The following is a 57,276-nucleotide window of genomic DNA, read 5'->3' as shown; positions in this document are numbered from 1 at the left end:
TTTTTTGAGGTATACTGTAGCTCAAGCATACACAGCTGCAATTTTGATGCAGAATGCATTGGCAGAGGTTCTGTGTGGTCTGATATGGAGGTGGTACCATTATGATATTATACTCAGTCTTTCTTTTCCTTAAACTTGATGACTTCAGAAGAAGACCAAGAAGTCTACATACACAGCAGCAAAAGAAGGAATAGGATCCCAAGGATATTCCCAAAAAGAAAGGGTTGGAGAGTTTATCTGAGTTCCAACAGGCAATATCTGAAGAGCTCCTGGCACATTTCATTGTGAACACAACGTTCATGCCTGACTGTCCAGTTCTACTACCACTGCTAATGTGGTCTCCCAGACAACCCAGCAGTGACTTCAGAGAAGTCCAAATTTCCTCAAGGAAAAAATGACAATGCAAAATGCCATGTCACTCATGTAACAATCATCAAAGGAACAAGAGTTCCACCTTCAGGTCTGGGAAAATACTACCTCTGATGGCAAAAGATATCTCAGAAAAAAAAAAAATAAAAATTAATGCGTAGATGGAGTTTGACTTCCTGATTACAGACAGAGTCAGACTTGTATTGCACATCTGTGATCAGTTTTGAGTGGTCTGTTATAGATCTGACCACTGTGTGTATTTCTGTATCTTTATCACAGAAAGTGTTCTGTATCACCAATAAATAATGTAGAAGAAAATCATGGGGAGTCCTAGAAAGGCAGAGAAATGTTGTACATCGACTAAGGAAGAGCTTGCAGCAGTTTCTTTTTCCACTCATAGTTTTCAGATAAATGGATTCAAGACCAGGATCCAGATGTGCCATTCACTGAACATGCACAGCTCTCTCCTCAGCAATCTTTCCTTATACACGACTCTCAAATAACTCATGCTGGGGTTGGTATTTCAGTGAGGGCTGTTCAATAAACACAGAACTTCCCAGATACTTTACGTTCCAAAGATATATCTTTTTCCCACTAGAGCATTTACAAATTCTATTGCCTTTTTCGATGCATTATTATTACAGATACACTGATTTCACAGTCAAAAATCTTGTGCTGGCAAGAACCGATAATAAAGTTTCCATTGTGTCATGGAAAACAGCCATCACTCTGTTACAGTGAATATTGCTCTTTCTCAGAGTCTTTCAGAAGCACAAATCTGTTTAAAATGAAATCCCCTTCTAGCATGCATCCCTGACAAAAAAAAAATCCAACTCTTTCAGTAACTCTTGAGAGGTATTTTGTGGAATATGTGGCAGCATTTTCTGAAACGGACTTCCTGATGTGAGTAAAATACTGTGGGTTGGTTTGTGGGAAACTATTTGCTACTGTTAATAAAAATTGTGCTGTAGTTTTTTATTGGGTGGACTTCTGATCCAATGCCCTTTTAATGTACCTTGCTGCAAAACCAACTCAGATGTGGTTGAGGATCATTTCTATAGTACCGCAGAAAGTAAGCCTCCCAAGTGGTAATGAAACAGAAGAGGTTTGTTATACAGAAACATATTTGCAGTAGCAGTAACATGGAATAGGGTGTAAAAGGAGGAGAGGAAGCAATTAGAGCAAAGCAGATTCGATTTTAAAAGAACACTTCTGTACTGGTTGCACTGGTTATTTGTGTCTTTTCCAGTGTATTCACAAGTCTCACACTGTGACCTCGATGCACGAATGGTTAACAGTAGCTGCCATTGTTCTGCCCCTGCAACAGTGGTGCAGAAAAGGCTATACAGAGAGAATGGCAGATACAGAAACTATCTACAGCACCTGGTCTGCAGTAGGATTTCCCTACTGATGAGCAGGGTGAAATAAGCATTGCTAGCTGGTGGGAGCTTGTGTTGCCATCGCTTGGGGAAGGTGCTTCTGTAGCACTTTGCCTGGGTAGCCTTAGCTATCCACTGCTGGCATAACTGAAGGAGGTAAAACATTAAAACAAATGTTTCTGGGGTTGTATCCCTACCTGGAAAATTCCCCATAAACAGAACTTCATCAAGATCCATGTTTTTTTTCTCCCAATGTCTTTTCATTCCCACTGGAGCTGAACAGGATTTCTCCTGCTCAGAACTATCGATCAGCTTTCAGTATGTGCTGTAGCAGTGGTGTATCAGATATTTTCAGTTTCATTTGTAAGGTCACCTAAGCAGTTTTACTTTACTTTAGAAGAATGTTGAGCTAACTCAGTTAAAAGGCTTCTAGTGGCACTGTCATTTGTCCACATTCATCTCTAGTTATAGGACTGAAACACATTGGCATCACTTTAATATAAATCCCTCCAAGTTATTCTAACTAAAAAACCACCTGTTTCCATACAGAGCAGTTTTACCAGCTGAAGGAAACTGATCCATCTTTTTGTTTTTTTACACAAGGCCTTAGAAATTCTGTATCAAATCTTTGTGTCATTCAAGTCAATGGTAAGATTTCCCTTAAATTTATCAGGGTGAGGATTTTGTTCTTTGTCTGGGTTCCAATGCCTCCTGACGCAAGAAAATACAAGCTGTATTCAGGAGGAAAAGGAATAGAAGGTGGCAAATCAGCTGAAGAAACATTCATTTATCCAGTTCATCTACCATACTTAACAGTAAATAACCCTTTTGTAAAATCATTCAGCCCTGAAAGAGGGATTCACAATGTCTTTTAATTGCAGACCAAAGGTATAATATTGTCAACTTTCATTCACAGTTAGTTTACATCCACATGTTTTTAAAACCATTTTTAATTTTTCTCAGTTAAGAAGGTGATTGTGGTTCTGCTGCTTCTCTAACACATACAGATCATGAGCAACTGCCTGTTCAATAAAAACTTAGGATATTTCAGAAACAAAATTTAGAATACTCACGCTCATCTGGAGTTCTTTCTCACTGGCTTGATGTTATGACTCTACTTTTCAGATTTCTAGAGTTCTCTTTGCCTTCTCTTTTCCTCTTTATGGGATAACTAGAAAGACACAGTTCAGCTTGCCAAAAAAGCTCCTTGTGCTGAGAGGTGGTGCAAATAGACATGAAGATCTGTATGCTAGCTAGTTTGGGTTATGGAATATTTATTGGATATTGTTTTTCTGCAGATAAAAAGTTTATCAGACTGTCTGATTTAAAATCCATGTCGTACTCCAAGGCTTACACCAAGATCATCAGGAATTTATCTGTCTGTATAATGACCTATTAAGGCTACTTCTGGTTTAAAGGCCATCTAACTTTGGATTGTGCCCAATAGTGGCCACAAGTGCACAGTGAGATTGGAGTAAGACTCAGACAAGCGTATGTGCTAGTTCCTCCTTAATGTCTTCAACTTGTTTTTACATTGGGGGTTTCCTGAACCAGATGTGGTTTGTTTCCTTAGTAACCCCACTGGGTCTCTCTTTCAGATGCTCACCCAGTCTCCCCTAGGAAAAAGTAAAGCTTCTTTGGGCACACAGTCCTTTGAGTCCTTTGGGTCTTCACAGGTCTGCTGCTGTCTGCTTAAAGAGGCTGGCTCTTTTGACAGTTGATTGCTGTCCAACGTCTCCATGCTACTCATTAGTCTGTAGACTTCAATTCTGGTCTACCCTGTCTTGTTTTTCAGGCTCAGCCATTCCTTGTGGACAGCTTACTCCATAACATTGACCATCCCTGCTGTTTTACTTTAGGCCTTTTCCATTTCTGATACTTACTTATTTACGTATTTATTTATTTGAATTATTAGCTGCACACAGTATTAATTTTTCCAGGCAAAATGTGAATTTATATGATGTTGTATTTTCTGTTTTGTTGTCTATTACTTTGCTAGCAGCTCCTAGTATTTCATATGTTCTCCCTTCCCTCCTCTTTTTTTTTATTAATCATACCTGAAACATTTTCCAGCAAATGTCCATTATAATCCTGAAGTCTTGCTTTGAGTAGTAATGGCCAACATAATTGTTGGCTACTTAGCTTAGGAACTGGCCATACAGTTACACTGGAAATCATTGAAGGCAACATAATAATTAAGGCAGTTGTACAAAGGAATATTTTCACTCACAAGAAAGTGGCTCTTGCTAGGAGAAGTCAGGGCGAGTCAGAAGTGAAGAGGAAGAATGGCTGAGGTATAAATCAACATCTATTGCTAGAAAGCATCTGTCATTTCTGGTATGTGGCAAGTGGTATGAAATTTTAAATGTAAGTGAAACGTTATCTTAGTAAGTCATAAAACATACTTTCTCAAGTCAGAACCTTGTTTGGTCCTGTGCTGCTTTTTTTTTCCTTCTGTCTTACACATTTTCCAATATCCATCAATTCCTTTGTATCTAGGGACCCCTCATGACCTGGATCTTTACAGTGATGCTTGCTGATATTATCTTGAAAAGTTTAAGTTGCTTCTGGCAGAATTCAGACCCTTTTCTCTGAAAACGTGAAATGAGAAGGTAGTCACAGTTAACTCCTTCAATGTCTCCTGCTTCCTGCTAGGTCATAGATGTATCAAAGCCAGGCACAGAACTGCTGGCATAAGGCAAATGGCTTAAGTTCACATTTCAAACCTGTTCCTTTCTTCCCTGCTAGACAGTTTTACTGCAGAGGTGCTCATCAGTACCCCTTGAAAAAAAAAAATGATGTTCTAGTGTCAAAGATGCAAAGCTGAAGGGGTGTCAGCTCCACTGTCAAGTCAGGTAGACCTTTTCACTACCTCACAGGCAGTATCGTGCAGCACTAAAACTGTGAAGTGCTCAAGTTCTGTAACAGTAGAGTGGAGATCCTACATAACAAATATGTGTGATCCAGAGACTAAATTCCACAGTAAGGATTGTTTTTATAAATAATGTTTGAATCTTGTTCTATTTACTTTTAAAATGGCAGTAACGCTGTGAAGCCCTGAAGTTCAGTCTTTAGAGATAAACCTACTTTAAAGTTTTGCCTCAGAGAAAGCAAGCCTCTAAAGCCTATTTTAGTTTTAAATGTAATTGAAAGTTGATTTTCTTGATGAGTACTTTGGGGTACATGTTCAGCTAGCTATGTGGAGAATTAGCTATGCAAGTCCCATTACTGCTAATGCTACTAGTAATTCCCTGCACATCACACTGAATATTTACATCTTTATTTAGTATTTAGATGAGCCATTAAAATACCAGTTTCTCACTGCTACAGTCATCTGTAATACAAAAAAAAATAAAAAAATAAAAAAATCCACAAATGTGGAAAAGACAGTTTTTAATTAATAATGTTTAATGCTATTTAAAAGATAGCATTATTACAATTTGAATTAAACCTTAAATTGCAACTAAAATGGCTTTATTTCTTACCTTGGAAATAGTAGATTCGGTTAATGTTCTTTGGGTACTGTGCATGTAGATTGTTTCCTTGTGTGCAAAAGCTCTGAGTGTCTGAGAAGCTTAAGAGGGGCATTAGCTTAATGCTCAGGTGGTACAGAGAGTGTTATTTTAGCAGTTTTAAATCTGGTGGCAAATACGGTCCACAAGGTGAATTTTGATCATTTATGAAGGGCTCTTTTCCGTGTCAGCTGCAGACAGGCAAAACACTGGGAAAAATAAAACTTTTAATTGGTGTGTGGCTGTGTTTGGCAACACACTTTGATAGTAGAGTTTGACTGGATGTTGTTTTCAGTCTGCCTGACTGCTTCATGCTGAGGGTCATCTCTGAGCTGGACAGCAGTCCCATAGCAAATAGGATGGGGGGGGGGAATGAATACAAAATCTCTTTTATGAGACTCAAAGAGAAACCAAAACAACATTTCTATGGATTTAAGTGCAAAGTCTGCTATTTAGCATTCTTTTGCAAGTAGTAGATTAGGTCTCTTAGCTGTTTCTATAAATTGTGATATTTATGTATCTATGATTATTTTAGGGTTTTATTATGAGTTTTATTGTGCCACCACTATACTTATTACTGACTTGTTCAGTCTCTTGCTATGTCTGGAACAGAGCTATGGCTCAACAGGAATAGCTGTCATCATTTTTCCAAGTGATACACCAAAATTTTCAAGGGAGAGGGGATCCAGCACCTCAGGAGGTCACCACTGTTACTCTCCTTCTTGATTTCTCTTGTGAAAAATTATCAGCTTCCCTTTGCTACCCTCTTTCACTCCTCAACATCAGGCCTGGGGAGTAAATTGGGAATCTGCCAGTACTTCTAAAACCGGAAAATTCAGAGGTATAGCCAGGTATATATATGTTGGGGGGGGTTGCTAGATGTGGGGGCTGACAAGAAGCAGGTCAGAAGAGATGCAGTGCTTGGATGAGAGCAGAATACACCTGAACAGTGGGAAGAAAGGACTACAGTGAAGGCAGGAGTGAGTCCAGATTCAATCTGTTTGTCTAGGAAGTCTAGCAGACACGTGGGAGGAAAACAGTTCAAAACCCAAACCAGAGTGAATGTTAAAATTTTACACTGGTGTGTTTTTAACCTAATGCTGTGTGACCTACATTTCTGTTCTGGGGGATGTGACTCAGGGGGTTATCCAACTACAGTTTGGCCCTCCTGAAGGTGACTTTCAGCACCTGAGTGAATCAGATGAAAGTTTGCCTGGATTATAAAAGTGCCATGTATTTCTCAGGACTGTTTCAGAGCTGATGACTAAAGAAATTTCTTGGGACCAGCTGAACCCCAGCCTTTCTGTTTGGGTTAACGGACTCACATCAGAGCTTGATGTTCAGATGTTATGAACAAGATTCTTCCGTGCTACTTCAGGCTTCAGTTACTCTGGAAAACTTAAGCTACACATCCACCACTTCAGTACCATCTTCAAGATATATTTCAGGACAACAATTTAGTCCTTCCTGAGCTCTGTCACTGCAGCCCTCTGCCCTCTATGACTTCCCTTCAAGGTGACAGGAGCACAGAGAGCTGCCCCACCAGTTGGCACTGTTCGTGCAACACCCATTTCCAGCAGCAGAGGCTCTCCACTGATGGTGATTCCTAGGAAAAACGCTGCATGCAGATACAAGTGGAGCAATAAAGTGACCTGTGCCTCCTATGGAATTCCATTGTCTTTACAGGTAGTTCAACAAAGAAGGAGCAAAAGTGGGTCATAGTTTGGCTCTGCATCCTTTGGAGAAGGAGGGCTTTCACAGAGCAGTAGGATGAGCTTCCTGAAGAGGATGCAGAGATCTGCCATCTTCCAGCTCCCACCCTACGTGTATTTCATGTTATTAATAGACTCGTTCTTTGCATTGCCACCTCCAAAGTACTCTGCCACTAATCTCTCTTGCTGTTTGCCAACTTTGTTCTCCTATGTATGACTCACCCTAAAAGCTCTTTACTTTTTCCACTGCCCAAATGCCCTGAGCCTGTACTGCTCTCCAGCAGACCTGGAAGCCCTGTAGCAGTACTACAAGTACTCATACTAATATGTAGCAATGGTATCAATGCTGCAAGGAGAGGAAGATATGTCAAAGATACACTTTTCACTGCCACTGCCACTACACTTACACTTACTTTTAGCTGAAGTAAAGGACCATCAGACAGCACTGAGAATCACCATACCAACTTCCAAAGACTCTGTGCTACAACATATAGTAACATTTCAGAAGAAAATTGTATGAAAAGCTGAAATTTTATTGTGAAATGTTAGAACTTCCTTTGACCTACATAATTACTGAATTATTATTTCTATGTTAATTATTTTATGGGGCTAGACACTGTAAAAAGAAGTTGGAAGCAGTAGAATGCCAAGCTATATAAAGTTGTTTTTCTTTTTACCAATTTATTATTTCATTAACAAAAGGCACAAAGAATGCAGATGTTATGGTTTAAAAGTCCAAAATGTAAATTTCTCAGATAATATTCACATTTATTTATCAAAGTCAGTGGCAATTTTGCCATTGATTTCAATGTCACCAGTATTTGACTCATTTAAGATAAAAAAGGTCCTATTTCAATGTTGACATACTGGAAGTTAAGTAAATGTCTTTGCACAGTTGAAAGGTATAGGCTCTACTTCAGAGTTTAATTTTCGCCATGCACTGCAGGACTGTTCTGTAGTTCTTGTGGTGTTTCTTCCCCGGATTGGTGTCCAGTCTCACTGCAGCTCTTCAATACATATTTTCTGCTAAGGCAGAGTGTTATTTGTCACCAGGTGCATGTGGATACGAACTGGATCATCAAATCAGTCCTCTAAAAAGTGAGTGAAAGAGAGAAAGTAAAGGTGCTCACTGTGCATGAGACAGTTAACACTGGGACCCTTACAAAATGGGGAAAAGATGATGCTTGGGAGATGGGTTGGATATTCATGGACATAAGCAGGTTTGCTGCAGTGTATTACAGGTAGTGCCAAACTGAAAGATTTCATTGTTTTTCAGTGCCTGCTACTTCATTTAATCATTTTCAGTGATGAAGAGTGACAGTAAAGGCATACACAGCAAAACCAATGTGATAATGTCTGTATATGTACTGCATGGCGATAATGAATACACCAGAGGTTATCGACCATCTACTGTTAAACCTCTGTCTTAGGAGAGAAAATGGAAGCAGAGTTTGAATGAAAAGTACGGTAGGATTTAATCCATTTTCTGACAGTGTGCGAACATCTGTATTGACAGTATTTAGCAAAATTGCAATACATTGTCCAAGGTGCAAGTTAGGCAGAGATGGCTGGGGAACCCTCAGGTAGTGTGCTGATTCTTTTATATCTAATTTTCCTTTTTTAATGACATAAGGCATTATTGATGTGTTCTGTGACCCAGCTCCATCTTAGCTACACTGGAGGATATCAGAGACTGGAGCAGCTGTTGGAAACATTGACTGAATGGTGACTTGTGTGCACAGACAGAAGGGGAATTTTACCACCTAATACTGAAATTGCCCTGACATGCATTGTGTATAGAACTTTTACCACAAAGTTCTGGCTGCAAGCCTAAACAGCACAGCCCAAACATTCAGCTTAGAAGGGGAGTTTTAACGGCAAATTGAATGTGCAAGGTGAGGGAGAGCTATAGAGACAAAATACAGAGACAAAACCAAGTGGCTGAGGGCAGTGGGAGTGCCAAGGAAAAGAAGAACAAAACCAGATTTCACTTGTGTAAAAACGGATGTAGGCGTTAGAGTGTAATCCCCATCATCCCAAGCCATGAGGTACCACACAGAGAACATTTTCATGGTCAAAACAATTGTAAAAAATTAAGATGCTTGGAAAAAAAGAGGCCAAGCGAGGGATATGGGTGGCCCATATGCAACAGGATGGGTGAAGGCAGGTTTTCTGAGGGTTTTAGGGCTGAGCCTCCCAAATGCTGGCAGCAGAGCTGGGTTCACCTTCAGCCTTTACTGTGATGGAGGCATTGATGGGGCTTTCACATTTCCTCAGTTGCCCTGAAACTTGGATAAGATTTTCTTCTTTAAAACCTCTATTTTTCCACTGTATTTGGTTGAAACCACCCAGTGGGTTGTAAAGTTCCCACTGGACTCTAGGGACAGAATCATAGCGTAACATAAGCTTTGTTTGACTAGAAACTAGGCCAGAGAGAACATTAAATAATATTATGGGTGTTCATGGCACAGGTAGAACAATTTGAAGATAAAAAGGTGTTCTTTGGATTAAACAAGGTGATTCCTGAGGTTAAAAAAGCACACTTTCATGTAATTAAGGACTGTGTCGTAATACTTAGAAGGAAGGGGGGTGGGGAGGTAAGTTCTTTAGGCACAGAAGGTTCTTCCTGAACCTGTTATTTCCTAACTTCTAAATGTTTGACTAGAGCTACATAACTTTTTAAACAATTCTTTGTGTGTGTGTGTGTGTGTGTGTGAAATGCACATATCAGGTACAGCAATTGTTCAAGTGCAAATTTATATTTAAATAGAACTGTCTCCTTGTAGTAGGATAGGCACTGTGGAAGTAGAAACATTTCTATAGTATCACCATCTATCTTTTGAGAAAGAGATGAGTATTTTTGCCTTGGCAATCCTGGTAACAAGGTGGAGGCAGTTTTACAATAATCTGAATATATTTAAGGTGTGCAGTTCATTTTTGTACCTAGTGAATAACTGTGTGCCTGAGTGGGTGCGTGGAAAATAAGAAACCCTCGGATTAGATAGAGAAGGTGAAACATGTTAAATTTATGCACATAACATGTATCTACTAATATTCTAATGCATTTGATAAAGTCACTGTTACATGCCATTTTTAATGCGTATGATTGCAATCAGTTTTCTTCAAAAGCTGTGATTTCAGGAGGGAAAAAATAAAAGAATCCATACATTGTAGAAACCAATACAAGTGTTTCATCAAATTAAAAGAGAAATCATGTTATTTTCCAATCACAGTTCTCCTATGGTCCCTCTGATGCTGTAGGCAGAGATGAAACAGAAACTGGCACAGGCTGAAAGGACTATGGGCAGAGGTGGCACTCACTAACAGGGTGACACACGATTTCTTCTACACCGAGTGTAGTCCGGCACCTTTGGTCTGCAGCTGCACCTTGCAGCTATAAAAGATAAGCTGCCAAATGCTTTGCTCACCCACATTCGGTAATTAACAGTAAAACGATGCCTAGGAACACTGAGGCAAATTAAGGAGCATGTTACCAAGAGAGTGCTGCGAAGTGGTGCAACAGCCTACATCAGAGACTTTGCTTCTTTCCAGCAATCACATTTGTGACCTGGTGTAATGAAATTTTCTGTATTCTTTAGCCTGTCATGGTAAAGACAGCAGAAAAATGACTGCTTTGTCTGTAAGGAACATTATGTATTGATATAGAAAAACTAAGTCTCCTTTGGAATCACCTATGACGGCAAGTGTGTCGTTATTTTCCTTAGCCCTTCCTCCCTATGGACAACAAAAATGGATCCTTCATTTGTTGGGAACATTTTGTGTTGATACAAGCTATCAGGGGAAAAGAAACAGCACATACAACCATCAGTTTGGCATTGATATAGTTGCTTTACATTTCCTTTTTGCCAGATAATTTTGATATAAAATATGGAACAAGATATGTGTAAATCATTTCTGAAGGAACTCTGTGGCTTCAGAGCTGATAGTCTTTCCTGACCACCTGCTATTCCTCTCAGAGCAGTTTCATCCGGCCTACGTATCAGCTTTCACTGCATATCTTCTAAACAGTAAAATAGTCTAATTCAGTATTAATTGATGGCTACATATTTTGGTTTTGAGTCGCAAGGTTTTGGTAGCAAGGGGGCTACAGTGAGAAGCTGTTGGAAGCTTCACCTTGTGTCTGACAGAGCCAATGCCAGCTGGCTCCAAGGCTGAGCCCATCAGAGACAGTGGTAGCACCTCTGGATTAATGTATTTAAGAAGGGGGAAAAGCCTGCACAAGAATCTGCAGCCAGGGAAAGGGTGAGAACATGTGAGAGCAACAGCCCTGCATACAGACAGGTCAGTGCAGGAGGGCAGCAGGTGATGCAGGAGCCAGAGCAGAGATTCCCCTGCAGCCCGTAATGCAGACCATGATGAAGCAGCCGTGCCCCTGCAGCCCATGGAGGTCCATGGTGGAGCAGATCTACACCTGCAGCCCATGGAGGACTCCACGCCGGAGGAGAGGGATGCCTGAAGGAGGCTGTGATTACATGGGAAGTCCATATTGGAGCAGGCTTCTGGAAGGACTTGTGGACTGGTGGAAGGGACCCACGCTGGAGCAGTCTGTTCCTGAAGGATGCACCCATGGAAGGGACCCCCACTGGAGCAGATCATGAAGAACTGCAGCCTGTGGGAAGGACTCACACTGGAGAAGTTCATAGAGGACTGTCTGCTGTGGGGGGAACCCTACACTGGAGCAGGGTAAGACAGTGAGGAGTGCTCCCTCTGAGGAGGAAGGAGAGGCAGAGACAATGTGTGATGAACTGACCGCATCCCCCATTCCCTGTTCCCTGTGCCACTGGCAGGGAGGAAATAGAGAAAATCAGGAGTTAAGTTGAGCTCAGGAAGAAGGGAGGGATGGGGGGAAGGCATTTTAAGATTTTGTCTTTATTTCTCACTGTCCTACTCTGATTTGATTGGTAACAAATTAAACTCATTCCCCAAATCGAGCCTGTTCTGATGTTGATGGTGACTGGTGAGTGATCTCTCCCTGACCTTATCTTGACCTATGAGCCTTCCTTTTATTTTCTCTTCTGTGCCCGGCTGAGGAGGGTGCTTTGGTGGGCACCTGCATCCAGCCAGGGTCGACTCACCACAGTATTGATACAGAAGAAGGCGCGTTGCAGCATTTTCATCCTTTGTGCAAAAAAGCACAACATTTTTAATGAGAAAGGAAAAAGAAAGCATGACAGTGAATTCAAGAGGCAGTTCATTCAAATAGCTTCTAAATGAAACATTTGCATTGTGTGAATAAATCTACATCCTGATGCCTGATCTCTGCAGCAGATCTTAACACACCTTGGGTGTCTTCATGCCTGGGAGATAGGTCTAGTCATAAGGGTAAATCTGCCACCTTGCACATGTTTGGCTCTCAGTACTCTCTTCTTAACACATGATTGCATCTTGAATTCTGTGCTCAATATGTTATGTTTCTGGAATGAGTAAATCCTAGGATGGGGACAAAGCAGAGGAAAACCAGATACACTGTTCCTCAGCTTTCAGGTCCCATGTGAGCAATTCATTACAAAGCAGCCTTACTAAAGAATGCTGATATTCATGTATAGTCGCTTACCGAAACAAACTTCCCCCAGAACATACATACACTTTTTAAGAATTCAGAAATAATGTCAATGTACTCAAATACTAATTTAAAATGCATTGCTTTGGGGTGGTACATCAAAAGTTGAGGCATGGGAAAGGGGAGAGATGAACTACAGTATAAACTGAGGCTACTATCTGGGAAAAGAGGTGTATGATAGAGACTGACAGCTCTACTTGTTAGAACCACACAGCCGCTTGCTCACTCCCCCCCTTTTAACCCTCTGCTCTCAAAGGGATGGGGAGGAGAATGGAATGAATGTAACTCCCATGGGTTGAGATAACAACAGTCCAGTAACTAAGGTATAACACAAATCACTACTGCTACCATCAATAACAATAATAATAATGATAAGGGAAATAACAAGGGAAGAGAATACAACTGCTCATCACTCACCGACCAATACCCAGCCCAACCTGAGCAGTGATCTAGTCCTTCCGGGTAACTCCCCCTAGTTTATATGCTGGGCATGACGTGCTGTGGCATGGAATACCTCTTTGGCTGGTTTGGGTTTGGTGTCCTGTCTCTCTTCCGCCCCCCAGGCTTCTTGTGCTGCTCCTCACTGGCAGAGCATGAGACTGAAAAGTCCTTGATCAGGGTAGGTGCTACTGAGCAACAACTGAAACATCAGTGTGTTATGAGCATTGTTCTCAGGCTACAGCCAAAACACAGCACTGCACCAGCTACTAGGAAGGAGAAAAATAGCTGTGACAGCTGAACCCAGAACACTACTGAAGACTTTCTTGTTTTCCTGTTGGTCTGGAATATGCTCTCTCCCATGGAATAGTTGCCTTGGCCACAGCAAGGGGGGGCCTGCTGCCCAAACTCAGCCCTTTCATAATCTATACAAAAGAGCTAAATCCTGGTCTCTTAGGGGACTAGCAGTTTTTAAGCAGAACTAGATTTAGCATTTTCAAGTCTTCAGATCATTTCCCTTTTATCTCAGACAGAGCCATTGTCATGCCATTGAGTGGAAAGTATTAATTGAGGTTCAGGGAGGGATTGGTAAACTGATCTTTGCAGATGAATCTCTACTGATTAATTTTCGATTTTGAGAGGTGTGTATGAGAAGGAGAAAGAAGATCTTTAGATCATTTTTGCTTCCTCTGACTGATACCCAGACACCACCATTTCTGAAACCTGGTGGTTAGTTCATTTATGTTTTCAAGGTTGTCAGTGTAAAAAAGAAATATAGGAACAGAAACTTGATTTTAAAATGATGCATCTCCAAAACTGATGGTGTTCGGGGTGCCTGTCACTGGAAAGGTAGCACTTGCAATAAGTTGCAAGTTCAATTTGTATCAGGATAAACCTCAGAATTTTCCCAGATATCCAGAAAAGTTTGGAAAGAGACGGGTGCCTGGAGCCCTGCTTAAGCATCTGTTTACCATATGTTTTCAGTAAGAAAATGAAATCAAATGTTAGAAAATCTGCCAGAGGTAAAATGTAGGAGGCACCAAACTAAAAATAGCGAGGCTTGCATGGAGACTGGACAGCTGGGTCTTCATAATCTCAAAAGGGAGTATAGTTAATGCAATTTTACCAAGTGCTTCTGAAGCACAGTGATACTGGTCCACACAGAAGCCATATCTGATCCATGGATCTCCACCAGTCCCAGAATATAGACAAAGAATAGTTTGGCTGCCCACAGCAGGTACAGGGTAAACATCAACAAGTTATATGTGTATGAGGTGCAGGTGTCAGATGTGGAGGGAAATATGTCATGACTGCCAGTGAGACTACCCTGAGATAACCCTAGGAAACAAGAATGTCAGGATACAGACCACTGGCAGCGAGCTGCCTGCTCGATTAGGTGGGGAACCACTGGAAAGACAAAGTAGCACAAGGGAAAAGTTGCTGGATTGAGGCTTGCATGGAAATTAAGGGAACAAAAGAAAAGAAAACTTGGAGCAACAAGTGGGAAACACTGCAGAAATCAGAATGTGTGCACAGTAAGCTGCATAACTGTTTATAAAAGCCATCCACAAAGCCTGTTAAACCTATTAAAAGCTAATATACATATGTCCTTCATAAAACAAGCAATCCATAATATTTTATTATTACTGTGGCAGTTGAGGTTATTGCTCAGCTCTAGATTTTGAGCTAGAAATTGCTGAAAATGAAATAGCTCTGTTAAATCTAGTGGAGACAGCAGTTTGCACTCACAGAAGGAGAATCAGGTTTTGTCTGTTTGCGTGGAACCTGTGTCAAGATCATGTGTGAAGAGATACCTCTGCTGATGCCTGAAAATAGAGTAACTGGTTGGGTCAGCTGTGAAGTGCTAGCATGGATGTTACTAGGACTGGATGAATCAGTCATTGTAAATAAATTATGGGATAGCATCAGCTTTTTTAGTTTTGTTCACAAATCATTCATGAACCGATCTTGATTCCTCCCAACAGGCTGATTTTCAAAGTCCTCACCTGAAAATTTGGAAGGAAAATACTGTCTATGCCCATGAGTTTTTAACTTTGATGATTTGCTTGCTTGCTCATTTCAATCGCATTGTGGTTTTAATGCTCCATGATTTGTTACTGGAGTTTGGATACTGAATTAGGGTATGCTTACTAATGATTAGTGAACAAAACATACTTTTAATTATGCATGAAGAGTTATGTTTGTATCTGAGAATTCAGCTGAAAACAGACATTCGCAACTCATTTATGCTAATAAAAATCAGAGATAGGGATAAAAAGGAGCATGAAGTTGGCAAGGACTTTGAATACAATTTCATGAAATTTATTTCTGCACTGTTTATCATGTTCTAAACTTTGACTTGTCATCGGTACATTTAGGAGCTTAGGAGTGCCTTTCCTATGTCAGGCTTATATTTGCAGGTTGATCTACAAAGTTGTCAGGAAAATATAGCTCCCTGCCAGTCAGAGCCAGAAAAAAACCCCAAACAAACAACTCAGGCTTATCTTGTACATGAAGATCATGAAAGATGATCCCCAGAATGAGTTCTACAACTTCAGACACACTGGAGCATTCAGACTGCCAGGATGAAGTTGTTAGGTTCCATCAACGCTTGCATCCCCTCCCATCATTGGGAGATAATTAGCTACACTAGTTTCAGCTTAATTTATGATGGTCCATATGTGCTCCTCTGAGTCCCAGCTCTAACGTGAGTTTTCAGCACTGTGAGATTATATTTCTTACTCCTCAATACGTGTCTTCACATCTCCATACAATTTTTTAATCAGGCAATTCAGATGACTCTCTACAAATTGCCTGTGCTTGCTTACCATCCAACTTGTTTTTTGTATCCTGTGCAAATTTAATCAGTGGAAAGTGTAGCAATGACAAAGTCATTCGCTGTTAGACTGAGAGGAACCAATTCCAAATTTATATCCCTTTAGTTCCATATAATGTGATGTTCAAAATCCATGGTCAAATGATTTGACAACATGGGCCTACAAATCTACTGTATGAGCATAGTTATCTTTGTGAACCAGAGCAATGGCTGTGAACAAAAAGAAAACTGGAAAAGATAAAATAGAGGTTTGTTTTACAAGATCTGTGTTCTATGAAATCCTATTGATTATTATTAATTGCACCTTAAGTGTTCAATTCTGTCGGTGGGCTTTTAAACAAAACTTTTCATTATGCATCCAGTTTCAGCATTTAACCAACAGATCTGCATTTTCCTGGATCATCTCTCTGCTCTTTTTAATATTTGGAATGTGTTGGCAATTCAAAGATCTTTGAGATTTTTCCTCTTTTCCATGCTGCTTGTTTCTCTCTAGGCTGCTTGATTTGTACATGTGTAATTGCAGCTACTCTGCATAATTCTTCATTCTGGATGCCAGGTTATCTGGTCCATCTACAATGTTTTATTGGGCAAATTTATCCTTCTGTTTCCTTGTGAAATCAGAATCAAAATAGTGATGTCTTTTCTGAGCCTTTGTTCAAAATTATACCTGTTTCTAGCAATGGACCAATAATTGGTGCAAAAATTTTTTACTCTAATGTATTTTTGGTACATTCCTTCTAACTGTTGCCCATTGATCTTTTCTTATATAAGTGCTTTCAGCAGAGTACCTTTTTTAGAAATTCGTAGTTTGCTGCTATTATCCTATTTTATATTCTCTATGCTTTGATTGCTAATGTTTGACTAACATTTCTGCATCTTCTCTATTTCACAAATTCTTCCTTCCCCAGCATGAATTCTTTTCTGCTTGCAAATTCGTGGCACTTTTCTTTTATATATATATATATATACCCAGTAGAATGTTCTTGAACAATTTCCAGTTCCTATTAATATTTCCCACATTAAAATAATGTTCCTAGCTTGTTAAAGCAACAAGGGTTTTTTTAAGCTTGGACAATTTGTCCCTTTCTGTTTCTAACTGGTGTCGCATTCAGTGTTCATGAAGTAAATGTGAGAGCGTTGTGATTACTGGTAGCCAAATACAGCAGGTCTTTACCATCTGAATGAGGTCCAGTAACTAATGTGTCTGCATTGGCTGCAAGATGTTCTGTGTTTAAAAAATATTATTCACTGTTTCTAGAATGCTACTAAAATGATGGGACAGCCCCTATAACAGTGATCTCCAAAGTAGGGTGCATGTACCTCAGGGGCTCTGCAAGATGATCCTTTGGGGTGCAGGAAAAAAATAGAGAACTTCATCAGCACATGTATATTTATGTATATATATATTTTTATATATATACATACACATATACATACACACACAATATATATAGATAATGTATATAGCTTGTATACCTATATATAAAAATTATGTATATGATTTATCAATAAGTAAACATACATATATTGTGGGTGCATGCTTAAAAATGTTTTACTGATAGGGGTGCACAATCAAAAAGATTTGGAGATCACTGCATGATGAGATGCGGGGTAAGCATACTCTTAGGCTCCAGGGATCATAAAGTCAAGATCAGCCTTCAGAGCCTGCTTCTAGTTTGCCCTGGCCATCATCAAGATGCTGGGCTAGATGAACCCTCACTTGAAACTAACACATGAGTTCTCATGTAGTCTTAATCTGTAAAATCAGAGCCTTCTGTGATCATGAACTGTCTGTAGCTTTCTAACAAGATACCCTTCTTTTTGTTTGGGTTGTGGTGTTTTTTTTCTCCCTCTTCTATACTTACTGAATTACGGTCTTTTTTTAAAGAGTCCAGTCATAAGAATTACTCTTCTAATACTGAGTACTGGAAACAAAATCTCTTATATGATGTTTTCTTTTTTTTAACCACCTACTCTGATAGTAATCACTATACAGAGCATTACAGAAACATCTTTTGCTTTATATGTTATGCCATTCAGGTTTATGAGACTGGTTTGGACTCCGCTGACTAGATGGTGACAGCTCTTCACAGCAGGGTGCATTGTATGTGCAGTGTGAGACTTAAAGCAGTAATCTGCTTCTAAAAGAGTTCCTATGATCTATAAATTTCTAGGTTTAAAACCAATATTGGACTAATAACTAGGCTGTTATTTCAGGGCAGCCTGTGGAAATGCTGCCCTTCGCAGCCTTATGTGTCTCTCTTAAGTGCAGAATACACAGTAATTTTTGAAGGATTAACTTTTTAGGCCATTTTAAGATGCATCCTAGCCCTACTAGCCCTGTGGGTTTTGCAGCCCTGGCTGAGTCTGATCGAAACTGACATCTGTGGGCTTCTGTGAGGGCTGTGGGAAGAATGTACTAAATATGTCAGGTTAGAGTCTCCCCAAGCAATTTGACAATTGTTAGTCTGAAAGCACCGTTTTGGAAAAGTATGCTGACTCATGGCATAAAACAGGAAGGAATTACTTTTCTAAAGCAAAAGGCTAGTACGGTGGGATCTGGATTAACTTCATAGCTTTTCCAGAGTTCCCATGTGACAGAGCAAAACTCTGAATACCTCTATCCATACAGCAAATGTAACACTTTTTCTCTCCATCCTGCTTCATTAGTTATAAATGTCTCTGGAGCAGGAGGTGTCTGGGGGTGTCTCCAATTAAGTGTGTGAAGAGGACTTGGCACAATGGGCCTCTTTTTTCAACTGGGAATTCTGCAGGCGACTCCCATGCAAATCGTGTATGGCAGTAGGATTCAAAAGATTACCCAGGACTCTTCTTCTATTTGGCATTATGGGTATGGAGCAGATCTAAAATTTAGGCCAAAGTATCCAAACAGCAAATGTGAAAATAAGTACATGTTAATGGCATTGCAGATCGGTAAGGAATGATTGGACTACACAATGGTTTGGGCTGGAGGGCACCTTTAAAGATCGCCTAGTCTAACCACTCTGCTGTGGGCAGGGACATATTTTACTAGACCAGGTTGCTTAAAGCCCCATCTGGTCTTGAACCCTTCCAATGATGGGGCAGCCACAGCTTCTCTGGGCAACCCATTCCAGTGTCTCACCACCCTCACAAGGAAGAGTTTTTTATGTCCAATCTAAACTTACCCTCTTTCAGTTGAAAACTGTTGCTCCTTGTCCTGTCACTACAGGCCTTGGTAAAAAGTCTCTCTGTTTTTCTTCTAAGCCTCCTTTATATGCTAAAAAGCCACAATCAAGTGTCCCCATCACCTTCTCTTCTCCAGGCTGAGCAAGCCCAACTCTCTCAGCCTGCCTTCACAGGAGAGGTACTCCAGCTTCCTGACCATCTTGTGACCTCCTCTGGACCTGCTCCAACAGGTTCATGACTTTCTTATACCAGGGACCCCAGAGCTGGATGCAGTACTCCAGGTGGTGTCTCACCTGGAACAGAGATGATACCCCAGCTGGAAAAAACCAGGTTAGTTATAACCCAGATGAGTTTCTTACTCTGTTTCTCCTCCCATCCACACAATCCCTGCCACAAACCCAAGGAAGGGAAAGCACCATAGAGGGAAGAAGCAGGCAGACATGTTGTGATGGAGGTGGCAGAAGTCCTGCCTTATGCCAGCTAGTCACGTCTGTGAAGTTGCAGCCTAAACGACGTGGCAGTCCAGACCAAACCAGGCCTTGTGTTTTACTTGAGTTGTATGAATTACACACTATGGAAAAGTGGAAAATGCTAACACCGAATAGTGTTTCCCACCATATTTATTAAATTTCCGTGATTGTTTCTGCCCCCGAGAGGCCAGCAGCACAATCCTGCAGCCTTTTCATGTTGCATTTACAACTCCATCTCGTGGGAAGGGAAGCTGCTTTAGAGGCGTGGAGGAAAACACGTCTTTGTACAAAACCCTTGTGTTCTAAGAGGATTTGAAGATTTCAGTGAAATTCATTATGTTTATTTTTCTTTTAGTTTCTCAGGTTTAGCCACCCTGTATTACTTACCTTGAGAAGTCCTTCACTGAAAGCTACCACTTAGGTCTAAAGTGGATGTAATTCTGGTGTCTGAAAGTGCGATAGATCCTGATTCTTTTTCCAAAAGACTGAGCTGTGTCAGCTTGCCCAATCAATGGAAATACTTTCCGTTGCGCTTCCCTCAAGAGATCAGTTTAAAACAGAGCATCCATACTTCTGTAAATTTTGAACCCGGAGCCCTCCAGCTTTGCCATTTTATTTTCACGACTTAAATTTGTTCCCTGACTCCTTAATTTCAAAGGGGCAGCAATCCACCAGGCTTTCCTTTAGAAACCAGATGAAAAGCAGATGTCCGTGCTGAATATTGCACAGCTCTGTACAGCAGGCGGGAAACTTCATGTAATAAAATTACTCAGTGTGGAAATTTTTGACTGTGGCCCAGTTCACAAAGCTTACGAAGAGCCCTGCCATGAGTTTGGTTATGCCTTTTGAAATTAAGGATAGGGGGAACAAAGTTAAGTAATGAAAATAAAGTCCCAAAGGCTGGAGGGCTCTGGGTTCAGATTTCTCAAAAGCATTAGGGGTAGGTTTCAAAACTGATCCTCACAGAGAACTGCAGTGGGAAGTATCATCAGAAACTGGGCAAGCTGGCATGGTTCAGCCTTTCCTCGAAAAAAAGGAAGGCAAAATGTACACTTCTGAGGCAACAGGGTTTTTTCAGTAAAGGCTTTCTTTAGATGTTTATGTTAGCTTTGTCTCAGCATCCGTTGGAATACAAAGCTTTTTCCAGTCTTTCACGTTTGCCTGGAATGTCTAGTCTAAATCATTACTTTGCTTTTTTAGTACATTATACTGTTTATTTCAATAAGCTTTCTTTATCAACTATAGTAATTCTACCCTGGTTTCAATTATAATCTCCTAAAAAGTTTCAGGAATTTACTGCCAAGTAAACTCTCAATTCCTTAATAATTCATGATCTATTTTCCCATCATTTAAGAGGATCTTTATGTCCCCATCATGTAGGGAAGGAAGATGGTGATCAGGCTCAGAGTTTATTATTAAAATACTAGTTTTCTGTTAATAATGAAAAAATCCTTTCTAAATTAGAAACATGATACGATTTCACCTGTAACCTATTGAAGATGGTCCAGGTGGTTCTGTTATTTTTCTCTTTTTTTCTAGATATTTACAGTGGCCTAGAGTATAAATGTACTGTAACCAGTCTCATTTGTTGTCTTCTTTTCCAAATAAGGGCATATTTTCTCTGCTTGTTTTTATTTGAATATCGTTACTGGGTGGGTGGTTTGACAGCCAGCTGGGACTTGTTCTCAAGTGAGCCCCTGAATGGGGGCTTTGCTCAGTAGGCACATCTCTTTCTTACCCTGAGCATGACCAATGAAGTAAAATCTCCCCCCTTGCTGATGATGCCATCATAAATGTGATTTCTTTCTTTGCTAGCAAATTAATACATTTTGCTTTTAGGAAGGCTCAAAAATTCTCTGCCAACGTGGGGTTTGATAAAGCTTCCGGGTAAATTAGGGCACATACTCAATTGGATAATGGTAATACACGATTAGTATAGAATCATGGCATCACAGAATGGATTGGGTTGGAGGGGACTTTGAAGATTACCTTGTCCAACCCCCTGCCAGGGGCAGGGAACCTTCCACTAGACCAGATTCTCAAAGCCCTGTCCAGTCTGGCCTTGAACACTGACAGGGAGGGGGCACTCACAGCTTCTTTGGGCAACCTGCGCCAGTGACTCACCACCCTCACAGTAAAGAACTTAATTTAATGTTTAGTCAGCCTCTTTCAGGTTAAAACCATTACCCCATGTCCTATTACTACACTCCCTGATGAAGACTCCCTCTCATGTTTTCTTTAGGCCCGTTAAAATACTGGAAGGCCACAAAAAGTTTTGCCCCAGAGCCTTCTCGTCTCTAAATTCAACAACCCCAGTTCTCTCAGCCTCTCCTCATAGGGCAGGTGCTCCAGACCTCTGATCATCTTTGTGGCCCTCCTCTGGACTTGCTCCAAAAGGCCCAAGTCCTTCTTATGATGGGGGCCCCAAGTCTGAATTCAGTACTCCAGGTGGATTCTGATAGCAGAATACAGGGGCAGAATAGACTCATCACTCAGCCCCGACTCAGGTGCAAGTCCTTGCACTTGGCTTTGTTGAACTTCATGAGGTTCACGTGGGCCCAGCTCTCCATATTATTACATAGTAAATTAAATGTCTATAAATGCTTTTGTCATGCTTGAATTAAGATATTTTACATGATCTTTGGACGTTAATCTTCCACGAACAGAAGGCTTGTACTCTGCCTTGAGCAAGATTTAGCATCTACCTTTAAAAAGTAGCTTGTCTGGGAAGATGCCGCGAAGCCTCTGTACATTTCCTTACTACTTTTGCACATGCTGGCGCAGAAACCAGCTGGTTGTACTGAAACTTGGATTAATTTGAAGTGTGAGAAATGGAGCTTAACACAAATGCAGGTAGGGACTGCAGTTACTTCTTAACCGGGTGTGTGCGGAGGTGTAGAAAGGTAGTTGTAAACCAGAGAAGGCATTAAGTGAATCCTGAGGACATGGGGAAAAAACCTGTATCCATACTGAAGTCAATCATTAAAGTGAGGTATAATGAGAAATGGATAAAAGAGGGAAAATTATATGGGGCCGTACTGACAATATTCCAAGTTGCCAGCCCTAATTAGTGTTTGTGAAATCCCTGACTGTTGCCATGGCAATAAATGTGATACTACAAATGCAGCATTCTGACTTCTTCACAGGATCAAGAGAAGTTGGAAAGGAGCAAATGCCTGTGTAAACATCAATATCGTCAATTAATTAGGAAACACAGCAAGATAAATAATAAGACCCCATGAAAGGTAAATTAATTTCTGTTTTCTATCTACTGCGTTTGAAATTTCCCCCAGTATCAAGCCATCTCTGTAATTTGCTTTCATTCTACAGTAGTGCTTAATCACAGACCACAGTGGAAGTTATTGTGGAGGGAGTTTTTTAATGCATTACTTAGCAGGTTAAAGACTTGGGGTTACTTGAGGTATTTCAGCTGCTTAAAATGTCACTTTCCTTGATTATTTATTTATTTATTTGAGACAAAATTTCACCTAAACAAGCCCAGACTTCTCTGCTCTTTTAAGAAAAATTGATAAAGAATCTAAAATGGAGCAGATCATCTTGAGTGCCAACACACAGCACGTACAGGACAATGAGATGGTCAGGCCCAGTGAGCATGGGTTTATGAAAGGCAAATCCTGTTTGACCTGTACTTATATGACAAGGTGACCCATGTATTAACTGGTGGAAAGGCTGTAGATGTTTACCTGGACCTTAGTAAAGCCTTTGACACAGTTTCCCACAGTGTTCCCCCGAAGAAACTGGCTGCTCATGGCTTGGACGGGGGTACTGTTCACTGGGTAAAAAACTGGCTGGATGGTCTGGCCCAAAGAGTGGTGGTGAATGGAGTTAAATCCAGTTGGTGGCCAATCACAAGTGGTGTTCCCTAGGGCTTGGTACTGGGGCCAGTTCTGTTTAATATCTTCATTGACGATCTGAACGAGGGAATCGAGTGCACCCTCAGCAAATTTGCAGATGACACCAAGTTGGGCAGGAGTGTTGATGTGCTTGAGGGGAGGAAGGCTTCACAGAGGGATCTGGACAGGCTGGATCCATGGATTGGCCAGTGGTATGAGGTTCAACAAGGCTCAGTGCTGGGTTCTGCACTTGGGCCACATCAACCCCATGCAATGCTACAGGCTGCTTTGTGGAAAAGGACCTGGGAGTTCTGTTTGATGGCTGCTGAACATGAGCCAGGTTGTGCCCAGGCAGCCAAGAAGGCCGACAGCATCCTGGCCTGTATCAGCAACAGTGTGGCAGCAGGGCCAGGGCAGTGATCATCCCCCTGTACTGGGCACTGGTGAGGCTGCACCTCACATACTGTGTTCAGTTCTGGGCCTCTCACTACAAGAGAGACACTGTGGTGCCGGAGCATGTTGAACAAAGACCAACAAAGCAGGTGAAGGGCCGGGAGCACAAATCTGATGAGGAACAGCTGAGGGAACCAGGGGTGTTTAGCCTTTAGATAAAGAGGCTCAGGGAGGACCTTACTGCTCTCTACAACTGCCTGAAATGAGGCTGTAGTGAGGTGGGGGTTGGTCTCTTTTCCCAAGTAACAAGTGATAGGATAAGAGTAAAGGGCCTCAAGCTGCATCAGGGGAGGTTTAGATTGGATATTAGGAAAAATTTCTTCACTGAAAGGGTCATCAAAGCATAGGAACAGGCTGCCCATGGAGGTGGTGGAGTCACCATCCCTAAAGACATTTAAAAGACATGTAGATGTGGTATTTAAGGACATAGTTTAGTGGTTGAGTTGGCAGTGCTAGGTTAACAGGTCAGAATCATAGAATCATAGAATAGTTAGGGCTGGAAAGGACCTTAAGATCATTTAGTTCCAACCCCTCTGCCATGGGCAGGGACACCTCACACTAAACCACGTCACCCAAGGCTCTGTCCAGCCTGGCCAGGGATGGAGCATTTACCATCTTGATACCACACAACTTTCACAGCTGTGTCACAACTTCATGTATTCAGACTTCTTTTATAACCAAATGCAGCCAGAACTTTCCATACTATGGATATACAAGTAAAGGCATTTAATGTTGAAAGCAGAGAAAAAAAAAGAAAGTGTTTCCGTATGGTAAACAAGCTTCTTTTTCTTTTATTTGACAAAAACATTGTGTTGGTAATTCTCACAAACATAGGTCTGGAATGCAGTTCTCAAATATGTCACCTGCTGCTAAGAATGTGGTTAATTGACTCCCCATTTACTCAATTACTGCATCAGTAGTTTGTCATTTTTTAAAGTTAATCATTTTATCCGTTAGTAATTATTGTTTAATCTGTATCTCACAATATTCCTAATGGTCTCTTTCATTCATTTCATAAAGAACAGCTAAATATCTCTTTTATAAATCCTGCGGGACAGCTTAGTTTCAAACATATGACTGACCAGGATTTTGAATAGTCTCATGGATGATTTATACATACAGAATAAAAAAGATCACTTTGAATACATGGGTTAGTTTGAAATTTTCAATGCTTTTATTGTTATTCCATAAAATTTGATACAGTGGCTGCATAAATTGCCCAGGGAAAGCAAAGGAAAATAAAATGAGAGCATTCACTGGACACTAGCTTAGTAAACAAAAACTTGTACCTCTAACTCTGAGACTGAAATGCTGCATGCCTTTGGGCATGGCACTCTACGCCCTTTATTCCCCTATCGCTCCTCTTTATTTTTCTTTTGTCTATTTGGGCTGGAGCTTCTCCTGGGCGGGTGGGTACTGGGGGTGCTAGTTAGGGTAGCTAGCAAAATGGGGTCCTGATCTCTGTTGTGGCCTCTAGGTGTTGCTATAATACAAATAATTAATCAAAAGACATGTTTCATAGTGTCCATAGAGGGAGTTGCCAATTTTTGTCAGAGCCAGGCTTAATTTTATACAATTAAACCTCTCTCTCTCTCCGTTCTCTCTGCAACAGAACTGAAATGTTGGCTGTGCATATTGGACAAATGAACCTGAATGTGTAAAGTAGGAAAGATGTAGGAAAAGATTTGACTCACCTCTAGTTAAATTTGCTCAGTTTTGGGTGTCTTGGTGCCAGTCTCCCATCCAAGGATGGTCCTACTAGAAGAACACACTATTGTACTCCTAACTCAGCGCAACCTCCCACTGTCAGAATCGATCATCAGACATCACATCCCTTTGCAAGGACTCTGCCACTGATGTGGTTGAAGAGTATGAGTACAAAAGGCACATGTAAGGACAGAAGGGCAGGTGACCTGGAACAGGACACGGTCCTGATCTCATGCCTAAGGACACAACTTTTGGCCCCTGAAGTAATTGCAAGTTAAGATACTCGTGAGTTTAGTGAGGATAAGCTTTGTCTTGTAGGGTGAATATTCAGAACGTGGTGCGGGTTAGTTACAAGATCTGCATATTTTGCCCAACAGGGGACTATTATGCAAAACTCATTGCCATGATCTTTAACAATTTTAAGATTCATCGTTCAATTTTAAAAATAAGGCATAGAAAAAAAGAGCAACAAATAATTTGCAAGGGTTTGAGCAACCTTTTGTTTTGTCACATTTCCAAAGAAAGAGCTTGCCGATCCTGCATCCCACCACAGCACATCATTTGATGTAATCTCCAGCTGAGCAGCTCCTGCAGAACAGCTCTTGCGGAGGTATGTCATAGCCGTCAGTACTTGTGGCCATACTCAGAACAGTGGCAGATGCCTCTCAAAACTGCATTTGGTAAAAAAGCATTTGTAGCCAAACAGTTTTGTCTGGCAGGGGATAAGTGATCCCTCCTGCAAAGCAAAGGCACAGTAAGGAAAGCAATTGGACGCACATTTAAAGAGAATGATGCAGGTGCCTGCTGAAGGGTTGTCTTACCAGGATTTATTGACAAAAAAGGGGAAAAGATGGGATCAGAGCTTTGAGCTCTTTCTAGCCAGACATACTATGGGACCACAAGCCCTATAGCCATCCCCTCCCTCCCTTGTGGCCATCATAATCTGTGAGTTAATTACAATCCCTTCCTGGCAGGGAGGGGAAGCACAGTGAGGGGCAGGTAGTCCCTCTGCTCTGGTCCATGTGCAGCTCAACCTCTGGGACAGCCATTGTCCAGCTCTCAGTATCTAATAAGAGATTGCATCACCAGATACTGCAGAGTCTTACTGTATTTGTATAAAAGCTGCTTTAATCAAAAGACTAGCCATTAAGTTGCCAGTGTTCTTAAGCATGCTTCACCAATTTTTCCACTTTCAAGACTCAAGTAGACAATTTTTTTTAATGTTTTATAAATGATAAAAAATTCACATCAGATGTTAACAGAATTAAGCATACTTATTCAACACACATGGGGCCTCTGAAAAAAACGTTATTCAATTTAATAATTTTAATTTACATTGTATATGTACAAGAGCATTTCTTTCAACCCACAGGTTAACACCACAAAAAAAAAAAAAAAAGAAAAAGAAAAAAGGAAAAGAAAAAAGTACTGCGGTCAGCGGAGTGAAGAAACTCTTGAAACACTGTTGTCTGAAATAAAAGCAAGGCACTCTCCCTTAACACCTGATATATTCCTGAATTCTGCCTAGACAAAGGCATGTTCACACTGAGAGAGCTCTAAGAAAAGAAGTAGATTTAGTCTGCATTAACTCTTTCTTTTAGCACTGTGACCTGTCGCTGGTTGTACTCTAGGATGAATCTGTGTATTGAAGTGGACATGAAGGACAATTCCATGGATGACATGACTTGGGAGAGTATCACAGTTAAGACTATCTATGGAAGACTGGAGGACACCGGCTACGTGAAGTCTCGCATGGCGCTCTGGACCTGCTACCTCCCACTCACATCCCACTTAATAAACAAACCTTGCTCAACAAAAAAGCAGTTTGACTGTACTATGCTGATTTGCCTGAAAATTCTTCGTGAAAGGGCCCACTCGCAAGTAGCGCCTGCGCGCCCTCCTATGGCTGGTGCTCAGCACCCGGCAGGATTTATCCCTAGTTAAAAGTCATTTCTCGAGGGACCTTGTGTCTTACACAAGGAGACAAAAGTGAATATACTTTTGGATTTTGCGTGGGTATGTTTTTGTATGCGCACATGTGTGTGAGTGTATATATATATGTATATATATATATTTAGTATATACAAAAGCAAATTCAGTCAAAATATATTTGTCTTGCTGGTCAGGCTTGTTACAGCAACCTACAAGAAACATTAGCTTCTCTGATATTTAATTATGCTATTATGTTTGCACATAAGCTTAAAAGTCAATACAAAAAGCAATACTTTTCCAAATATTATCTGCAGGTAAACCGGAAATATTAACTATAGTGATTAGAAGTCTGTTTCCCTATTGACACTACTATAAATCTTGATATAAGAATAATTTTTTCATAAAAGCACATCCAAACATAGTAAGTGATAAAATACCAGATTACTATCTGAAAACCATACAGTGACTCGATATCTGGGTTATCCTTTGCAGCAATTAGGCAATTCATTTGGCATCTGTTTGATTGTATAATTTAATTTTCCATATAAACAGCATAGTTTAAAAAAAGACAAAAGCTAGAATGTTTAAAGCTAACAAAAGATACAGTGACATCAGGTTGACATTCAAAAATTTCCTTAGCAAAATGACCAACAAAATTTCGACTTAATACAGTGCATATAAAGTTTTTTTTAGAACTAAACTTTTTAAATAGTATTTGAATTTAGCAAAACATGAGCAAGATTTTAATATCAAAGTGCTAAACAGTACTGCCTTAGAAGTCACTGCAAATAAACTGTAAAATAACTCTGCTTGTGATTGGACAGATATTTTATATACAAATGGTTAATAAAAAGACACGCGCACACACACACGCACACAAATATAGGTATATACATATATATATATACACATTATATATATGTATATAGTTTTCCAACTGGTGTATCTGAGTCAGTGTGAACACCCCATTTAGTTATCATGTGTAACAGGGCTCCCATGAGCTGGCAGTCATTGCAATAAATACAGGCAAAGCCATTACAATATACCATGCATACAAACATTTATACAAATAAAGACACTATGCAACAAATTATTTCATATTAATATGGCATCAACAGTATAAACATACAAAAAGGAGTACGAACACGGAATGTTTAAACGCAGCCCACTATATCCTTCCTAGCACTTACATTCATACTATTTTACAAGACTTGCTTGTTCTTGAAAACCATCTTCTGTCTGTTTACTAACTAGTCACTTGTGTTAGAAGTCTAAAACTGAACTATCCCTGATGCTGACCCTGTATGCTCCAATCACTACTTACTCGGATTTCCTTAGCTAAGGAACAACTGAGCCACAATTGCTCCCGTGTCTTCCACATACATTTGTCAATAAGTCGCGCTACATGGAATCAAGTTTGGAAAACTCTGTCAGGTAAGTTAGTGCATGTAAATTTTCTCACTTGATTTCTTCCGTTTGTTTTGATAGTAAAATAAATTAGTTAATAAACGAGACTTAGTAAGACAGCACTTTAAAAAATTGCACTTGAACATGGGAGCTAACAGCCATTGTCATTTTGCTATATTTGATTTGTATGAAATGTTCAATTGAATGTACTTTGCTAAAAAAAGTGAATTTTTGTTTCGATTGTGCTGATGTATGTGCCCTTGATGCAGGAAGTATGCTAAAGGTATTCTCACAAAACACATACTACCCTGGCAAACAACTATTCGCTGTTCTTGTTTTCAAATACAGCTTCTACAATTACTCCTCATACACCATGAGGTGTTAAACAACAGATTTAAAACAGTCATGTTAACCTTTTACTGCTGCTGGGATAGCATTGTCCAAAAGTGCCATAATAGCCATTTAAAAAACCCAAAATCACACGAAAGAAAACAAAGAACACAACCCCAAAACAGTAAGCCAGTAAGTTTCAGGCCTCAGGTTGTAAGGACAAAGCGCCAGAAAAGACCTCAATTTAGACTCGGAGCTGCTTTTCTGTTAAGTGAGGGCAGAAATGTTAGCTGTAAGTCACGATCTGTTTGCCTGCTCTGGTGGGCATTTGCCTTTCCAGAGGGTGGTTAGACTCAGAAGGGTAAGGTGTCCAGAAACAGCCTGTCGATAATGGAAGGAGCTGGCACCAAATCTTCCAGTTTCAGGTAAAAGATGCGCTGCAGTCCCAGTGTGCAGAGAGAACGCAAGTCAGCCAGAACACCCAGTACCTTCGGCTCTGCGGACTCGAGCGGTTGTCCTTTGTTTTGGCAACTGAAAGTTAAGTGATCTTTCAAACTGCTTGTGATCTTGTTGCATAGCTCTTCCACTTTCTTTGGTTCTTTTAATCCATGCCGTTCTATAAAGACAGAGGAGAAAACACATCAGCATCCCTAACAAAAATCGAGAGAACTCATTTTCTTTGGTGTAACCCAAATCTATACTCTGGCACTCAACGCAAAAAGTGCTTTGAAAGCATAATATTTCTCAGAACAGTTGGGGTTATATGATGTCCGTTAATCTTTCTGTCACATGAAATAAGAGGTTGCAAGTGCCATTTTCTCTTTAGCTGCTAAAATAGGTGGCAGAGATGCTCAAATACAATTTAAATTCTAGTACAAGCAGTCCAAGCATCCTGTGTATCTTGCATTATTTTCATGATATGAGACAGAATTAATTGGGTGATTTTCCAGCAAAACTATCACAGGAGGTGTTTTGGAGATTTCCGTGCTTCCCCACCAGTTGTGAATGCTCAATAACTATGGCAACCATTATTTATTCAGTGAATTCAAGTGGCGATCGATATCCTCAGCCAGCTCCATCAGTGCCCAGCCTAGAATTCCACCAGGAATTTGCAGGCACTCTTATAAGAAACTAAAGGCACCTTACCACCCTTTGTTATTTTGATCAGGCATTGCTTTTTAGTTTATTCATCTTTAAAAGGTCTAAGATAAAAGAAGCCTGGAAGTTAACTATTTTGTTTTAAGTGAGCAATTCCTAAAGAGAAAAGGCTGCTGTATTATCCGTCACAAAACCCAAAAATCAGCATTCCTGAAAGGAAAGGTAGCTGGATACCTTTTTAAAGTATCAGTTTAAAATACTACAATGACTCTTTAAGCATAAGTAGAATGAGTCAGATTTGTGCTTGATTGAAAGCAGTCTCTTTACTGCTACACAGGGAAAGAATTGTGTTGTTTGCTATCCAGATTTAGTAGATAAATCAATATAACATTTCAGACCAATCATCTCAATCAATTTTGTGATGCTTTGATTTGACTTTGACTTTGAAATTCACAGTTAAGTAGGAATTGGCTTCAAAAACAAAGTCATAATACTTTACATACGAAATAAAATTATACCAGATAGGGCTGTCAAAGAAAACTCAGGTTAAATCAATTTTTATCAACTTAATGTATAAAAACAGTGACAGCAGCAGATGAGGAGTAATTGTGGCAGTTCTCGTGTTTGATGCATCTGAAGTTGTCTTCTGTCCCTGGCTGTCTCCCCAGTCCCTGGCAGCCATGGTCCCTATAGTGCCCAGTGCCCCCGAATCTTGTTCCTCTGCTCCAGGCGAAGCAAGCAATAGATGTTTTCTCTGTCCATTCTTTAATGAACAGTGAAAAGAGTTCAGTTTCCTTTACTTCCAGAAGCAGTTTCCTTTAATTTCAGAAGCAGGCACACAGTGGTGCCTTGCCCAGATGTGTATATAAACTCCTCACCGGCTCCCTGCTTTAGCGAGATGTTTGTGACAAACCAATAAAACAGATGGGGTTCAATGAAGGCAGTCAGAAAGGTGAAGGTCTGCTTTTCCACTGATATTCACCCATTTTACACTTCTTTCAACTTTATTTACTTAGGCAAAGCTCACTCCTGAAGAATACTGGTTTGGGATCAGAATCAGAGACGTGTACATCTCCGGCCAGAAGCTCTATCATTTAAGTACCATCAATCTGCCCTGTTGCTTCAGAGCAGTACTCATCCAAGCAGTAACATCTGCTTCAGACATCTTTTTCACCTTGCAGGAACTAAAACCACTAGGCATTCTAAGTGCCTTGTTTACATTAAAACATGAGGAGTCAATGAATATTTAAAGCCTTTCCAGTAAATGGTGTGTAGTGTAAGCATGTAAGCCTTAACTATACAGGTCACTGAGAGTAAATACTTAGGCAGATTCTGCCATTAAAAATCTTGGCAAATAAATATTTTATACAGGTTTGAAAAGCTGTAGGGTTTGGGTTTTTTTTCTCTCAACCACTAGCCTACTGAGAGAATCTGCAGGACATTAAATTAATCTCGCAGTCTTTGAACAGTTCCCCTCTTTTAATCTGTTTTGAGGCTGTTTCCTGGCTGTGTAAATGAAGATACCTTTATAAGTCTAGGGAGCTGAAATACTAGAATGGATCCAAAAATCTGACTACAAATTAGCAGAGCACATTTTTAAACCAATGCCTCAGTAGGTGTGTACTTTGCTGCAGAGTATGGAAAATTATCTCTGGCTCCAGAGCGTATAGAAACACTGTTAACATTTCCAGCCAGAACTACACGGTCTTTGTCTCACACTGGCAAGTTCAGAAGGTGTCTTTAGTGGCTAGCCATGAAACATGCCAATGGAAAACACAGTATGTGCAAAGATCATAATATTAGTAGCCGTACTTAACAAAATTCAGAATTAGGAGATACTCCATCCTTAAGCCTCTCTCTGGTTCTACAATATTAAAGAAGTCTCTGAAAACCCAAACTGTTTCCTCCTGCATGAATCGCCGTGCAATGGCCTCTGCTACTTGCAGATCTCTACAAAGGAAATTCCTTATGACTGGAATGGTCTCAGGGGTTTCCAGTCTCCCACCCCTAAGGCATCCCTCACTGACCTGTAGAAAGTCAAAGCCATCTGCGTAGAAGCCCTTCAGCTACTAAAGGGCACTGCATGCCTTGGCACTGTTAACGCAGTCTCTGGTGTTAGTATCCAACAACTTTCTGGGGAATGTACTTGCATAAGAAACAGCTCCTCTCTTTGGTAGACTTGGGGGGTCCTGGGTCTAATTTACTCAAAGACTTAAATTTAATGGGGCTCAAATAGCAGGAAGCACATTTTCTCACCTTTCCCACACAGCCAGTTCCATTTGCACAAAGAAAAACCCACAGTCTACTTAACCTTACTCAACTCAAGGGAGCAGTATGAGGCACCTGTGGTAAGTGTGCAATGATGCTGAAGCTGATGGCCTCTAATAATTCTCCTTCTTCCACCTAGGATATTCATATCCACACAGGAATGATAAGATTTATCCCAAGGACAGCTAGTCAAAATGGATAGATTTTTCTCTAACTGATTGAGGTACTGTGTAAATATTATTGTATTTAGACTTTCTTACAATGATAATTAAAAAGGCATGGGTAAAGTGAATATAGGATTTCTCAGCCTTGTGTTTTAGGATAACATTGATTTTTTCAAGAAAAATGGTGATTTATGGCAAAGATGCTCTCCATAAGCCTGTCAAAATGATTCATCAGGAGTCTTGCCTCTAAAGCTCTGCAAACTTAGCAGCTCATCCTGGCAAACTGAATACAGCAAGTTTTTTACACCTTTTTCCCTTTCCCAGGAACCAAAATGCAGTTCTGTGCTATAATTATGCTGATCAGCAAAAACTTGATAGGAAGAAAGCAAAAGAGCAGGAAAACCCCTCGCCAGCTGTGCTAGTCCTTTTTTCCAAAATCTCTGACACAGGGCAGATTATGCAAGGCTGGGCAGACAGAGTGCTACCTTTATAAGAAACACCTCTCAAAGAGCGTAAGTATTTCAAAGACCTTGAGTACCTCAAAGAGCCTCTGTGCTCTTTGTCAGTGTGGGTCAGTTTTAACCTTAATTCATTCTGGGGTGTCAGCCAGATCAGAAACGCAACAGATTTACGCTGCAGACTTAAAATAGGCATCTTGATTGTCTCAGTTTCAATAAGGTATCTGATTTTCTCTTCCCTCTTCACAATCCTCTTCCTCTTCTATAACTCACACACAAGGCTCAGTTGCCTTTCTGGTTGTCTCATGCACACTCTGTTACACAGCAAGATTGCAACTCATCAGTCAGATCCAGCAGTCTCCTTTCCTGCTGCAATCCTGTACTTCACAAGGGTGCCGTACCTGGGAGCACAGACTTCTTGAGCTCCTCCTAACATCAGTGGAAGGCTGGGCATTTTTAGAAGATGATTACAATTCTAAGTGGATGAATAATCTTCTGGAAGTGCCCTGTGTCAGCTGTGCAAGGTACTTAAAAGTCAGATGAGCTGAATGACCACACAGGACACCATTAGATTGCTCCCTCCTTTAAGAAAACCACAGCGTAACACAGAGGCTGCTGGTTGCTGTAGAAGGAAAGAGTTCTTGCCTCAGCAAAAGGGTGGGAGTGGAGGAGTGAGTGCTTCACTTTGGTGCTGACAGTATTTCCCTCAGCAAAGTGGCAGGGGGAAGGCAGACAATGCAATCTGGAGGGTGGTTTGGGTTTTTTTTTTGTATCTGGCTCTCCTACACTCCTACAGTCTGCCACCTGCTTGTATGTAGACCCAGCACAAGAAGCACCCACTCCAGAGGCTCCTGGAAACAGGACTGAAGGATAACTGCTGCTGAAGAGTAGCTGAGCCTCCCTTCCGCAGGGAAGTTGAACGAATTCATGCTCAGAAGGGAACTGCAGCAGCCAGACCCGTTTTAGCCAGACAGGACTCATTACTTTTTCTTGGTATGACTGATGGTGCTAAAAATTGTGTTCGTAAACTGGAACAGAAAGCCCAACAGCAGGAAGACAAACAGAAACTCATAATTAATTGAAACCTCACAATATTCTTCAATATTCTGGTGCCAGTCTAACAAAGCATCAAGAGTGTGAATAAGCCCAATATATACAGTGGTTCTGCGCTGGTCTGTAACACATTTAAAATAAAACATATGCTGAAAAACTTTGGCTGAAGGAGGGTTTGAATGCTCTGTACTCAGCAGCATCCCACTGAGAGTGTCAAGTGGGCAAAACAATAATATTTTGATGTGGATAGAGAAAGGAAGAGGCCGAGAGGAAAAGCAAATCAACGAGAGAGAAAGAAAACACTAGCAGTTTTAGAGCAGACAGAAATTTGAGGCTAAATTAGAGTGTGCCCTTGAGATGATCTGCATTGGACTCTCAGTCTTTGGACTTACACCCTGTCAGGAAAACTGTAAACCAGATCATTAGGAATGGTCATTTGGGAAGTTAAGGAAGCATTTTCAAGAATAGGCTGAGCTAATATTTGGCCTACTCTGCAAAGCGTCATCACCAACACTATTTAATCCCTCATGGAGTGGTTGTGCGGGAACACTTGCGATCCATCCAGCACACTAAACTGAAAGAAATCATCCATGTGGAAGTAAGGACAGACCTTTTCCTAAGAAGACCAGCATTTTCTTTCCACGTTTTGGCACTCTTCTTTAGCTCTTTAGATTCTACATCCCAACAGAATAAGTAACCCAAAAGACAAAGAACAGGACAGAACCCATTTCTTGCTTTCATGGGGATGTGGGGAAAGTGTCATGTGTTTTTCCCTAACTACTTTCATCCAGCTGATGCTTAGAATGCCGCTGATGTGCTCTGGAGGAAGTTGTGTCCACCCCTTCTTAACCAGCTGAAGGAAGTAAAAAAAGAGAAGAGAGACAGAGAGAGGAAGATCCTAAAGGAAGGAGTATTTTAAATAAAAAAAGATGTATTGGGGCATTGCAGAGTTTAACTGTTTGCAAGCCACCCACAATAAACCAGATTCCACTTCTTTCATTCTGGGTGCTTTTTCAAGTAGATGTCCTATCTGAAAGGACTCGAAAATTCAGCAGCAATCCAACATGATGCTTTTCCTTCTAGGCAACATGCTGCAAATTCCCAGGAAACATAAACAGAAAACGCACAAATATATGGACTTTCTAGTGGATTATACAATGCAAAATATTACAAAATCTTTTCCTGTTTATTTTATGTTGTGCATACTTTAGTTTTACTCAAAGGAAGCAGTGAATTAGCAAGTATTATAATACTAAGTCTCCTGCCATTCTCTTCAAAATCACTCAACAGTGAATGGTCATATATGCCTGTAATCATGCATCCTCTGCTGTGATCTGCAGCTGTGGCTGAGACAGGACATGGAGCTTAGCTGCTCCAAACAAGTCAGCAGAGTTAGTTAAAGGGCTTTGGAACTACTGGGGCTGTTACTGGGGAGCTGGTTTGATGTCCCTATTTGAGAGAACAGCCTTCACCACCTTGGGACACTGGGAACAGTGGAATGTCTTTTGGCCCCCAACACTAATGTTTACATTCATTCCCTCTTCCTTCACTGGAAGAGAGATGTTAGTTCTCACTGACACCCTTGCAGGACTGAGAGAGAATATGCAAAAGAGAGTAGCAGCTTCTCTTAGTTTTCTCTTTCAGCAATGCTATTAATGAGCAGTATGGAAGATGGATTGTTTTCTAAGAGCACAACTTTGTCTGGGCTATGGGCAGCACTCATGAAATCAAGAAGAACAAACAGGTCATTCCCAGCAGCACTTTTCTTTCCCTGGAGGGACAATTCTTGAATTTGGTGCTACTTAAGATGCTGTGCAGTATTAAAACAAGCAATGACTATTATAGAACACAGGATTGTTGTCTTTTTTCTTTTTTTGGTTGAGCCATTAAGTCATAAAAAGTTGACAAATACAAAATAGAACTGGAGCGATTTGTGCAATAATAAGGAAAATCTTGCTCAAGCCAGCATTTTGGTTTTGCAGTATTGCTAATAAAATCAAACAATTAGACTTATAAAACAGAATTTTCCTTCCTATCTTGCAGCTCAATGACATAAATATCCATCTGGGACATGGGAGATTCATGGTAGGATTCCTTTTTTGTTGGAATCAGACCAGTGACTGGGCCTTGGGTGTCCCTCTGAGCACCAGCTTGTCCCCACATACACAACAGCTATTCTACAGCCCGTGAAATATGTCAAATGGTCTCAACACAACAGACAGTGACTCAATAGACAGATATTCTGTGTTCCTGGAAAAGGTAATTCTCTCGTGCTCTGACTCACAGAAAGGGCTTGAACCAGGGTTTCCTAACTACCTGTTGCCTTCAACAGTCCATTACAGGAGAGAAGAGTACCTTCACCAGAGATAAAGTATGGTAGCTAACCCACCTAAATCTAAGATAAGCCTCAAAACAATGCTTAAAATGTTCAACAGATTTATGTTTCCAGAATTCATCATTATTATTTTTTTTTTTCTTTTAGCGGGACTTGCTGAAAACCAGCAGATGGCTTGTTATACTCAAACCGTAGGGAGAAGACAAGAAGCCATTTCTCATGGGATGCCACAACAGAGGCAAATCTCAAGGCTTTTCTGAATATACTTCAATATACTATCACTGAGAATGTATCCAAAGAACTATGCCCACCAGCATTTTGTGCCGTAATTACCTGATTTCCTCTTTCAGGTTGTTAGGGGTCTTTTCAAAACTGCTCCTCATTATAAAATAGCATCCATTTTCAGATGAGCAAATTTCTGGCTAAGTCCCTAAGCTAGCTAGCTAGCTGCTCTTGGAGGTCTGAAACCTGTGAATATACATCACTAGGCAGAGGAGCTTCAGTCTAATTTAGATGGCTTGTAAGTATACTCTGTCCTTAAGAGCACAAATCAGCAGAGATATACTGGCCTCATGAAATAAAAGAATGAGCAGAAAATTACATTCATTTTAGGCACCATGTCATACAGGTGAAAAAAAAAAAACAACAAGAAAAGCTTGATAAATTCAGAAAACCTTAAAGTTTTTATGGACAGAAATGGACTCCTTTTAAAGGCAACAGTTACTTCCATTTGATTAGAAACTTGGGAAGACCAGCAGAATATAGCCAACTCCTGAAAGGGTTATTATCAAGGAAAGGAAGAAATGAGGGGTGATACCCGTTAAAAGCTATTTCTGTTAAATATCTTAGGGTAACCTGAGCCAGCCACTGGACAACTTTGACACTTCATGTAAGGGCAAGCAACCAGTGTCTAACTGAACAAAGAATTATCCTATTAAAACAGGGCAGGGGTTTGTAAGGAGAATAGCTTTTCTTCCTGTACAATAGCTTGTTCTACATTCTTTGTTCATTGACCTGCATCCTCTCAGTCTCCAGGAAAATAATCAAGAATAAGCTATCTGTGTCTATCTAGAAAAGACATATCTACAATATAATAAATAATCTAACTCAATTATATATGCTACATATATGTGAGCATATATGCCTGTTTATAAATACATACGGAGAGACACAGCACCTGTTCTTGATTTGTAGATATCTAAGTGCATACACAAACCTATTATATATGTATGTAGGTTTGTATAGGCATACACATATATAACTGCTTTTATAATACATATATGTAAGTATTCATGAACACATGTCAGTGGATGTTTCTATATAGGAGTAAAAAATATGTTGGCAATGTTCTTTCTCATTTTAACGTATCACTCATTTTGAAAATTATTCATACCCAACAAAGCAACTGCAAGGAGTTATTCTGGACTTAAGCATTTTATCGAAGAAACAAGAATCTGCACCTTAAGGTACCATTTTCAACTGCAGAAGAAATGAACGGAAATTACTGAAGAAAACACTTTTCTTAAAACACACATTACACGTTTACCCTAACCCTTCACCAAAATGTAGAAAGGAAGCGTATCACCAAACTCTGAATCCAAAACCTTGGCCCCACCAGATATCAGCAGGAATTGGCCAATTTTAGTTTTTATATTTGCCATTGAGCGTTTTATCCCATCACATCATCCTAGGTAAAATGAAGACTGCAGCTGATATTGTTGAGGCCAATGCCTGTAAACTGGTGGATGCCCGAACTGCAAAAGGAAATCAACATCCACCCCAGTGGGGCTATAGCATCCGAGGCACACTGGAGCCCTGCCTCGCACTGATGACACAGTTGCACCTTTATACTACCAGCTCTTCTGAAATGAGTGTGAGGCTCTGCAGAGATGACAGCTTCTCTGACTTCCAGTGTATGGTTGTCAGACACCCCTGCTCCTGACCTTCCCTGTTTCCATTAGCCATGCTTCTTCAATTGCAAGAAGCCCAAGGTATGCAGTGTGCACTTCAAGGGGCTTTGTTGTTTCAGGAATGAGAAAATTAGACTTTGTAAGGTTATACTCCCCCTTTTTTGTACTTACTGGACAGATTTGGCAGATTTTGTCATTAGTTTCTTGCTGCTGTTCATCCCCGCAGGCAGGGGTGATGTGAGCACATGCACACCCAAAAGCTTTTGCACGACTGTGAAAGAGGATTTTTTTTCCTTACTAGTCTCCAATTTTCTCTCTTAAGAAAGCAGTACATGGACTGCCTACAGTAGCTGGGCTAATGAAAGCAGCCCGTCTGCCCTTGTGAAGCTGCCAACTATCTGGTCTGGCTACCTTGCTGAGACATGAGCTATACTAACTCTCAAGCTACCTTAATATTAGTATTCCTACACAGAAGACCTAGCTCTGGTCATTTTATTAGGCTTTTCTTGGTACTCAGCATGTATTTTGAACATTTTTATAGGAGCTACATACAATTTGCTTGGAAGAACTCTGCTTTTTAGAGGCTATTCTAAGAAAACAACAAAACCATGAGGAAATAGAGTTAGATTACATTTTAATACAAGCATCTGATAGCCTAATGTTAGTCCACAATTTCAGTATGGTCATTCCAATGCTTAAAAATCATACTCTCTTCACCCTGAATACAGCTAAATTAACTGAAATTGCTTGAATCTACATTAAAGCATAGCACTATGGTCTGAAGCTTTCTATTGACAAAGGAGCACTTACCTGTAATCATAGTTAGAGCTGATAAACTTGCTAAGGCTGGGATATCAAGGTTAAGGCTCTTTAAGTTTAAGGAAAAGTCTTTAATAGAGTCGAGCCACTCCCCAAATCCACGAAGGCACTGAAGTCTATGAAGCACGAGTCCATTGCAGAATACAAACTTATCCTCAGCAGTATCAGACCTCAAATAAAAATAATAGAAAAAATTATAAATGCATCTTCTACTTTACAGCAAAATGCATAACCAGTATTGAATTGTCTGTCATTTAAAATCCAAGGCATATTATCCTGAGACATATGTGGGCATTCACGTTTACAATATGCTTCTCCCTTGGGGCCAAAGTACAACAAACAAGCTTCTGTGATTGCTTACTTGGTAGGGTTATAAGCCTGAGGTTAGCTGTAGCATGTGGTGTAGACTGTCTAATTAGTTAAGATTTTGGTCCTGCCCAAAGGCATAAACAGAGAAGACATTTTCCATTAAATACTGTAGGTTTGAACCAAAGGAATACTAAGCAAGTGCATTTTGAAATGTAAAACTAATAAAAAATGGAGAAAGAAGAGATTCTGCACCTCTCAGCATTTACTTTTCCTCATCTGCATTTTTCAGAAGGTAAAAACTGATAAAGAAAAAACAATGGAAAACACATACAGTAATGGACCACAATACACATCACACCATAAACTCTTTCATATGAAAATGTGTGTGCAAGATAGATGCTACAGCCAAGCTCTCCTCTCCTTCTCCTCCCCATTCCCAATACCCCTGTTAAAAAATGCATGCAAAGGTCATTTTCAACCTAAGGAAACAGGGCATAATTCAAATCACCAGCCTGGAATTTTCCCAGTCCTTGAAAGTGTTTTAGGTTAAGTGTCTTAACTAGTGCTACACTGACAAATAGCATCTCACTCTATTAAATGACTTGGTATTAAGTAGAAAAGCAATCTGAACAAGATTTTAAATCTTCTTCATCCCTTTCAAAAATGGATGACAAAGATGTGCAAGCACAAGAGAAGGGGAAAAAGAAAAAGCTTTCATACTGAAGGTGCTTTTCTATAGTTTATGCTGATGAGTATGAAGCAAATAGGACCTGAGGATCAATTTTGCTTACTATGGAAGAAGAGGATGGGGTATACCAAATAAAAAGAAGCACATTAGCAAGACCTACGTTCTCTTTTTAAATCACCTTTTTTGGGGGGGTTTCTGCAATGTAAAATGAATTAAACATCATATCCTTTGGATGCAGACATTGCTGATGTTCTGAGGGTTTTTTTTCGGTACCACTGACAATGTTCAAAGATCGCACCATATTTATTCCTTAAAAATGTTTAGATGGATGATTTTTCACATCATCTTAAAAGGAAATGAAATAAATAGTTACCTGATGGAGAGTCTTAGTACAAACAGCTCCAAAAAAGCTGATTCTATGAGTAATGTCTGATCTTCTTTTGGGAGGTCAGTAAATCCTGGGATTTTTTCTGCCCAGCCTCTAGTTATGTCAATGGAGGCAGTCAGAAGGTTATAGAACTGTTGTACATGTTCTGCATCTGTGCCTGCAGCAGCCTGATCAGTGGAACAGTACTAAAATGAAAGCCACAGAAAGCAACGTTATGTGCATTTAAGGGCATTCTGTGAAACATACTTCATTACTTGCCCAACAACATCTTCTTCTGTGGCAAAGCTGGTATTATTATCAAAGGCATAATAAGTAGGCCTATATCTATCTACCTATTTGGCTACCTACAGGCATTTTGCTATTCAGATGTACATTTCAAAAATATTTCCACATGTACAGAACATGTTTAATTATAAATTAATATATAAACAATATATATTAATATATATAAATAAAATATAATAATTACCATCACATTTCACAAGTACCTGTATGCTATTAGTAAACAGAAACAGAAACCTGGTGGGTAAGATAATTTCCATCACACTAGAAGAGGAATATTATTTAACTTGCTACAATTAAACACTTTTCCCACTGATGAATTTCTCTCAGTATGTCCAAAACACAGATTTCTTCCAAAACCTCTGCAATTGCATTTTATCTGACAGCGATAGAGACACGTAAGATAAATCATGTTTTATCTGACACATGCAGCATTGCTTCATTTGAATACATAATTGGTTCAAAGTAAAAAAGGCTGCCCCATATTACCTCCTATCCTTCAAATAGAAGCATTTAAGGTTCAGGAGAACCTATTATCCTGCTTATGTGGCCGTAACTCTTCCAGACAACCATTTGACAGACCCAGTTTGCTCAGCTTCCCCGTGATCCCCTGACAGCTCCCTCCCTGCTCTCTCCTACTTCCCCACCAATGGATCCCTGTCACTCCCCTGCTGCTCCTCTCTCTCTTGGCAGAAAATAGCACATGAGCTTTCATGGCTTACTCCAACTCCGTGCTGCTGGTTTTCTGAACAGGAACTGGGTAATTTGGCATTTATTGTAACAGCTTCCTTGCCATCATACATCTGGTGGGTTATTTCTGGAAGAGATTTCATACCCATTCTCTCTCCGGGATTCAGTCAAGGAAAGGCTGAGTGGTCTCCATGGCTGAAAGAACTGTGCACACCCTCTGGCAACAACTTGCCACATGCAGCTAGGGCTTGAGTCCATCAGCTTAAAGGTCTCCCTAGCAACTCCCAAAGCCAGAGAGGAAGTAGGAAGACACAGCTCTCTTTCCCATCATTATCAGTGGGCTGGCAGCCTGGAGGGGGACCTTATTACAGGCATGCCACTGGAGCTGCAGATATCACCCAAATTGCTATCTGCAACCCAAAAGTCACCTCTGTGCAGGAAAAAGAGAGGGGGACAGCAAGCAGAACTTCTCAGGTGGGTGCCCTCCTCTCTGCCCATCCTATTTGGAGCTGGCTGCTGTTGGTAGATAAGGGATGAAGTACACAGCATCAGAGTTGCTGATTGATTGGAGAACCAAAGCAATCCTAGAGACCTCTGGCTGTATCTGGAGTACTGGTGCTAGCCCTGAATGACTCTGTTCTGCTTGCCCAACGCTAACTGCATGAGCTTCTCATGGTAAGCTCCAGCTCACATCTCTAGTCTGCTAGTGAAATGTGTAATCCCTCTTTACAAAGTTCACACAGAGACAAATTCTGCCCCAGCTACTCTGAAGAATCATGTCTCAATGAAGCCGGTAGAGCCCAAAATACAGAGTGGAGCAATGGCAGAATAATCTTTATGCTGCATCATTTACGTTTTCATTCCCGCATCTGAATGGAGCAGTTGAGCAGCATGAACTAACTACTGCTGGCACTGGACCTCAGCAATATGTGCTGGGGTGATTAGTGGGGAGAAAAATAATATATGTTTTTTCAGGCACCTTGCATGTTCTGAACCCTCTTAAAATGAAGCTGTGGAGCAAGCCAAGCTAGTGCGCATCCTGGCTCTGGGAGATGTGCTTTGCTATGCAGGAGCTGAATAATGTCCTCCTTTCAGCACAGGGAAATCAAACAGGCTGATGAAAACTCCTGCTCTGCCATAGGCATTGTTAAGGCAAGAAACATGCTTGATCCTTTGAGCAGTGATGAGGAAGGAAAAGCAAAGGAAAAATAATACTACCCTAAGTTCATTCCAAATACAACTTATCACAAGTCAGTGTAATTACGCCAGTTATTAATTTGTCCCAAATATTTATGAAACACACCTTTGGCAAAAGTAAGGCAAAGTTTTCATGTTTTCTAATGAAACTGGATGCAGCATTATGTCACATAACTGTGAATGCCACAGTATGGTATATTCCACAAGGAATTAAATTGAATACATGTAAAAGAATTATAACCTGTATTTGTTGTTACAGTTTATCCCGTGAGAACAATTTTAGAAGAAAGGTAAATGTTATATGCAATTGTATAATTTGTAGCTGCTTTAATACATCAGTGCTCACTACAAAGAGTTTGCACTTACAAAGAATAGCTAAAATAAAATATTATTTACTTGTTACAGACTTAGCAGTATAAAAAGTAACCATAAACAATATGTGTGGCTCTGGCTTATGCACCAAAACCGGTGGGGTTTTCCATGTTTATTTCATTGAGAAGAGGTGAAATTTGACCTAACTTTTGACCAAGACAGATGGCAAGCCTACCCTTGGTCAGGAGGCCACGGTAGGGAAGGGAACAAATCTGCATTTCTTAACCTGCCCTATGCAAACTGGAAGCACGCTGTGAGAAAGCCAGAAGACAAAGGTCTGCCTTACTCCCTTGCCCAGAGATCCTTTGGGAATTGAATGAAACCCGACTGTTGCTCAAGGAAAGGGTTGCATGTGTAGCAAGCAACATTAAATTGTATGGCATATCTAAAGAGATACAGAAAGCCTGATGTTGGAGAGCCTTATAGCACAACCTAGCTCTACCCTTTGCCTGCTTTCATCTGACCTTCACCAACTGCTACAGCTGCAGAACCCCAACAATAACAGAGGAGAAGCTATGCTTGTTTGTATGAAAGCCCCACTCTTTGCCTAATTTTGTGGCTGGGGAAGGAGGGGGTATTATTACCTAAATGTTGCACTCTCCCTCCAAAAAAGCAACACTTCTATTTAAGTCAGTGGCTAATCTGCAAGAATAAGGACAAGAAGATAGAGGGTCTGTTTCTCATCTCACTTACTCAGAAGTGTAAACTCGGGGAATTGCACCAGTAAAACAGGTGTGAGACCGGACTGCGGCCCTTGGCCTTTAAGGAGTTCAGAAACCAAATTCTCTTCCTGGCAATTGCTTTTTTGAAACCAAGGACCTAAATATACCTTTGCTGTGGACTGGTAAGTTAAAACCAGCGCTGAAAAAAAAGTAGCCATGCTCTGAACAGAACCAGTTCCAGTCTGTTTTGGTTGAAAATTCATGGCTTATGTAAATTTATTTTGGGGTTTGGTTTTTAGAGTTTTTCTTTTCGAGTGTGTAGGGGGTTTTGGAGGGAAGGAGCTCCTCTCCAAAGCTCTTATCAGTGCTTTTAAGACGGTAAAGACTTTACGGCTTGTAAACATGAAGACCATGTTAAACATTAAGGTCACGTCTGCAGAAGTGTTAGGACTGACTCCAAAGCCAAATTTCCAGATCCACCCATTTGTGGTGCTCAGCAGGGGTACGGCGTAGCTGGACATGTCAGAAGTTTGCCTTTACGGGTACAGGATTATGCTTCAAAGGGATTTTTTTTAATCATTGAAGTGTGCTTACAGCATATTTCATTCAGTTAATTTCAGTTTTTACGCAGCACTTGTTTCTGATCTCCCTTAACTTTCCTCTGTAAGTATAAAGTTTATAAAAACCATAAGAATCTACTAATTTCTTTAAGCATATTTTTGTCTTTTCAGTACTGCTGAGCACAACAATTATATATTTTATTGTAAAGAAAAACCTAGATATTACTATGTCCTAACAAACAATCGTGCTTAACCTTTTAGCTACCAAGACTAAATTAATTTACTGTCAATCATAGGCTTCCTGTAACGTCCAACAGAATTGTTCAACAATCAGGTCTGTTTTCATTAAAAGAGAAATAACTACTGAAGGACAAAGAAAAAAGTCACATAAAACCACGCAGTTTTCATTCAGTTCTTTGTAAATGCAAAAGATCTTTATGCCTACAAATGAATAAATACATAAGGTCAGATACTGCTTTCATGGCCTGGGCTATTATATGCTTGTAATTCTGTGGAACTCAGCAGATTTCTGTCAAAGAGCACAGCTCATCACATACCTTGGTATTTACAGAATGACCCCCTGAGACATCCTGGTTAAGTTAAAATATGTCTAAATATGGCTAATGCATTCTCCCCCTAAAAGGCTGTCAGATACTGAATAGCTAGATTCTTAATAATAATTAGGGAAATGATATGATTGTGTATTTACAGATAAGCAAGAAGAAAAGTTGTTACAACATGCTTAAAATTGCTAAATTATATATGTAAGTACAGTCTAAAATGGAATAATCTAGTTGTTATATAATTATAAACAAATACATTTTAGTATTGAATATTACTTAGCAACAAGTGATAAACGGCCAACGTAGATGTTGCCTGAATACAGGTGTATTTTTTAAAGTCTTGGATTTAATAATTTTTCATTAAGGGGAAGGAATTTTATCCTGGTTTTCCTCAGCTGGATTTTCTTTCTTTCCCTACATCTACCTGCCTAAAAATGTATTTAACAAGCCATTTCAATGCTGTATTTTAATAACTACAGAACAGTTTTTTAAGCTTTCAAGATATTCCATGAATATTTAAATAGTGACTATGATACATAAAAGAACAAGGTTCAAAAATGTATAATCTCTGGTAAAGCTTTGCTGAGACAGTTTTTCAGAATTTTTCTCTTAAAAGGCTTGTTTTACAAATGTGAATTTTACTGAAGAAATACTTATGCTGGGCTATTCAAGGCCAGACCCTGGCCCCATTTGAACAATGGCAAAATTCTACTGATTTCAATAGAAATGGCCCTGTCCATCCAGTGCTACTTTGCACAACCCTTATACCTGAATATTAGGGAAGTGCTATTAGATTTTAGCCTTCTGAACCTGGAAATTGAGATACTGGACATGTGAGCACTGCTCCTAGTTTGGTAAATTAATCAATTGTATTGTGATTGCCAGTGTTTTGGCACAGCCTTTTCCAAGAAGAACGCTCTGTTTATCCATGCATTTTTGCTTTCAGTCACCCATTGAATATACAGCAGGTAATTTTGTGTCTAAGATCCTCATGATGGGTAGTTTCTAACAGGAATTTCTACTGCACCTCCTTTCCCCTCATCACCCACCTACCATGAAAAGACATGGCTGGCTGGACAAATTTCTACCCTAATCCAAATTTCACATTTAGTCTCATTTTAGCAAACCAGCTGGTAGGTAGAAATGCAGCCTGTGAGTCATTTCTATGTGGAAAACAAAGAAGCAAAGAAAAATGAAACATACTCTTGAATAGTCAAGCTCCCTGGGCGTGGAGTCGGTTAAAGCTCGTACAAGGGCGTTCATCATGCTGATGGGAGGAGAAGGTGGGGAGGGCTGAGAGGGTTCTTGCTGTAAGGGGCTCTTTGGTTTGGAAGGCAGCCGACCTCTTCTCCCTTTCAGGCTGTCGGTACGGACAACTAGGTAACAACATAAGAAGCAGGAATCAGTTGTGAAGATACCAGTAATGCTGGATCAGAATGAACACCTGCTTTTCTTATGGTCATCAGCCCAGCAAAAGTAGGAGCATTCTCCAGTTTCAGCACATGCTCTTGATGCCTTTGATTGCAAAAGAACACAAACGATACCGAAATTGCGTCAGACCTATGATTGTAAGCAGTAATGTAGCTGCTTACTTAAAGCCCAGCTGTGTTCCTACTGTTCATGCTTTGTTTGCAGCATGTCTGTGTGCCTGTGTATGTGTGCCCATGCACACACACAGACACTGCTGCTGAAAGAAAACTGGATGTGAAACACAAATTCTATTGTTCTTACTGCTGGTGCACCTTTTAAAAGGCACAGTTGTCCATTCAAAGTCATTTTAGCTTTCTTAAAGCATTTGAAGGAATATGGCCACACTATATAGGTTATATTATCCATGTTAGTATTTGCAGTGGGACTGCTCATACAGTATTACTCACATACTTAAATATTTGCAGAATTGGGACTAATGAGTTGATCCTGTTTCCATTTAAATTAATTGCAAATTTACAATCAGCTTATGGGAATGAGACAAAATCCTATGTCAAAATGCACACAAGCCAGTGCAGCCCCTGGTGAGATAACAGGGGGAAGCCAACAGCATTATTGAGCAATGTTCAAAGTTAATAAAGGAGACATTTTGGCCAGTGTCAAATTATCCTCTTGTGACCTTGCTCTTCTTGAACTCTCAAGTCTAAAGTCTAAATATGATAATATGGGTGAAAAGAAGAAAATCAATATATTATTACACAAATACACACATCTGGGGGTAAGCTATGAATCCCATCCCTATAAAATTCCCTGTAAAGACACCTATATCCATACAGACACAAACACAGGTTCATTAAACGCAGTATTTCAGTGTTTGGGATGATAATAGCAATAGTCCTTACCTTCTTTAACCATGCCGACACTGAGACACTTCTGAAACCGGCAGTACTGGCATCTGTTACGACGTCTCTTGTCCACCGGACAGTTTTTGTTTGCCAGACAAACATATTTTGCATTTTTCTGAACTGTTCTCTGCAGAAATGCAACACAAACCCAGCAAACCAATCATTTCTTGAGCAACTTAGAACCTGACAAAATGTGTTTTAATTACAACATGAAAAGCGACAGTGCAATTCATATAATTAGATAAAATTAATTTCCTAACACACTAGCCTGCAGGAAAAACAATTTTATTAGTGTTAGCTGCTGACAATGAAAATCATCTAGGATTGTTCTGAAGCAAGTCTCTGGAGACAGGCAACTTTGAATGATAAAATCATATCTGAAATTACCAGGTCATCACATCTACCTTTGGGGATTAGATTATCTCCGCTTTTAATATCCCTTTGGGAACAATTTTCTACTTGGTTCGTTCCCTTGATTATTGCTGACCTTATTAAAATAAAATCAAAATGATCTGCAGTGTATTTCTTTTGGTATCACTATTGTTAGTCAAATACCACAATAACTGGTTTGGTTAGCCATTAAAATCATTGGGGAGAAAATACAAATACCAGAAACCCCTACAAAATATGGTTAGTTCAATATTCTGGGAAAGCTAACCTGACCTGGGGAAAAAAAAAACAAACCAGGCAGAATTATTCTGTGTTACATTTAATTGACTCTAAAATGATCTTAAGACTACACAATAAATCCAAAATTTGTAAAAACCCGGTAAGCTTTGAGAGAACGTAACAAATATTGATGCAAAAATGTAGTATGTTTTCCCATCCTTAAAATCAAAGATACATCAATAAATAACTTGGCACCAAGAAAAAAGACTTTAAGAGGACAGACATCAGAACAGGAATAGATTTATCAACTCAGCATTCAGTATTAATTTTTTCACTGCAATTAAATTAATGGATAAATGTTATTTCATAATTTGTGTTTCTTTTCAACTCACAGCCTCAACGTACTAAATGTAAGAGCCACAGCAAATACTTATCATTGCGCTTTGGAGCTGAAAACTTACTAATTTTGCAGAATAAGCTGGAGATACTGCTCCCAGTCAAGGATATACTATTGATTACCACAGGGTCAGGATCGGGCCCATAAGAGCTGCTGTTTCCAGGTTATTTGTGTCCCCTTTTCAGTTACATTTAAATACAAATGAGTTTCATGGGAGATGTGTATTTTACCATGTTGTGAAAGGATTATTATTAAGTAACACTGGCAGCTCTGTCTACAATTAAACAAAAATGCTATAAGCCCTCCCCACAACTATTTTTGGACTGGTTTTGTTTCCCATCGTAGCTTTTACTAGAACAGGGGCATGACTGCTATCTTTGTAGGCAGGAATATACCAAATCAACCCTAAATGTATCAGATCTTAAGCCTGTTGCCCAGAACCATCCTTAACAAAAGTCTGTCCCAAGTTCCTCACTTTAAACAAGCTATTTCTGAAAATAATGCTGGAATCTCAACTCAGCCTGTTGAAAACAAATTACAAGTCACCCAAATCTACGCGCAAAAAGAGAGTATCCAATTCTTAAAAATACAAACACAAAGTTTCCACTGGGAAACTGCCGTGTGGAAGTTATTTGTGTTGCTATTCAGCTGCAAAGCTTTCTTGGATACCAAGCAGGCACCGGGACCCTGTGCAGTGCTTAGTCACTGCTCTGCAAGCAGCTTTCCACTAGTGAGGACTCACTGGGCTCCTAAACTGAAAAGTAATGACGAGGCAGCAACCAAATAAAACTAGAAGTGCTTGGGTTGGCCTCTCATGTGAAATGGGTTTCCCCCTCAGGGCAGCCCCACAGTCCTCCTCACCCCAGCTGCCCCAGGGCAACAAATGGCACCAGTGCACCAACTAAAATATCAAGTGGACTTTACGATTTCAGGGTGTCTTTTTTTTAGGCAGATGATTTCAGGGTGTCTTTTGTTTAGTTGGAACGGCTGATAAACAAAACTGAGTTTGGATGCATTCCGTGTGAGTTTTGCTATCGAGTGAATGCAGTTTATAGCTCAGACAGGGCTGACCCATGCTCTGCTGAAGGATGCTGGCAGACTGGGGATGTGGTTTGCCCAGCTCACTGCTCTGGCCCTTTCTTAGCCGAGACTGGGTGATGCTTTTATCCTACAGAGGGCTTGCTTTGGTCTTTGTCAATAGCTGGATGGGTGTACATCCTGCCCGGGTGGGGGGCTCTGAGCTCTAACACAGGATGCTCCTGAGCCCTGGGGTGAGGACCAGAAGCATGCACATGGGGAGGGAGGAGAGGCTGGGGTAAGCGGGGTAGGGAGCAAACCGCAGAGCTCTCACCTTGAAGAAGCCCTTGCAGCCCTCGCACGTCCGTACGCCGTAGTGCTGGCAGGCGGCGTTATCCCCACAGACCGCGCAGGTGCCTTCCCCAGACGAGGAGCTCCTGCTGGGTGGAGATGGGAGGCCGCTGCTGCCGCTGCCACTGCTCTCACCCATCAGGCTGGAGGTGGCTGCGTTGAGGCCGAGTGGTGAGAAGGCTAATGTGGCTGGTCTTTTGGCCAGGTGAAGCCCGTAGGAATGGCCCTCCATGGGTGCCTGGCTGGCGGCAGGTCTGTCGGAGCCCAGGGGCAGGCTCAGGGAGGCAGGATCATAGCACATGTGGGCAGCTGCGGCTGGCGTGTGCGGAGGGGAGTGCTTGAAGTGGAAGAGGGGGAAGCGCGGAGGCACGGTCTTCATGGGAGCAGTGTCCATCAGGTGGCCAGGTGGCAGGCAGGTCTGTGTGGGCTGCAGTGGCGGCTCATCCCACAGGCTCTGGTGAGAAGGGAAGCCAGGCGTGGTGGGAGTGGAGGGCGGAGATTGCTTGAAGTACATGGAAGTGCTGGGCATCCCCTCATCCGTGGAGGGTGGCAGTGAGGGCTGATAGGGGGAGAGACGGGTGTCTTCCATCTTTATGAGGGGCCTCTGGCCAGAGGAGGCAGATTGCATTTGGTAGAGGCAGGAAGGCTTGAGCTCGTAGCTGCCAGAGTAACCCTCCATAAAGGTGCTGAAGCTGGGCAGGGAGGTGGTGGCAGTGGCAGTGATTTCAGTACTGCTCAGGTCCATGGTCAGCTTGGCATAGTCAGGGTTCATGATCTCTGAGCTGTACTCCGAGCCATACGCGTAGGTCTGAGCTGCATAATTTGAACCGGGTGGTGAAGGACTATACTGCGCTTGCACACAGGGCATATCTGCAAGGGCAAAGGGGGACATTAACAACGAGCCCAGGCCCTCAGGAACTTCTTTCCTAGAAGCTTTCCCACATTTCACGGAGCTCAGTTAGACACCCGACTCCCAGTCTCTCTTGGACATGGGACATACGTTAGCCTCGTGTCTTCGCCTTTCAGCAAGAAATATGCATTAGGGATCAACTAAGCATTAGGTATTATGGAGCCTGCTCTCGTCTAGTCAAGGGAGCAACTCAGATTTATACCAGTGTCAGGGAAAGAGGAATCCATCTCAAGCTGCCCTACATCTGCTACTTAATATACATAGGTGTCAATGAGAATTAGATAAGCAGAATGAAAACAGTTTATGGCTCTAAACCTGTCTCTGTATGCAACCGTGCCCTAAAATTTTCATGAAGGGTAAACGAGACTATCAAATGCATAATATGAAAAACTACATTTTATTTTAAAGAAACAGCATTTTCAGTACATGGCAGAGAATGGCTTGAATCACAGTGTTTGCTGCTTAGGACTTGCAAATATCAATATTGCTTACTCAACTCTGGGACTTTGAAGCATATTTCTGGTCAGCTAATAATTCAAGGCTGCTGTCTGACCAGTAGTTTTAAGGCTTATCTATGATAGAACACTCTCCTAAAGAAAGTGGGGGCTACAACATACCCTTGAATTTGAAAAAAATGCAAAAGAAGTAGTGTGTGCTATTTCTGTTTTTATGGGAAAGCGAGGTTGAGGATGCTAACATAATTGGGTTTATCCATTAGTCTTAAAAGCTAATGTGGTTCACCGATAGCTGGGATGGTTGAAGCAACATGCTGCCTCATGATAAAGATTTGGTTTTTATTCTTTTCTTTTTCATTTCCTACTAGTTTGCTATTTCCTTTGCTGCTCTCAGGAAATAATGGACCCAATTCTGCAATCCATTTGAGGTTTGCCTAACTAAACACTGTGAGATTATAGCCCAATATTTGCAAACTCAAACTAAATGTGCGTGGTGCATTTTGGTTCTGCAGCAGAGGAATACAATGTTTCAATTAATACATACTTTCTTATAAAGGGGGGGGGGGAAGTAAATATGGGGAAAATGTATATCAAAATTAAGTGCAGTTCATCTCTCCTTAATGGTAATTTATATTCCAAAAGCAATTGAGAAAAAAAATCATAGTAAAAAAAAGCTGCCTTGAAAATAATGAGGTTTTCCTCAGTATTTTAAGAACTCCCTTCACTTATAATTTTAAAATAGTCAGTTGAGCCTGGCATGCAAGAATCCAAATAATTTGTGTTAAAGCAACTGCTAATTATTTCCTGCCCCCTTTGCAGATAAACATATTTAAACTAAGCACCAGATTTCAATTATCGTACTGTCAAAAGCCATTTGGATCTTCCTTCTTCTTGAGAAAACATTAAGGGGGGAAAAAAGTGCTGTTTTCTGAAATTAAGTACCTCCTGCTTGTAAATCCAAATGCTTAAAGAAAAAAGCAGGACAGCCCTTTCATAAGCCTTGCCTCCCAACGTTAATTCTGTTTTTTCTCTACCTTTCTGCTCTTTCCCATCAATTTCTGCCCATGCCATTCCACACACACACATTTCATGGCAAGTCCTAATACTATTGTTTGCTATTTAAGGGCCATCTGTTAAAATGTAGTGATCAAATGAAAAAGGGGAGAAATTCCTTCCACAAACCTCCAGTGTGAACTGACTGAGGACCACAACTGAATGAGTTGACACATAATGTCACCCGTGGACTTGTTGATGCACAACCCTGTGAAGGAAATAAAGGCTTTTTTTTGCTAGCTCAGAAAATGAGCAGGAGTTCAGGCAAAGAGACCATCATGGGGGTTTTTGGCATTATTTTTCTGAGCATAGCAGGGTTACGTCACTGAATCCTGGGCAAAGTGGAGTAAGAAAACAGAAGTCTAAAATAAGTCCGGCCTAAGGACAGAAAAAATATCCCTAACCTAAAGGTCTGGTCTCTCCTGGCTCTGCAGGGCTCCTCCTCCCTCGCCCTTTTGCCAGCACACTGATTATAACGCCTACTTTTCCACTTGGGGCACCGATATTAATTACCCTGCAAAGTAAATAAGCTGGGATATATTTTTCTTCTTTATCCAACAATATTAAAAACAGAGCACCCCACAGGAGGCGCATTGCAGAGCAACCTGTCATCAAAGCCCAAACGAATGGGTAAAAGAAAAAAAAAAAAGAGAAACAATCAGGGTAAGGACATTCACAGCTCTTACCTTATTATTCTGCTATCTTTGAGAGAGCTTGAAGTAAGGGATGCCCAATTTGAGGCCAAACATTCCCAAAATCCTTTGGGGGATTTAAACACCCCGCGGCCCCTGGACGGGACGTCGGGAGTGACGATGCCAAAGGGATTTGGGAAGGGTAGGAGCGGCGGCAGGAGCTCTCGTTCACACACACACACACACACACACCCTCCTCCTCCTCTCCCGAGAGGCGCTGGTCGGCGGAGCGCAGCTTACCTGGCGGGTATCTTGCGCGCTGAATGGTGGGGCTGGACGTGCGGACGGAGGCGGCGGCGGGCAGCGGCGGCGGCGGTGGGGTGGGCGCCGGCTGGGACCTCTCTGCGGTGGTGGGTGCGGGGCCTGGCCTCGGCGGGGGGCGCTCTTCCGACCCAGGCTCTGTGCGCGGCGGGAGGAGCAGAAGGCAGAGTCAGAGGCTGCCGTACCCGATGGGCTGAGGGGGGACGCGGGGCGCATCGAGGGGACCCCATACACACACACACACCACCCGCCTCGCGTTCCCCCTTCACGGGTGGGAAAGGGGGAGCCGGAGAAGGAGCGGGTTTCTACCACCTCCCGCGCCCTCATCACACAAAAGCACCAGGATGGGACAGCGGAGCCGCCGGTTTGTTCACCGGGCAAGGAGCTTGGGGAGGGAAAGAGGACAGCACAGGCGGGCTGACCGCAGCAAGCGGGGCGGCATCCCCGTGCGTCCGCTTCCCCGCGGGAACTTTCTGGCTGGAAGTTTCTACACAAGGTATCGGCCGGTCCTGAGGGGTACCCCACCAGCGCGGCCGGCCTGCGGCGTCCCCGGGCCCCGCTCTGCCCCGCGGGACGCCCCGCTGTGCTGTTGGCAGAGGCGGGTCTGTCCCGGCGCTGCCAACGCGGTCGGGGGCTCCGCGGCAACGCGGGTGATGCGCGGGGGCACCGGTCCCTGTCCAAGGCAGCAGCTCCCGGCGGCTCCTTCTCCCGCTCCTTGCCTGCTCTGGGGGCGTTTCCTGCCTTCCTCGCTCCCCTCGTCTTTGACTCCCCGCCGGCTCCAGGGATGCTAATTGACTACCAGCTCATCCCTTTTTCTCTCCCGAGGGTTTTGCTCCCTCCCGAACTCCTGCGAAGCGGCTTCCCGCCCTGCGCGGAGCGCCCTAGGGCTCCTCTCCCCCCCGGTTACCTAGAGACACTCGCTGCGCTTTTAACCACGCAGCACCCCTCCGGACCGCGGCCGCCCGAGCCAGGAGCGCAGAGCCGTAAGGGCTGTAAATTAGGAGGAAATAACTACCCTTGTCAAAGCTCTTTTCTTCCTCCGTGCACTTTACATTCAGCCCCGAGTGACACCCCTCCCCGCCCTGTAATATGAGGAGGAAAGCGTGAAACACTCCATTGTGACTGTGACTTCTTCAGGCGGGTTTCGAAACCTTCATTTACCCGGGAGGGACCGCGGAGGGGGAAGCTCCATTGAATTAAAAAGTTTCGAGCTCCATTTCCACCGCCGGTTAGCTCGCGATTTTCATGATTTTAGGAGGCTGGGGGGATCGCCCCGAGCCGCACGGTCACTCCAGCAAATATCCACGACCTCGCGTGAGATTCACCTCCGAAGAAACCGTCTGGTCTGGTTTAGTCCGTTGTTTTTATACCGGGGCTTGACTCCAGCATACAACGGTCTCCACGGAGGAGAGGAAAATAGGGCGAAGAATGTAATCGAGTGAAGCGGCTTGGATAAAAGTTAGCGATTCATTCCCAAACTTTTTTTTTCCCTGGAGAAAAAAAATCCGATCCCGACACATCACCCCCCCCTTCCCCCCCCACCCCCCCCCCCCCCCCCGAAAGCAGCTTTTTCGACTCTTTCCCTGGGAAATACCCTAGCACGGAATCCATCCTCTCCCCAAATTGCGAGTTAAACACCAGCGTTATTAACTAGCCGCGCAAAGGTGAGACGCGTCCCAGCCTGGGACAGAGTATCGCGATAATGCCGTCCCGACAACCATCCCTCGACATAAAATCGCAACACAGCGGCCGCGCTTTCTCTCCTCTTTCCAAGACTGAAACTTCTTTCGCAGCTATTAAGGCGAGAAGGGAAAAACGAGCGACGCGGCGGGGGCAGGGAGCGCGGTAGGAGCGGGCAGGGAGCGGGACAGCGGAGCCTCCCCGCCCGATGCCACTCGTGCCGGGGTACTGCAGCCCCTCGTTACCGTTTGTGACCTCCGAAGGGAAAAGTGCACATTTCCGAGGAGCAGATGCCGGGCAGACGTGCCGAGCAAAGCTCCTGTCTCATTTCAATACAATATGCCACATTCCAGCAATTACCTCTGGGGCGAGCTCCTTCGGGCTGCCGAGGGGAGCTGCTCTCTCCTGAAGTGAGGTCAGATCAACCTGCCCCGCCGTCCCTATTAGACAGCTCGAACTCGGGCAAACAAAGCAACCTAGTTCCCAAGCGCGGCTAAAGGAAGCAGACAAATTACTGCCATTCATCACCGGCGCTATAAACTCCCCGCCGCCGCCGCCGCCGGCAGCATCATTTCCATGACAACAAGTAGCAGAAATACCTCAGTACCACCGGCTCCAGCTCCCGCGCCTCTCGGCAACGGTCCTCCCCGTGTGCGGTGACCGGCGGTGCCCCGGGCACGGCGCGGGTTGCTGAGCCCGCGGGGAGGCTCGGAAGCCGGGTGGCAAAGCGAGCATCCACGGGAAAGGAGTGAGGAAGGGAGGGGGAAGGAGAAGGAGGAGAGAGAAAAGTTTCAGGCAGAGCCCGGCACTGCGGAGCCGCACCGTTAGCCACCGGCATCTCCCGAGCATCTCCCCCGGAGGCGCAACTTTGTCCCTCTCCCGCAGCCGCTCCCGCTCATTTGTATACGTACTCGGTTGCTGTGAAGGTTCCGTCTTTACATCTAGTTTGTAAGTGCCCTCTTCCTTAAAGGCGCATGTAGGCACTGTCCAGCGGCAGGACCCGAGACACAAAACCCCCGCGACTCCCGGTGGCTGCAGGTCCGGACGGTGCGTTATCCCGAGGCATGGAAAAGGATTGCAAAAGCCTGAGGAGCCAGGAGCCCGTCCGCGGGCAGACAGAGTGAGGAAGGGAACGGGCGGGCAGGCGAGGGATACCGAGCCGCCGCCGCCGAGATGTGTCTTTGTGTGTGCGCGGCGGGAGCCGGGCCGGGACCTGCGCCCGCGTCCCCGGTGCGAGCGCCCCGGGGTGCGCGTGTGCCTGGCGGAGAGAGGGGACGGAGGCGCCTCTCTGCGCTGCTCTCCCGCTCCCTCTCTCTGAACGTCATTTATGTGAGAGGAGCCCTAGCGGCCTCTCCATAGAGCGGCTGGAATGCGAAACGTCAATAGTGACGCCATGGGAGCCTGACGCTACTGACCCCCCCCCCTTCCCGCCCCAGTGTGTGCGCCGCGCTCCCGCCGCACCGCGCCTCGCCGTGCACAGCCGTACCGAGCCGTGCAGAGCCGTACCGAGCCGTGTACGGAGTGAGGCGGCCGCTCCGCTCCGCACCGCCGGCAGCGGGAGAGGGTGGCCGACCGGCCGCGGCAGCACAAGACCGATTTACATTATAAGATTATTATTATATTTTATTGTTATTATTACAAAGATCGAGTTGTATTGTTTTGCAAACGCAGCAACTCTTTACTGGAGTGGTTCAAAGGAAAAATAGCTTTGCTTGCTTAATTAGTGGCACTTTCAGGATGAATTATTAAAGGTTTATTTTTTCTTTTTTTGTTTTTTTTTCTCTTTTCCATTTTTATTTTTTTCATTTTTTTCTCATTTTATTTTTTCCCTTTTTTTTTTAATTTTTCCTACTACTACCCTTTTTCCTCCTTTTTTCTCCTTTTTCCTTTTTACCCCTTTCTTTCCTTTCGGAACTCCCCAGTGCGCAGGAGCAGAGAGCAGGTTGGGGACGGCGCCGCTCCGAGCGGCCCTGACAAAGCCTAGGCTCCCGCCTGCGCGCGTCTGTGGGTCTGTGTCTGTCTGTGTCTGTCTGTGTGTACCGGCTGGGTCCTCTCGCCGCCGCCTCCGCGGGCAGCAGGCGCCCGCCGCCGTGGCCGCTGCTGTGTTTACTTCTGCAGACGGCACCCGGACCGTTTGCGATTGTCACCGCGGCCGTTACTGACGTTTCTGTGCTTGTGCTACTTACAGAAGGGCTCCGCCAACCGAGGTGTACCGGCGGGGGCCGGAAGCCTGAGGGGCCGCAGCCGAGGCTGCGCACGCCGTGCGCCCTGAAGCGACGGGACCGGAGGAGGCAGCGTTCTGGCTGTGCTCGCTCGGGTCCCGCCGCAGCCTGTCACCACCACCGCCACAGACCGCGCTCCCGCCCGGGCCGGCGGGGACATGAGGCCGGGCTGCACTCAGGCGGCGCGGAGTCCACGTCCGGACTCGGGATCCCCTTTCCGCGTCGGTGCACGCTGTCCCGCGTGCCCCCCCCCCGCGTGCGCCGGGGCCTCCCTCCCGGGCCGCCGCCGCTGCCAGGCCCCCGCTCCCCCCGCGGGGGAACCCGCCGTCCGC

At 42.3% G+C, this 57,276-nt stretch overlaps 1 protein-coding gene across 3 annotated transcripts; it reads right to left on the bottom strand.

The window, feature by feature from the left end:
* Positions 1–26,585: 26,585 nt before the first annotated feature.
* NR4A3 (nuclear receptor subfamily 4 group A member 3) lies at positions 26,586–55,766 on the bottom strand. Of its 3 annotated transcripts, none has more exons than XM_057423005.1 (8): positions 55,634–55,766; positions 53,022–53,180; positions 49,655–50,541; positions 47,295–47,424; positions 46,168–46,340; positions 40,624–40,823; positions 39,245–39,423; positions 26,586–29,764 (listed from the first exon to the last, which is right to left on the bottom strand). In XM_057423005.1, the coding sequence occupies exons 3-8, from the start codon at positions 50,537–50,539 to the stop codon at positions 29,502–29,504; spliced, it is 1,830 nt and encodes a 609-aa protein (XP_057278988.1). In that variant the 5' UTR covers positions 50,540–50,541; positions 53,022–53,180; positions 55,634–55,766; the 3' UTR covers positions 26,586–29,501. The 3 variants fall into 3 exon arrangements, with proteins under 3 accessions (XP_057278988.1, XP_057278987.1, XP_057278986.1); XM_057423004.1 differs by lacking the exon at positions 55,634–55,766 and adding an exon at positions 54,204–54,554; XM_057423003.1 differs by lacking the exon at positions 55,634–55,766 and adding an exon at positions 52,219–52,297 and having other exon boundaries at positions 53,022–53,511.
* Between the last annotated feature and the right edge of the window lie 1,510 nt (positions 55,767–57,276).

The sequence above is a fragment of the Pezoporus wallicus genome, unplaced genomic scaffold, assembly GCF_028554395.1.
Source record: "Pezoporus wallicus isolate ANWC-B61680 ecotype Strahan unplaced genomic scaffold, APGP_CSIRO_Pwel_v1 contig_749, whole genome shotgun sequence".
NCBI lineage: Eukaryota > Metazoa > Chordata > Aves > Psittaciformes > Psittacidae > Pezoporus > Pezoporus wallicus.
Note: the sequence above shows the minus strand (reverse complement) of the source record. Positions and strands in the feature narration are given on the sequence as shown.

Excerpts from the sequence above, each read along its gene's own strand:
- NR4A3 (XM_057423003.1), bottom strand. The coding sequence starts at position 53,369 with ATGAGGGCGCGGGAGGTGGTAGAAACCCGCTCCTTCTCCGGCTCCCCC. Across the intron at positions 50,542-52,218 it reads TCAGTCAGTTCACACTGGAG|ATATGCCCTGTGTGCAAGCG; the intron begins GTTTGTGGAAGG and ends TTGCCCTTGCAG. Across the intron at positions 40,824-46,167 it reads GGGAGCTTGACTATTCAAGA|TACTGTTCCACTGATCAGGC; the intron begins GTATGTTTCATT and ends CTTTCATTTTAG.